Below are 71,666 nucleotides of genomic sequence, written 5' to 3'. Positions count from 1 at the left end.
CTACTGACAAAAGATACAATCGATTCATTTGCTCATTCATTTCAGTCATTTATAATTAGGCTACAAGGTAGCCGCTATGATGCAACGGAGATGTAGAATGAAGCAGGAGATGAAAGCTATTATACGATTACACTATTACAATGTGGTTTTATATTGAAACCTGTGTCACTCAGTATCTAACCTGGTGTGGTGTGAACCTCAGTGGAATTTCCCTGCAATTCATTTCTGCAGCACGTCTGTTTCTCCGTTTGTTACTACAACAAAGGAGAGATGGTTATGAGACAGGGTTGTAGTACCACCGCAGTCCGCACTTATGTGTGCAGATAAATAGATAGCAGCACTGGTAGGACACACACACAAACACACAGGCAGTTTTATGAGATGAGGCATAGATGTAGCGCTTTTGAATGTGCACCCATGGCCGTCGGCTGTCCCTAACTTAACTCCGAGCGATGTAATTGGCGATGGTGGATTTGTTTACCATATTTGGCAAGATAGTGACACAGCGCGCCTGGGAATTGGACGAGAGCAGCCGTCATTCACAAAAGTCTGCCTTCTTGAGCTTTACAAACAAAGCGAGTGCTCACGGGAGTTGTAGTCCAAAACAAACCCTTTCTGGGATTCCTCGAGTGGGCATTTACCCCCCTTGCGGCAATTTCAACGCCACGCGTGCACCGTAGTTTTAAAAACAGTCGCTGCCGTTAACTATTTTCGATTAATGTGTCTTTAAGTATCCACATTACGCCTCGTCAGACGGCTAAAGACACGCCGAGCCGAGACCCTCGGTTTGCAGCATACAAATCCCACCGGCGTTGCTCTCTCCTGATTGGCTGCGTCCTCCTGTCAATCACGTCGTGTTCCTTCCACTACCGCTCCTACAGTAAATATTTGTGTTTGCTCAACCGGCTGTAATGGTGGACGACTGAAGCAGAGGGACGGAATACAACTAGAGTGAAGAAAGAGAGGAAAAACGGTCGAAAGTCTGCTTCAGAGCCAGCCGCCGCGAGTAGGACACGGGCTTCGTCGAAAATGGATGAACTCAAACATCAAGTCATGATTAACCAGTTCGTCCTGACGGCGGGTTGTGCGGCAGACCAGGCGAAGCAGCTCTTGCAGGCGGCACATTGGCAGTTCGAGGTAAAAGAAAACAGAGACCCGTTGGGCTCGGTGTCGGCTCGGTGTCGTTAGCCACACAGCCAGTGTTTATATCTGACCGACCGGTAGTTTTTACCGGACCTCGCCTGTCTGCCTCTCACCACTTTTTTTTATTTTTTATTTTTTTAATCCTCTAATTCAACACAAAACAAAGCGTTAGTGTTAGCTATGTTTCTGATTGATATGGCCGGGGACTCGGTCCACTTCAAAGCCACCAACTTTTGCTTTTATTTTAAAGTGGACACATGTTTGCTTTAGCCGGGGACTAAATCAGTAGGGGACACACAGAGTCATGCAGTAGGGCGAAGCGTACAGCCTGCATATCCAATTAGACTTTACTCTAGATTAAATACTATAATCCGACACATGACAGCGGTGAACAGGCGAGGCCAGCGAGTGCTATTACGCAATAAAGATGACCGCCGTGTTGTATCGACTAGCCTACAAAACAGTAGTCTGATACATTATTGTTTGGTCTGCGGTGAACCCAATATAGATTCAGCTCGAAACATTTCGTCGCAGGCGGGTGTATTGTTTGGGGTTTTATTTGTATCAACACACATGAGCGACGTTTGGTTGCATTATTCGCCTTTAGCTGTGGTTAATACAGCTACAGTCTGTCAAAATCTAATTAATCATTTCTGTGTTTTTGTTATAGACTGCCCTCAGTGCCTTTTTTCAAGAAACAAATATTCCATATGGCCATCATCATCAAATGGTGAGTGCGAGGAGGAGGGTGTTGTGACAATACACTCTTACACTAGTAATTCATATGAATAATTAAACATGATTTGATGCATGATGCTATTTCTTTAAGGGTACTATGTTGCATTGGGTGGGATGTGGGCCGACAAACCAGCCCTTATAGGCCAGGAGGAATGATGTTGTACTAACAATAACAAAGCACATGTCGGCCATGTTGTGAGCTTCCAGAAATAAACACACAGGCAGGCATGCAGCAGCAGCAGCCACACTCAACTGAGAGAGAGAGAAGGGGGGGCGGGGGGGAGAGAGACTGAGTGTCATGTGTGCACTCTCATGGATAGTCAAGGGAGAGGGAATGATAGATGTAAATATAGGAATTTCCACATTTTTCATTGCATCAACCACTGTGCTTAACAAAAGGAGGATCCCCCCTTTTTATGCAGTTTCTGGGTAATAGAGAAAAGAAAAGTCTAATTCCAGGAAGAAGACAGCTACCTCTCACAAATAGACCCTTGTGCTGTTGCAATTGCCTTGGGTAATTCAGTTGTTTCACCCTGATTGGGTTGTTACAGCCCCCGACACGACACAGTTTGACTTGAGACTTTTAGGACCAGACAAATCGGAGAGGAGGAAGCTGGAAGGCGTTAGGGCCGTTGGGGACTCTCCGCACACATACACACAGACAGGGGTTGGACATTATGAAACACTAGCAGTATTTGGGCTTTTAGCAGCAGCCCACTTTGGCAGCACACAAGCCTTTGTTTGCAGCTGCATGCATGGCAGCATCCAGCAACAGCTGCCTTTTGGAAGAGCCTGATGTGGATGTTAGGGGATTTGGAGGGGTGGGGGGGGGATTGTTGATCATTTATTTTAGCTCACTCAAAGCTCACCCACTGTGTGTGTGTGTTTGACCCACTGTGGCAGAGACGACCATCGAAACGCTTATCATTTTTGGCTTTGCGTTTCTGGAGAAAAGTGAGAAAGACTATATAGGGGGGAAAGAGGATTCGATTTTTATTGTGTTGTGCGAGTGTGTGAGTGTGCCTTTTATATCGTTAGCGCAGTATTCCCAGTCAGCAATGATAGAAATGGCTCGGAGAGTGAGATGAATCACTACTATTACAGCTTTATTAGGAGAAATAAAGCCAGATCTCCTAACATCAGATCAGTAAATAAGAGCATCTCATCCTCTATTTAGCTCATGAAATGTGTCACTTTAATTTAGAGAGTAAACTACCTGCCAAATAGGGCTGAGCTTGATCGCTGCAGACACTGAATAATGAAAGTCAGATTGCAGAGCACCTTCGTGTGCTCGTGGTGTCATTGTTCTCGGCATGCTCTTGCATAATCACAAGTTGACGTTCCCTTTTTTTTCTGCATTATGCTGGCACTCGTGCGCTCGCTTATTTGGCTTGCTTGCATACTTTACATGCATGTGTATGTTTTTTTTTTTTGCATGCACCGAGTGGGTGTTTGTGTGAGTCACAACAGTACTACAGTAGGGCAGCGTGTCCAACCTTGCTGCAGCTTATCAGGCCACAGTGTTCATTGGTATACAAATCTAATCCACTTTGCTCTTGCTCTCGCTCTCACTCTTAACTCCCTTTCTCTTTCTCTCTCTCTCTCCCTCTCTCTCTCTGTCTCTCCTCAGTTTTGAGGGACCATGAACAGCACTTGGTTACAGTTCTGTTGTACATGAGGTTGCATCAGTGTTTTGAATTACAACACAAGCTGAACTCATCCTTGAGATTGCTATTTTGGCAAGAGGCCTCGCCCCGACCCCAACAGCCCCCAGAGTTAGCCCATAGACATTCAGCTCTTGGCAGCATGGCAGGTTAGGACGTCATGTAGGTCAGCTAGTTGTTTGACGCTGCTCAGTGAGCTGGTTTATGCTATTGTGTTTGAGGCCCAAGCATAATGTACGAGCCTTGAATGAGGGGTACCAAAATCACTTTCCCATCTAAATCCGGCGTCATAGTAGAGAGACTGTCTTGGATAAATAAAAGTGCAGTTGTTTTATAAATATCTGTCATTTCTAAACAAAAGTTTGTCTGGTTAGTAGAAGTTAGCGTTAAACTAAACAGTCAATTGTAATTCTCCTCAGCATGGGATGAATAAAGGAATATCTTAATGCGTTATTTATGCTTTTTATGTCACATGTTTATAACCTGTATCAAATTTTTGTATAATGCAGTGAATGCCAGGGTAACTAAAGCTCTTGTCATTAACAATCCCAGACCGAGGGGACACGTTTTTTAGACAGTTTATTATGTGTTTATTTATACCATGTAGGATTTAGCCACATGTGAGCGTTCAGCGTTGCCTTGAAAATATTATCCGGTCATCTTCTTGTTTGCGGATGAAGTCATCAAAGCTTACATCTTATGTTCCATGATGGATACCCAGGCCATAAGCTCAGTCCAACCTCGGCTCTGGGTTATGCTCAACCCTTCCCCGTCTACTCCCAGTTTTCTCCCCCACACACACCCTGCCCACACAAACACTGCAACCACACCACATTCCTACAGGATGCAACGTTCATACCGACCCAAAATGGACCCTTTCACAGCAGAAGGGAGCCGGTAAAACTTTAAAACACAGCACCCTGTCTCATTTTTTTTCACTTTCTACACTCTCTTTCTTTCTCTCACTATCTCTTCCCCTCTCTCTCTCTCTGTTTACAGACACAAACCATGAGGCTCTAAAATTCAATTTGCTGTTCATATTCCTTGTTAGAAAATGTTATCATCCTGTCCTGCCCTCGTCCACTTGTTTTAACCTCGTTCTCGAAGCAGCTGCCACATTCACAACAGAGTGTAAGCATGTTCACTCACAACTGGAATGCACTAAGTATTTATGTTGCTTCTGGCTGTTTGGTGCCCTCTTATGAAATTATTATTCGTTTACCTCTGTCTTTGTTTGTTTTCATCCGTATTCGGGGGATATCCCAAACTCTTCTTTAAGGGATCGGCTATGTAAAGTCTGAGCTATTTCTGATACCTTGTTTACAATATCCCGTTACACAGCTGAAACACCAGCTGCCCAAAAAATTCTCTTCCACGTTTACACCGACACCTCAATGCAGAATAATACTACACAGAAAATCACATATCATTTGTAAGTGAAACTACCCTTAAATGGTTTCCTGAACACAAAAGACAGATTTCCTGAGCGTTAATGGTGTATCGTGCGCATGAGCAACTTCGGTAAATGGTTTTCTCAGTCATGATGATCCAGTCTGGACAGTGTATCAGCTGCCTGTCTTCAGCTGTCTCCGTGAATTTGGAAGGAAAAAACACTGACACATCATTGTACGCTCAAACTAATGTCAGTGTTTCCATGATTTATATCTCTCCATGTGTGGTGCATACAGCCACAATAAAGTGAATGAATCCTCATGTGACCACAAAGAGGAGGAAGTAGCCCAGCTGGATGACTTCCACTGCTGTTTGGGAACATGTGACCCCCATCATCATGTGACTAAGCCGAGGGAATGAACGAACTAAGCCACAAAGCCTAGTTTACGCATGTAATTTCTGTCAGCGTTATGGCTAATAAAGAAATAGCAGCGAGGTCGTCATGCGGCGGGCCTGCAGTCAGTGACATCAGCAGTGTGTTGAAAAGTATGTTGTCTTTAGTAGGTCAGGGTAATAAAACATGTTCTCAAGAAATATTTCATTTTCCCCTTTCCCTCTTGAATCATATCTCACAGTATGTCTGCCTCTTGTTCTGGTGTACTGAAGTAAAACCAGACACACCCTCATGTGCTGAGTCCTATTAAACTGTAAGGAATATCATCCTGATTATGTGGCTCTGGCTCTTTTCCTTATTCAGATGAGCCCATTAGCTAAAGCTGTAAGCCATCTCATCTGTATCCATTCAAAGACGTTTTAGCGTTTTACCCCTGCCGCCGAAACACGGCCGTGGCCTGGCCCTACGCTCTGCAGCCCACAGAACCGTGGAGAAACAGCTCCACGCTTTGAACCAGCGCTTCTGTTATTGTGCTGTAATCGCCGTTCGTCACTGGAATCACACACAGGGTGAATGAAAGTAGGATTTTTTATGAAGGGCAACGTTCGTTCAGCCAGCGCCGACTTACCTCGGGTACAGTGACGTCGCAGAATAGCATTGGGCATCGCAGAGGGCAAGTGATAAAAGTGGGCGTGAGGCAGATTAAAGGCCGTTTCCTGGCAATATGAACACCCACTAAGAGAAAGGCGGAGGGTTTGGTGTGTGTGTGTGTTTCTTGTAACTGCAAACATTTTGGTTTTGGTGTGCGGGTGTGTCTTAAAAAAAGGATTCCTAGAAATCCAAACTTTTCTCATTCATGTAAGATCTCTTCTGCCTGAGATTTGAAGTGTGTGGTGTGGCCATACTGAAGAGCAAAGGTATAATTACCTTCATAAATCATCAAGCCATGACAAGATGGCCGACTCCTCTTTCTCTCTTTGTCTGTGCTTCTGTTTGTCACAGACGGACTGAAGCTAACTAAAGTATATAAAGGGCACTTGAATTCTCAGATGGCAGCGAGGAAGCTAATAGCAGGGCAATGCCAGGTATTTGATTAGAAAACACAATACCCGGGTTTAAAACAGTGCTGCTCTGTGTCCGTGCCACGACACAGACAAGGTGTTCTCTGTCCTGCGACAGACTTCACTTACAGAAGTGATTAAGTGCAGAGTGAGGTGAAATCCAGTTAATTTTTTTCCCAGTGTTTGGGTATCTGAATGTGATGTGTGTGCAGTAATAGTACCCTGAGTGTGCATGCAGCAGGGTGTCTCACATTTCAGAGTTATACATGTCTAGATCTGTTAATGTTGTTAATGGGTGCGCATGCAAGTGTGCCTGAATCTGTGTGTGTGTGTGTGTGTTTGTGTGCGCATGTGTACCCGTGTGTTACACAGCCATGCCAAGCAGTCCGCCACATCTGAAGAGGCTTGGCCTGTGCTCTGCGTGTTCCAGCGTGTTGCCCTGCATGTTTCCAGGAGCACAGCTTCCCAGAACCCTAACCACACACACAAAGCCATGTGTGCAGAGTAGACACACACAGACACACACACATACACAAACACACACACACACACACACAGGAACTTTGGCTCAAGGGACTCAGGGAATGGGAATCCATGTGGGATGGCTGCAAGGACCAGATGTGTTTATGAGCGGTGGAGTTAGATTGGGTTTCACACTGATTCTTGGAGTCACTGAGTACACTCAAAGACACACATGGGGTAAGGCCCATGGCTCAGGAAACACAAGCAGCACATGGGAGCCTTGTCTGTGGCATAAAGAGAGGTGGTTGTAACATTATGTCTGCCTGGCCTGTTTGCTCAGGTTAGCTGTTGCACTGTAGTCAGGCTCACGTCAGCTGACTTGTGAGCTCCATGGCCCACTGGTACCTTGTCCTATAATTCCTGTGCTGTCACCTTCTATAGCCGTGTGTGTGTGTGTGTGTGTGTGTGTGTGTGTGTGTGTGTGTGTGTGTGTGTGTGTGTGTGTGTGTGTGTGTGTGTGTGTGTGTGTGTATATAAATATATATGCAGTTTCCTCATCTATCACCAGAGGGGTAGAGTTTATCCTGCATATAACCCATTTAATTATTTGGATTTGAGAAAGCAGCGTTTGACCTTTGAGATTTGAATTTAGAAATCTCCTGGAACAACCAACTATTTGTCTTTTTTTCCATTCTATCATTTGTTATCATCTGTGCAAACGCTTCAGTCAGGATTGTGTATGCTGCTGTCTCCGATGAATTACTCAATTTGCCTTTTGTGACGGCAACACTAACATTTTCATTTGAGATTTAAAAATAAAAACTCCTTTCAGATAGTCTTCAGTGGGTCGGCTTGAAATTGAAAACTGCCGCTTCTAAGAAAGCGTGCGTGGCATGTGAGGTGAAAGACAAATTAATTTGATCCGCCATGTTTATATAGCCTTAAGAAATATATGTTTTGGCAAGCAGAAACTGAATGTTTGCATCGTAACCGGGTGTTGTTGTCCCTCAGGTTGACCTTTGGCCTAGTAGTTTCTGTTGCCAGCCTGTTACCAGTCGACAAGCCAAACCCCTTTTTCTAGATACGAGTGGGCCACTGAACACCTATTGTTAGCCCGCTAGCCATTGTTGTGAGCAGTGCAGTGTGTGCAGTTGGTCAAAAATGACCACATGCTCCGCTCAGTCCCGGTTCTCCTATCTTCTGACTTTAGCTGTTTTCTTTTTGTGTTTCAGTTCTTTTTTTGGTCATAGCTTCTGTCTTTTGTGTTTTTCTTTCTCCTTCCCTTAGATATACAGTGTCTGAATACACATGAAAACAGCACAGCGCGGCTAATGATCAACCGAGTCCCCTGTGAGCTCCAATTCTGCGTGTATACAATATTAACTCACACACAGACATACACAGACTCAGCTGCTGCAAGGGGGGGATGAAGTCAAGGCAGTGAGAGGTCAGGGGGGGAGGAGGCGAGGGGAGGGGAGGGTCACTTGAAACGTTCAGTAGCACCTGTCACCCCCCTTCATTTTGTTTTGGAAAGAAACATATAGTTCTGACATCCAGCCACTCCCATGAAACCTGACTGTCAACTCCATGTTGGTGAGCTGTGTGATGGTATAGTAACACAGGAGTTCCTTGTCTGGTTTCCGTAAGATGAGATAATGTGATGTTTAGTTTACCTCTTCACAGTAAGGAACCTGAATTTCAGCATGAAGGTTGTCTGAAATGTGCAAACAAACATATTTCCATTATTTCCAACCTGACAAATCCTCTGTTAAAACAGTAAACTGAAGTAAACTTATAGTCTCAGTTTTATTTAATTCTGAGTTTTTCTCCTCAACTCAATGTATTTTTTTTGTTAAATCACCCAGATAACAGTCAGCCAATCAGAAGAGAGGCTCAGAGCCACCTCTCTTTGGATTGGCTGACTGACCTGTTGTCAGAGCCAGAGAGAGATGTGAAACTACACTGAGATTGATTTTGGTTTTTAAAACTACAAATATATCTTCGTATGTAACAACACATCATGTGATGTCAAGTCAAGTGCAGAGTAGATATATGCACAGGTTTGTGTTGTGTTTGTTTCTTTGTTTCAATTCAAGTTAAAGCTAAATTCAGTTAAAAATCACTTCAAGAAGCAATAAAACAATACAAACATTTCATTTTACCTTCTCAAAAATACTAATACATATAAGTATTACTTATTATTACCAAGTATGATTAGTCATTATCTCTGTTATGGTTGGCAAGCAGCATGCTATGCTTGTTAGTAGGTCATGGTTGCATTGGGATCCAGCTGCAGAGCTCGAGCTGCTTCTCCCAACAACAACAAAACAGTGCTCAGCTACATGTTACACACCATAAGAGCACTCTATTAAAAAATTTAACAGGCAGAAGGAACGATGTACAGTTAATGCAGCAATGGTCCACGCAGCCTCCGTCCTCTCTGCTCTTCTGTTATCCTCTGTCAGCACCTGTTTTATGCTTTTGGTTGGATCCAAAAATGGCAAGGTTTATCTTGTATCATCTGGCAGTGGTTCACTTACCGTCACGCTGCCAAAATGCAAACAAATCAGCCCTTGAACATCAGTAATTGGACGTCACATTGGACTCACAAGTAGCATGTTTATTGGACACAGTTTTGGTAAACTGTCATCTGTTGAGGATACAGCTCGGCATATGGGAGTCAAAACATCCAATTCCAGTTTCTGCAGCCTTAGCTAGACATAACAGACCTGTCTCCGGACTTTGCCAGTAAATTGATAGATCGTGGAGATGTTTCATATCATGTTGTGGCCAAGTTTCATCAGTTTATCTTGTTAATCTTGGCTTTCATGCTGTGACTACTTAATAGCAATCGGGGATCTGCATGTTGTTCATCGGGGCTCACACTGAGTTACTGGCTTTAACAAACTGTTAAGTGCAAACATGAGACCTAGATTGTTGGTGTTGCTGGGTTTGAATGGCATTTCTCTTACATGCCCAAATAAACCAAATGAAAAGAATACATTTTTTATAATACACTCAAGCTATTTCCTGCATGCTTGACGTAAATCCAGCCAAGACTAGTTCAGACCTGATGTCTGAACCAAAGCATCTTCCCACACAATCCAACACTTAACAGCACAGTCTCTGCCTCATCTTTAAATCTGGACTCCCTTTTCTCTTTCTCACGTTTTGAGGGTGATTACATTTTCCCTCCTCGCAGTTGCACAGCTGTACACCTCTGAGATGTCATGAGTTCAGCATTTTCAGTGGAAAACTTCTCACAGAGTGTTATGAGGTCATTTAACGTCGCTGGGAGATGAGCACCGAGACCCCGCAGTGCTGAGAAAGAGGGAGAGTCGAGGCTTGTTGAACCGGGACACGGCCTGTCGCCGTGTAGCCAAACCGAGGAAGAGGAATGCAGCCGTAGATGTCCAACAACAATGTAGAGACGTGATTCCAGGAATCCCACACATTCATCTGAGGTCATTGAGAAAATATGGAAAGTTCATTTCAGTGGAAAGATGTTCAGTAGTTATATCTTAACTCGATGTTGTGTCCTGTCAATTGTCAACTCGCATGTTGCCGTAGCATGGAGCCTTCTTTTAGATAAGGAGTGATTTGATTCGGTTGACTGCCACATTTTAAGGCAAAGTCATAGCCAAGCTGTAACAAGTCTGGAAACATGTGCAAGACCTTGTTACAGTGTGTGTAACTAAACATTTTAGGCTGAGCTGTAGGCGGTTAAATGTTCTGCATTGCCTTGAGGTTAGAAAAAAAAAAAAACCAAGCGAAGTGTGCGTGATTGGTGGCACAGTTACATCAGCCAAGCCACCAATGCAGATTTAGTCTTGTTTTTGCAGTCGTCGACCTTGTTTTACTTTGCAACCTGATAGACTTACTGGAGTGAAGACATATTTCCTGACAGCCTCTGTGACCAGTCGTTGTCAGCATGTGTTGTTTTGAATAAAACATCAAATCTCCTAATCTTCAGAAGTGAAATCAGTGGCTTAAAGCAAGTCCAGAACAATGAACTACTAATTTTTTGGACCTGATAATCACATTTTTGTTTTTTCAGTGTCAAACAAGTGTCATTTTGTATCAACAGTGTTTTTTAAAACAATATAACAGAGACAGTACATCCAGTCCTGAAAGTCGCGATAATTGCACACACCTTCAACTGAACATATTAAAGTTTAGAATCCCAACAGGAAACACCTTTCTAATAAGATCGCGGGCCTGAGGATGGAGACGCCACGCTGCGTGCTTCACCGTCGTTCTCGTGTCTCACAGATCTCTCAGCGCAGTTTGCTTCAAGCTCAGACACAGCATGTGTGAACTGCTCGAGCCTCAGACGGGAAGATGGGAGAGGGAAGTGAGAGAAAGATAGAGAATGGAGAGAAAACAGACACATTGTGGGTTCATGATAATGCTCACAGAAGGAGGAAGAAACTGGGGTTCCGTCTGAGTACTGATTTGTACGTTTTGACGATGGCGACCAGAAATATAGAAACACTGCAAAGCCTTTGAAGCTTATGTAAAGTAGATTTTTATTAAGTGTCTAAGCAAAGGGACAGAGTTTGAATACATAATGATGCAGGCTTGGTTCAAAGGAGGCTTCTCATATTGTGAAATATAAACAAATCAAATCTAACTGTAACTGTCACATCTGTGTTTCCCCCCCTGAATGATTTCCCCTTTGTATTGGTTTCTTTGTGTGAGAGCATGAAACATAGCCAACATTAGCTGGCACAAGACAACAGTAATTAGCCTGTAATTACTTGAATATGGCCTTAGGAAATAGGAAATCTATTTGTATGGTTCAGCTAAATTCATGGAAACAAACATTTCATTTATTGCTAAATTTGGTTTAAAATTCCTGTAACAGCTGGACAGGAACAATTAGAAAGTCTGAAATGAGATTAATAAGCATGTGTGTGTGTGTTTTATGTGTGATGTAGAAGCACTGAGGTAAACCCTTCAATACAGGAGGTCAGTCTGGGTCACGAGAAGAACCTGGACCCTCTGCACCACTTCTGTTTTTCAGCTCGGCACGTACACACACACACACTTGATGTTTCTGAGGAATGTGGTTGGTTGGTTAGACTGGAAATAACTGCAGCTCATCTGTGTTTGTGGACAAACACGCGCACACATACACACAGACGCGTACGTACACAAACGGAGGAGTGTTTAAGGTTTGTGGAGCCTGGCCGCTGGCTCAGGTCGCTGCCAGTGAAGAAGAGGCAGCAGGGTGGACGGGGGCCGGTGGCCGCCGCGGCCTCAGCCCCGGCCCGTCGACAGGAGATCATCTGCGCCTGCTTCCTCATAACAACCGTCCCCATGACAACCTCTCTCCGTCGGCTCTGTTTTGAACACAAACTGCCTCTCGCCGTCTTTTATTTCCTCCGTGTCTCCATCTGCAGATCTGTTAGCTAATGACTCCTGTTACATGCTTGCTGTTTGTTACATGCAGTTGCACACACACTGTCATGGAGGTCCACACTTTGTAAACATCCTTTTGTTATTGTCTGACTTAACAGATGACAGTATTTTAAATGTTATCTCTGTATATGTTTTTTAAAGATACCAGAAATGATTGACCGAGTCACAGTAACCTCTATTTGAAAGCACATTTACCTTCCTAGACCTCTGACTCTGTCCCTGAACCTTACTGAACTTCAACACACTAACAGATTAAACACTAGCTGCTATGCTGGGCTCTTCTCCTGCCTAGTTTGTCTTTATTCAGACAAAATCTACCCATATTACAGATTCATTATCACTTCTTTTATTATATCTAAGCAAACTTGGACCACAGTCTTAAATCTCTAACATCTTATCTATATTCTTTTAAATTATGACTAATAGAAACGGTTCAAGGCCAGCGTTTATCCCAACAATGGCTTTACTCATCAGTAACTGGCTAATTTAAGTGTTCAATATGTTCATAAATGACTCAGTCTTTGCGCATGATTCATTTACCACACTAGTTTGTTTTTATCTTATTTGTCTGGACTGGAATAGAAAAGATTTCAACTGTTTATGGAGGAAATAGAAAATGTGACTATTATTTTCAGTCCCTGTCTTCACCTGGTTTCTTCCAGATCTATTCAATTAGCGCGCTCCACACACCCTGCAGTGATACTCACATGGCTCTCACCTTGTGTTGCCTGTGCGTATATGTGACGCAACTGCAAACCCTCGGCAGACACTCTTTACCTCGATAGGTGTGTGTGTGTGTGTGTGTTAGGTGTGTGACTTTCTCAAAGGAATTATTAACCGTCCTGTTGTGACTGGCTGCAGACGGCCACCACGTGCCCGTCGGTTTGTCCTGAGAGCCGGTTGTAACCTCCGTCTGCACGCGCGCCGGCTTGGGCCGTCTGCAGCTCTCGCGGGCGCTCTTCTGTCCTTCGCCTCGGTGCAGCGAGAATTAATCTGCTACTCAGCTGCTTAACACACACTAAAAGGGGAAACACACACTAACCTGCTTCCTCGCTGCGCTGCACCAGAGCTGTGTTTTTAATCTGTGTGGAGGAAATCCTGCGGCGCTTTTTCACCTCAGGTGTTGTTTTCACTGCTCTGACAAACAGACAGTTTTTTTTTACACAATACTGTACCTTGAAAATGTATTAAAAAAAAACATTACATAGATCCTACAGTATATTTGTATGTAATTTGTCCTGTAGGCAGGGTAGGGAGGTGGTTTCATACTCTAAATGGACCGGTGCTGCAGTGTACGGTGATGCTGACAGTGTTCGAGGCTCTGCTGAAGCTCGTATCGGTGACAAAGTGTCAGATTAGCAGTCAGATCCAAACTCTTGACAGCCTGGCACTGTGTCTCTGGACCTGATCCTCTTCCCTGTGGGTCGATACCGTCTGCGTCCCTGACTCCGTCCAAGGTCTCCTGTGCGCAGACACTCACACACATGCAGACACCTAGAGGTTGTGTGGTGTTATTTCATGAGTGGAGGAGTGTTTGTGAGACACACACGACGAGGTGTTATGAAGTTTTGTTGTCAGCCTCCCACTGTTGTCTTTTCTTATTTTAGTCCACCGTTTTTATAAGTGAAGATAACTCATTCAAGTGGAAATGTATGGTCTTTTAGCTGACCGCAGTGCAGGCTTATATTTATACCTGCTCGTGTGTGTGTGTGTGTGTGTGTGTGTGTGTGTGTGTGTGTGTGTGTGTGTGTGTGTGTGTGTGTGTGTGTGTGTGTGTGTGTGTGTGTGTGTGTGTGTGTGTGTGTGTGTGGATGAGTAAGTCGGACGCAAAGGTCTCAGTGGACAATCTGAAAGGTCATGTGTCAGCATTTTTGGCTTGTAACCACAGAGGCAGGAGGGCCTCGGTGTATTGTTTTCAACCTGAGCACCACACACACACACACACACACACATCACGAGGGTTAAGAAATCCAACCAGCGGTCACCGGCGTCCAGCGAGAACAGGAAGGATCACAGAGGTCACTCCAGCATTCCAGGGTGTCTCTTTACTGCAGGAAACGGCCTCAGAGACATGAGCCAGCGTTTCCTGTCAGAGAGCGCAGTGGACACGCTTACCTTTCATAACAGAACCACCTCGGCCCGGCTTTGGCTCGGCTCAGACCACGTATACGCAGGATCCAGAGCCTGCAAGCCGCAGCACTTTTAGGGGGCAAGGTGGTCTAATTACACACCCCCCCTGCCCCCCTGAGGATGGAGCCGTGCTCCTGTCACTCTGTTGTGTTTTTTTTTCTTCTTCTAAAGGCAGCATGTGCCTCAATCTGCGAAGCGTGGGTGACGGAGCCAAGGGTAGATTAGATAGCACAAGTCAGCCTGAGATCTGGTCGTCAGCAATGGGACTGTTGTTTTCCATCCTCTTTTACCCCCCCCCCTCTCTCTTCTTCAGTGTGTTAACATTTTTTGTCCAGTGTTCATGTGTGACTGCAGCTGCTGTTCCCAGTCATTGATTCATGGAGCCTATGACTCCCAATTCCAGAAAATTGCCCCCCCCCCCCCCCCCCCCCCCCCGTCCCCCCCGTCCCTCCTGAAAACACACACCCTGAAACAGTAGCATTGACTTTGACGACATTTAGGGGAAAAAGTATCCAATAAAAGTAAGCACAGGTTTCTAGGTGCAGACTGAACAGTGCATAGGTTTTAATTTGAATCCAAACTCCCGACTCTCTCCAGTCAGTTTTTCATGAATCATAAGTAAAAATTTGATCTTTCAAAATCCTAATCCTGAGAGATGCCAAGCTGTTTTCTTCCACTACTTATGCTTGGTGATTTAGGATTATTTAGCCATGTAGGTACCGGCCCTGTTAGCCTCTGAGCCCAGGCTCTTATTTTTAGATGGCAAGTCTCCTGGCTAAACATAGCTCCACCTTTGCTTCCCTGTGGAATACAGTAGGTTGTTGTTTTCCTGATCACAAATGGACGTAGGGGAGAGGGGAGGGGTAGAGGAGGAAGCAGGGCATGAGGCAGTGGGTGAGAAGCTGTGTCGGTGAGGATGAGGATGAGGAAGGTGCACCGTGTTAGAACAGCCAAACATGTTGTTCACATGCCCCGTCAGCGACGAGGTGGTAGGTGCAGAGCTGTTTTTGGCACGCGAGCGTATTGTGTGTGCCACGAAAAGGAACTCCTGGCAGCAGAACAATAACAGCACTGGCACAAAGGAGGGTGGGTCAGGTCAGAGCACAGGGGAGTGTCACAAGGCCAAGGAGACTCCATATGTGTCCTTATGTGTGCGTGTGTTTTGTTCATGCAGCAATATTTAGCTGTTGAATCTCGGTCTGACCAAGTTCATCCAGCCTGCTAGATCAGATTGTACTGGAAACAGGAAGTGGATGTAAACAAAGGACTTTAATGTCATCATCAGGACTCTCTGGGGAAGCAGCGTGTCTGGGATTCCCCTAAATTCCCCTTCAGCTATACACACAACAGCCCACCTCCTTTTAAAGCAATAACCAAATGTTTTAAACACTGCCCCCTGAATGTGTGAGAGACGTTTCTGGAACAATGTCGGTTCTTTTCCAGTTGAGCTACATCGGGTAGTTTGACGAGTGTCGAGCTGAAGACGACTCTTCCTCAGGATTTTAGGCGTCTAAGCTGATTTCAAAGAGCCAAAAACCGCCTGCAAACGGTTCAGTGTTTTCACAGTGACGGTAATCCTACTGTTGTGCATGAGGAAGAGATACCAGCTTCCCCCACTCATTGTCGTCTCAGTGAAACTGGCTGTGGTGTCTGCTGTGTCACAAGACATAAACCACAGCTGGAAGCAGCAGGTTCGCCACATGTTGTCTGTTTAGTTATTATTGTCTCAATGAGAAGATTAATGTTTTTTGTCTGCAGTGTTTCTATAAAGCAGTAACACAAAAAAATCTGTTTCCTGTTTATAATGACGTAACTGGAGAAATCAGTCCTCGCATCAAGGAACTGGAGTTGACATTTCATCATAAAAATAAATATAATAATCGTTGTTATTGAACAGTCAGCAGATAATTCTCTGGCTAAACCATATTGTCTGTTGTCACATTTTCCCTCAGCCTAAGGAGATTTCTGTTGTGTGATCAATAGACTGAAAACTCAGATATATTTAGTTGGTTGTCAAACACACAAGATGGTGTCAGGTTGCATTTTCAAAGCTGGAACTGAGCACTGGTTGTTTTTTGGTGCTTAAGTTATTTGGTAAAATGGATTATCACAGTTGTTGCTGATAATTTAGTAATGAATGACAAATTAGCAGATGTCAGAAAATGTTTGTAAATTCATCTAGAGCCAAACAACAATCTGTTCTACTTAGAAAAACTAAAGAGAAGAATCAACATTTAACTAATTTAATTTATTGATTGCAAAAGAACTGCCAATTAATTTAAATTTCAACAAATGTATTACTTAGTCGTATAATAGAATATAGATATAATATTTATGTCTTCTTGAGTTTCCTGTTCTAACTGCTCTCTGTCCTTCCTCATTTCCAGATGTGCACCCCAGCCAACACACCAGCGACGCCCCCCAACTTCCCGGACGCGTTGACCATGTTCTCACGGCTGAAGGCGTCCGAGAGCTTCAACAGCGGCAGCGGCGGCAGCCCCATGGCCGCCTCCATGGCCACCTCCCCCCCGCCCCCCCAGGTCGGCGGCTGGGGGGTCTCACCAAACGTACCTAATGTGCCGCAACCTCCACAGGGACTCTGGACTCAGGGGCAGCCGCCCACGCAGCCCTGCCCCGCCTGGCCCACGGGCGTTAACCCGCACGCCGGCGCCGAGCAGAAGGCTAGTGTAGCGATGGAGGCCGAGAGATGAAGGGCCGCACGGGACTGAAAAAGCCCCCCCCCCCTCTTCCACCCCGGGGAGGGAAGGAAATGGGGTATGAAAGTGGAGAGGGTGGGGAATGGTGGGAGGTGATAGTGGGTAAAAATGGGTTTTGGTCTTTTTTTCCCCAAAAGACGGATGGATATGAAACGAGATGGAAACTACGCAAACCAAGAAAAACTCAACGTGGACAATTTAAGAAGAGGAGAAACCAATGCAAACATCAATACAAAAATAGAAAAGAAAAAAAAAGATACGCACACTCATAGTAATAAGAGAGCAACTGAAATCTTTGTTAGTTTTTTCCTAAGTAAATGCATAGATAAGAGAAATATTATTGAACTAAAAAAAAAAAACAGAAATTGAAAAAAAAAAATTGTCACGCCCAAGGATTCTATGTGATGTTCAAGGACATTCAAGGCAGCAAACTTAATTTTCAGTTTTTTCTTTTGTTTAGTGTTTTTTTTTTTTTTTTTTTCATATTTTCAGCCGGTGTTTTTTGTCACTGGTCTTCTGTGTTTCTGCGACTGTCTGTGCTGCATGAGGAGAGAGGAACTGCAGTGTTTTAGATTGACTCAAAATCATCACGCACTTCAGTGTGAGTGTGTACGCATGTGAGGGTGGTCAAGTTTGTAATCAAAAATGTATACACACACACACACATATATATATTCACACAGACACACACACACAAATACACACACAGACACACACACTAGCATCTAGAGGAAACACCTCCATATTGTCATCCCCATCGTCAAAGGTGGGACTTTCTTACCTCACCTGGTGGTCACCTGACTTCTTTCAGCCAATCAGGGATTCTTCTTAAACCAACCATTGCCGCCGCCGACACAGGACATGTTTTTAAAGGTTTTTTCTTAAAGGCAGCAGCCGCTCGGGTTGATGCTAACTGATCTTCGCTGCAATGGCTTTTTCCTGACAGAGTTTTAAACCTGGACTCAGACTACAGCTGTCCACTGTATACTTTTTTCTCTGGAGATTTGGGTTATTACAAGAAAAATGAGAAATCATTGTTTAATGTAATATCGTTTATAATGCTAATTGTTGTTTCTTTTTGTTGAGAGGTTAAGGGAGGTGGCTTTGAACTTGGGTGGGACTTCAGCTTGATTCTTTTTTTTCTGTTTTTCTTTTGGAAAGAGTGAATCAAACGCAGCTAAAATGGCTACAGATTTAAAAACAACAAAAAAACAAAACACGACTACTCCATCTTTGTAAACAGAATTGCCACTTTGCATGATGTGTTCATAACGTGTAACATCTTTTGTAGCAAACATACATGAGGTTGAGACATGTTTATGGGAGGGGGAGGGGGGGGGGTTAACTGAGGGTGGGGTGGTGGGTGTTATTCCCAAAGCTAAAAGAAATGCAATAGAGCAAAGTGTCTCGTTAGATATAATGAAAGAAAAGAGGACATGGGTGTGGGGCAGCTTGGGAACCCGCCACAGGCTATTTGGGGACACTACAGACTACTTTCAGATACACAGTATATATATACCCTCAGATACTGTACTAAAGAGGGGTTTTTACAACATTTAGGTCTCTAGTTTCGACCAGTCCCTGGTCCAATGACACTGCTGAGGGACAGTTCAGGGATGACCCTGATATACGGCAATATTTTAAATGCAGGGTCTGCCCCCTTTTTTAGTTTGTCCTGTCTGGATTATTTTTACATTCGCTAAAAGAAGAGAGAGTTAAGAAGAGATATTTTGAATAGCTGAGGGTCTTTTTTTAAAAAGATGATTAGGAAAAAAAATTATGGATATAATAATGAATAAATAACTTCCTTTTTATTATTTAGACTAAACTAATGTTTGAGTTCATCCTTTTTCCATGCTTCATACTTTATTTGGTTAAATCAGAACGTTTCCGGGTGGGCCTGTTCCTAAATGGTTTCTCATGTATGTTTCCCCCCTTGTATGACTGTATGAGACCATTCCCACAATATTTGTGGACTACCTGATAATTAACTTATCATTTTTGTGAACCTAAATAAATATTGTATGTCAACCTAATAGGCATGGTTTACTGGAGAGTGTGAACAATTGTGCTACGGTTTCAGCAGATACAAAGTCATATAGTTGTGTGTGTGTGTGTGTGTGGGGCAGTGAACTAGAGAGACACATCGAACCAGTGTGTTAAATAATGACACTAGGAAGATGGATGCATAGTAATCTCACGCTTGGCTACCTCTCAGCCAGGCGGATTTAATACAGTCACCCAGCCAGACTATAAAATCATGTTCTACAAACCTCTCCGTCTTTTCCCTGCTTTTCTCCCGTCCGTCCATCTGTCTGTCTCTCACTCCGTGCGTCTCAGAAACGAAGCAGCTCGTCTGATGCTCCGCCGGCTAAAGATGGAAGTGGGGGCCGCAGATGAAAGCCAAAATGGAGGAGAAGAGAAGAGAGGAGGAAAAGCTTTTGAAAGAGAGAGTTCAGCTCCTCGGCCATCGACGTCCTCGCCTCTCTGAATCCACAGCTCTTTAGATGTAAACACAAACAAACACCAGCTGCCCACACACACACACACATGCAGTCTCCATAGATAAACACCCACCACACACACACATATACACACCCGCATGCCAGTGGTAGTGGTGGTGGTGTTGGTGTTGCCGGTGGTAATGGAGGGTCACCGAGTTCTCCATGTCCTCAGCTCACCTCCTGACAACTTCCTGCCCTGTGCAGGAAATAAAGGGAGATCCCGTCCGCTGATTGCTGCGTGTGCCACTCTGCCAGTCTGTGTGAGTGTTTGTGAGAGCCGGTGCTGAATGCTGACAACTTGGCATCCGAACGCTGCGGTGCATCCGAGCATGGGAGAACAGGAACAGCAATAAAACACATGGGATTCGTCCAAGAGCGGCGCAGCATGACCCAGTATATAAAAGCCAGCAAATGAAGACTTCGAGGCCTCCATTTCTTAATAATGAAGACGTGATACAATAATAATAGCGCTGCATTACATATTCAGCCAGTTAGTCTTTAGCCAGTTAGACTCTCTTTTCTTAGTCTGGTGCTCAGCAACAGACACTGCTCCTCCTTAATCACCCAGTTCCTCTTCCTCACTCCAAACTGTGCATGTAAACGAAACAAATTCATATCCTATTGACATCAACACAGCCAGAGAGCTTCCAAAAAAACGTGTTTACAACAGCCAGACAGGGCTGTTGTAGGGGAGAGAGGAGATGATAATTCTAGGGGCCCAGCGCCCAGTGGGGCCCATAAAAAAACCCCAGTAGTCTAATCTTTGTGTGACTTTTTTATTCTGCATAAGACCCTGACTAATACTCATAGTAATGCTGCATTAGCATCAAAATAAAGTAGGCTAAATAAAAAATTATAATACATATGTAGTCTAAGAAAAAAAACTGGAAAAGTTAGGGGGTAGGGGGCCCACTTTAGTATTCTTTAAGGGGGCCCAGAATTCCTAGCAACGGCCCTGCAGCCAGAGAAAAAGCCGTCATTATCTGTTTATCTATAAGTGTACGGGAGAGAAGCAGCGACGTTCATCCAAAAACGCAAGCGCATATGCAAATTGCCTGTTGTTGCAGCTCTCAACACTGAACTAGGATGTTGTTTTCTGGGTCATTGCACGGTGTGGACACAACACTGCATCACAGATGGTACACCTGTCTCGCCTCATGTGTAAACATAACTGTACTGGTTAGCTGCTGCGGCGGCGGCAGAGCACTGAAAAGTTCTAGTACACTGGTAAATTAGTTTGACCTTAATATTTATATGTAAACAAATGAGGCGACACTTTCTAGCTTCCATGGGACACCAATTGGCTTTCCATCCATCCATCCATCTATCTATTATTTGGCTATACCACTTATCCATGCAGTGTCTGGAGCAAGGGCAGTGTAGGCTACATTCTGGACAGGTTGCCAGTCTGTCTGCCTCTTTATTCTGTTTATTAGTCATCTTTATTAGCCTCTTGGTGAAGAAGAAGGCTGACATCAGGGCCAACATGGATGCAACCATTTCAATATTTTCTTTGTTCAGCTTTGCAGATATTTTTTACTAGGAAGGAAATGTTTTCAACCTGTGTGTTCAGCCACAAGGAAACACATGACGGGTTTTGATGAGAAACACTTTACTTTTGTTGATGAGAAAAGATCCACAGGGCATCTTTAACTTTGAAACATTTAAGCCTCTCTTCCTCTCCCGAGCCAATTTGGACGAGGAAGATGCAGGCCGCCCACCCTGAGTCTGGTTCTGCTTGTTGTTTTCTTGACTTGACTCCGGTTTGATGTACCTATTTGTATTTCAGCCTTTTTTGACCCACAGATAAAAAAGGAACATTTTGGGAAAAGTGTTTGCACCGAGGAACACTTTGAAACACTGTAAATTCGTCATTAGCCTGCCTGGCAAAATGGACGATTCTATTGGTATCTACCCATCAGTGATTAAAGAACTGAGCTTGCAAAGTAGTTCTTACTGGGAAGTGGCAACACAAGTAGTAGGTATTATTTTATCAGGTCGAGTTCCAGTCCAGCTCAGTAGAAATGGACATTGTGGCTGTGTGTGAGGTATGCGGGCAGGCAGGGGGGAGACAGAGGACGCTGTGCTGGCTGTGTGGAGGTGGGCAGGGGAGCAGAACGGACACAGTGACATTGGGTGCGTTTGTAACCTGGCACCTCACCTCCCCTTGTTCTCTAATACAGGTGGAGACTGTGGCTCTGCACCAGACGAGCAGCAGGAAGTGGGATGAGGTAACACACACACACACACACACACACACTGGACACATACATCTGGCAGATGTAGATAGAGAAAGAATATGAGTCAGACTGAAAGTAAGGGAGGTGAGGGGGGAAACATTATGACACATGTGCAATTAAAAGTCAACTGAATAAAAGGAAAAGAACTTTTCTCATTACAGCTGGTTTTGTCCTCTATAAAGAATAACACTAAAACAAAGGGAACAAAAAAACTCTTGTCTTTTTTTTTACTTGCCGCTCTAAGGGATGTTGGACTGTGTCCTGCAGACGAGTACAAATGATAAAAGTCCTGAGATTCATTGAGGAAACCATGCTTCATGTCTTGTCAGCACCAGCCAAAGTTCAGAGCTGGTAGAAATGAGTCAGAAAATGAGAAGCTGTGTGTTTTAATGATGCCACATCAATCACTCAGCTTGTCTCAAGCTGTGTGCGCTATTGCGTCTGGGTTTTGTTTGTTCCCTCTAAAATAAACCAGAAATGTCTTTGTTTGAGGCTTTTGAATTGTAAGAAGAAAAAAAAAAGAAAGAACTTTAAAGTGATGCAGCTATCTCCATTCTTTCACAGTGATTTGCCACGACTCGCGTTTCTAATCTCAGAATTAGCCTCTTAGAAATTGTTTCATGTCTGGTTTAAACACAGCGAGTGGCACGAACAAACACCTCTGACATAAAAATGATTAAATACCACTAGTTTGTTGGTGTTTTTGCAAATTGTCCTATGAGTCCCCTTGCCTCTTTTCCAAAAAGGCAAATTAAAGCTAAAGCTAAAAAAAACCCACCTAATTAGCCAGTTTCACACGTTTTCTATGCCCTCTCAAAAATATGAAAAGTCATACTAGGGTTAGAGTTTGAATAATTGCATATATATCTATTATTTTACTTAAATGAGAAATTTGAACACAGCATCGTTTTATATCTGTCATTTTGTCAGCATTCAGCATTCAGTTGCTATTGCTACAATGCTAACAGTCATTGCTTTATCGTTTTGCTCAAATTTAACTAATTTAATAGACAGAAAATCAATTTCACACTTAATCTTTTTTTTAGAAAGAAAGATATGAGTCAAATCGTTACTTGGAAAAATGTGTTACTCAGAGGGACAAACCCAAAGCAAATCACCACCTCTCAGCTCCACAGAGGGTTTTTAGCACATTTCAGCTCATAGTTCTGTTTTTTATGAATCACAACTTTACTGATTTGGTTCAATTCCCAATTCTTGAGAAAAAAAATCTGATTAACCTGCTGCATTAACCAGGAGATAGCATATGATTAGCAATAAGTTGAAAACATAGTGGCAAATTTAGCTACTAAAGAGTCTATTTGATTTGTTGGATGTTTGAATAGGTGATCGATTGATTTCTTTTTTATTATAACGCCAACTTTAGGATGCAATATGATAATCAAAATCAAACATATGTCAACACTGTGTTTGTTGTGACCAGAAATCTTTATGCAATTTGAAAATTAAGTGGACTTTAACAGCACTCCTTCTGTTTATATGCTCATATATAACTAACTGAACATTTCCAGTGTAATGGCTGCACTGCAGTGACACACAGTGGAAAAGCAGTCAGTCAGTCAGTCTGGATGGATGGATGCGCTTATTTATTGACCGTCACTGATGTTGAATCATTGATGCTGCACCTTTAATATCTGTGGCTTCAATGCTGGTGTTACCAGCTCACCATCTCTCTCTCTCTTTGTGTGTGTGTGTGTGTGTGTGTGTGTGTGTGTGTGTGTGTGTGTGTGTGTGTGTGTGTGTGTGTGTGTGTGTGTGTGTGTGTGTGTGTGTGTGTGTGTGTGACCGCAGTGAACCTGTGACAATGGCTCTGTGCCATTTCAGCCACGCTGCGGCCGAGATCCTGAGTTGGACACAAAGCCGGCTTTATCTGGGCTCTCACTGTTGTATCAGTGCTGCCTGGCTGGACGCATAGCACCAGACTTAGCAGCCACACACACACACACACACACATACACACACAGACGCACACTCATACACACTAGTACTAAAACAATACATTACACTAAGACTGGAAGCAGGGGAAGTTGTGCGTGTTGGTGTGCATATCATATGCACACCAACACACACATTCACATATTATGTGAATGTGTGTGTGACTATAAAGAGACCACTGACCACCAGGGGAAGTGACAGAGACAGACACATGCTGTTCCTGCTCCCAAGTTATGTAGTGTTGTTGGGAGGGAAGTCACAGAGACAACATGATGCACGGTCAGTGTGTGTGTGTGTGTGTGTGTCTGTGTGTGTGGATTGCCTCAGATTAGCCGTACAACATCATGATGGAGCAAAGTGTTTCTCTCCGTTCCCCTCTTTCGTTTTCACTTCCCTCTATATTTTCTTGTCAATATCACCCTGCTTTTCCGTCACTGTGTAGCTACGTGTAAGACGGACAAATCTCCGTGCACATGATCTCTTTCTCTTTCCTTCGCTCCTTCAGAGAGGGAAGGAGAGGCTGGAATGTGGAGAAAGAGATTTTCAAAAAGAAAGGAGCGATAAAACACATTTACAGGTGAATTAACAGGTTGTTACACTGCAGGACATCACAGCCATAGAAGCAGGAAAAGTGGCTGTGGCTGTGGCTGTTAACCCTTTGTGCCACAGTAGCAGTCTCCATGCCACTCTGTACTCATGCACAGGGCCGTTGTATAGGGAGAAAGATTATGATAATTCTACACTGCAAAAATTCAAAATCTTACCAAGAATATTTGTCTTATTTCTAGTCAAAATGTCATTTCTAGTCAAAATTAATCTAATTATACTTAAAATAAGACTCATCACATTTTAAAAGTAGCTTTTAGACACTTTTTACTTTTTTCAAGCACATTTACCACTTAAGACTTAATAAGTAGAAAAGTCTGATAGTGGAGCAAGTTTTTCTTTCTTATTACAAGCACAAAAAACTTGCTTGCACTGGCAGATTTTTCTACTTATTTCAATTGAAAATGAGTTTGAAACAAGTGAAAACTGTCTTAAGTGGAAAGAGATTAGTTTTGACTAAAATTGAGACATTTTGACAAGAAATAAGACAAATATTCTTGGAAAGATTTTGAGTTTTTGCAGTGTAGAGGCCCAGCGCCCAGTAGTCCCCCCCCCCCCCCCCAAAAAAAAAAGAAAAACTCAGTAATCTTTGTATGACTGAATTATCTGAATTATTCTGCATAAGACCCTGACTAATACTCATAGTAATGCTGCATTAGCATCAAAACAAAGTAGGCTAAATAAAAAATGATAGTACATACGTATTACAAAAAAAGTGGAAAAGTCAGGGGCCCTCTCTAGTATTCTTTCAGGGGGCCCAGAATTCCTAGCAACGGCCCTGCTCATGCACAGTAATGCCTCACAGTTACTCATCAGCCTCTCTCACAACGTCATATTTCCACGCTCCTCCCTACTCAGTTTAATTTTTCTAACCCAATATGATCTTAGCGCCGTCTGCTTTACATCAAACATAATTTTCTGTTACAATCCCACTCTGTGGCCCGCTGCTTTCGTCTTGACAGCGAGGCAGCGCCGTGGTGACAGCAGGAGTTCGATTAGATCAGATGAAACATTAATGATCCCTGTGGGGAATCAGGCCATTGCAGCAAAGCAGCCAAGCCATGGCAGTTTAGTACATCAAAGGAAAAAAAAATTCAGGATGCAAATATACACACAGCAAAACATGCAGAACTTACATACCCAAACACATGACGCACAGAGTGTGTAGTTGCAGTCGTATAATTAGGCCTAAAATATATTCATGATAACCATTGTCTGCATTTTGCTGTGGGCCATCACAAAGTTGTTTTAACTCCTATGTTTGTATCTTTACACTGTTTGAAATATCTCGCTCCATGTTTGTGGTTGTACCATTCCAACCAGTGGAAAGTATTTTAGATTCCTCGTGCATCATTTTATGCACAATTTCCCCCAAATTCAGCCCAACATAATTGTGTGTCTATGGAAAAGTTGAGATACCCACTAGAATTTTAAATGAAGTGCTTCAGGTCTGAATAAATTTCAGTATAAGTTTGTCTTTACCAACCATAATGGTAAAAGGGTGGGTTCACATTTTTTTGAGTCAGCCTCAAATGCCAGTGCTTTTACAAAGCATAAGCAGTCTGAGTCGACTTTCTTCCAGAGGTTTCTATTTAGAAACTATTTTTGAAACCCATTGTAATGAATTAGCCTTCAACATTAGGAACAAATGAGAATAAGAAGAGTTGTTACCAGAATATGCATGTGTGTGCACCAAATTTCATGGCAGTTCATCCAACTGTTGTAGAAAACCAAAACCATACATGTCTATGTTATACGGTACTGAAAGTCAGACCCAATAGGCACACACCAGAATCCTTAGACATTGATATTTGAATGTTAAGTTGTGTTGTCAGGTGACCAAATTCAATTTCAAAACCTTGTATAATCCCAATGTCAATTCAACATACAGTAGAAAAATGGTGGCATATGGTGCTGGGATTTTGTTGGTTTTAAACTGCATTGTTGTCAAACCAAAATCCACCGCCTTACGTCAAGAGAGATAAATATGTTCAAGTCGTCAGCAAAACCTGATGTCTGCAAAACATAGGGTTTTATTAGGTTTATTTTTTTTATTTGTATGGCAACTTCATTTTCATTCTCAACAAATATTTAACATCTGTGTAACGTTCATTAGAGTTCAACTCTTTTGCCAGACCTCGATGGCTCACTTAGGATTCATTTCTCTGGAAACCATGAATGTCTTGACAAAATTGAATGTTGTAGTGCCGGTGGACTAAAGTAGTGGAGAGAAATACAGTACCCATATATATCTCTATGCACAGCATGACCCCAATATGGCTAAAAATATATGATAATGCTGCTTTATCCTTTATCAAGCAGTAGAACAGAATCTTCTTGCTGTTTTCTGCCTCACAGCACTTTGCATCCCAGTGAAACAGTCTTCTCAGTCCTCTTGTTTCCTTACACTCACTGTACACCTCATAATTAACATGTCAGTGACCCACACATGCTAAAATGCTGTACGTGTCTTGTTTAACAGTGTCTGCAGACGGGCATGTGAACAGAAGTGGCTGCAGATGTGCCGACAAGTCAATCCACCTGAGAAAAAATGAGTCTGCGCCCCGAGGGGGAGGCACACACTGGTAACACACACGGAAACTCTTGTGATTTGTCACCATGATTTATCTTTGTAGGCTTAACAATGAGGTGCCGTGCAGGTTTTAATCTGCTATTCCTTTTTAATTTTTTTTTTTTTTACTGCTGAACGATACTGCTCGGAATTTTTTTTAAAGAGAAGCTCTGTTACATAACCTTCTTGTTGCAACAGATGATTTACAGTGGACTGTGGTGTGAACATAACTCGTGTGCGGAAAGGCGTCTGTTGGGAATGTGATGTAGTGTCTGTGATGCAGGGCTGGATCCATCCTCGTTGGCCTGTTGCTGCAGCTGCAGACATCGTTTTTCATAATAGACCTGCATGCTGGCAGCATGCCTGACAGCCTCTCTCCCTGTCCCGCTTTCTCCCTCCCTCTTTTCACCTCCTCTCCCCTCTTTTTATGTATCTCTCCTCTCTCACTTACTTGTCCTCTTACACAAACACGCTGCTCCTCCTCCCTCTGTTTGCCTCTGATCGGATCTGTCCGGCCAAAAAAAAAAAAAAAAAAGGAAATTGTTTGTTATGACATAATTTCAGCCAGACTGTGACAAAAACCAACTGCTGTGAGTATTTCTGTATGTGTGTGTGTGTGTGTGTGTGTGTGTGTGTGTGTGTGTGTGTGTGTGTGTGTGTGTGTGTGTGTGTGTGTGTACAAATTCTCCTCCTGTTACTCAATGTGAGAGTCCAGCTGCAATCTGCTGCACAGGAAGTGGTTCCAACAATGGTTTTGTTCAGATAAAAGAACAGGAACATCCACATGCTCTCTCATTCACAGTCATACACTACACGCCTGAGTATCCTCAACAATGACAGTCATTCCTGGCACCCTTATCTCTACATGATGCTAATCTATCCTAATCTAAGTCTAAACACAAACTAAAGTGACGTTATACAATAACACAAAGGATTTGTCCTTGTGGAGATACAATGTGACACAGACAGTAAGACAAGAATAACAAAAAAGTCGCTACACATCTTAGGCTGTGTTAAAAAGATTAATAAATCTATGAACACAACAAAGAAACAGTAGAAAAAAAGATTAGACAGATCCCAGACTGACACGAGTTCAACTTCTGGTCCTCACAAGTATAAGAAAAAACACATGAGCACACCCACTCGCACACGAACTAACACACACTAATCCGGGCATGACGCAACCCACTGAGCAACTATATGTCATCATCAGTGAGATATCCTCTGGGAGGGAGAGCCACCCCGTACAACATGCTGCCTAATGGACACTGGACAACACAGTGTGTTAAAATCATCCATCTCCTCCACTTTACAGCAGCTGGTAAACACAGACTGACCTATATCACAGCACTGATGTATTACAGCATTGGTACTGTTAAAGATTAAGTTGTTTGAGTGCACCACTGTTGTGGCTGGGTGGGAACTACAGGGGGCTGGTAAACGTTTCAGGATGTCTCAATGTATCCCTCCTTTGTTTGGGCCATAGTGGGTCTTTCTTTCATTTTGAACATTTTCGTTATTACAAACCCTTTACTGCTGCTCCAACAATAGGCTATTCTGACATGCTAAAACTTTTTTGGCTTTTAATTTTCACTTAATATTTTACACTCATAGTGATGAACTATCTTACACCACCAGACACAGTAGCCTAACTGCTTTATTTATTCACCAGGCCAAAGATTGAAGGCTGCTGACGCTAAAACGCTTTGCTCTGGAACACCGTAGGTCATCTTAAATAGTAGCCTATCAGTTTTATCAATGTTGTGCAGTCCCAAGGAGAACAGCATTCGATATCACCTTCTAGGCCGACAGTTGATGTCAAACAGACTGTTAACATGATTTTTTTAGTAGCCTATTCGAAAGTGATTGATACGTCAACAGAAGTTTATAATACATTCCCAAAACCTGCAGTAGGCTAACGTTTATCAAACAGTTGCTTTTGCTACATAGGCTATAAAATAGCATTTATTTGGATCTGGTGTTTCTAATCCAACGAGTCTTATATTCAGCACTATATATTGGACGCCAACTTCTGAGGAAAAAAGCTGCTCAACACCACACTATCTTGATGACTTTGGCTACTTTGCTACTTTGGTGATGCCAGTGCACACTGGCTTTATCGCATTGGCTGGCTAAGTGTTTACTTTTCATTTTACAGTAGGCCTAGTCATTTATGAAATTATTTATGATTTTTTTTAAATAAAAGTAATTATTGCTCTTATTTACCATTTAAAGATTAAAATATATATTTGAAATATAGGCCTGTTACACTTTATACTTTTTTTCTTGAATGAAATGGTGTCTGTTCATAAATAGAAGAAAATGCTTTATCCTGATTTTTACATACAGCACAAACAGACAATAGAAAATATGAACATACAAAATAGAAAAAACTGCAAAGTTGTTTTACAAACCAATGAGGAATGCTGTGGTTCTGCTTTAACCGCCACCCCACCCTACAAACATTATTTCAGACACTTATTTTGAATTGTTTCACAATGCTCTCACTGTTTTAACATTTACACAATTACAGTAACACTATTGTCCAACGATACGAGAGACCTCTTTGTTGCTGAATAATGAAGCTCATTAAGCATCAATGATGGTGTGGGTCCTTCCCTGGGTGACTAATACCCTGACAGCTGGTGCACACACATACTTTGCTGTTATTTGATCAGCGTGCTTCTCACACAGACATACATATGCACATACACACACACACATGATCCAACAAGCAGAAAGCAAAAAGTGTATATATTATGAATGGGCCTTAGAACTATGGATGGATGGATGGATGGATGGATGGATGGATGCATGGATGGATGTAAGGATGTCTGCCACTGCAGGACTAGTGACGTCAGCCCTGTAAACCGAGGACATAATCCTCTGTAGGGCCGCCCGACCCACTCCTTCAGTGTAGCATCCTGACATCTAGTGGTCAGCCAGCTAGAACTACACTCTGTCATTTTGAGGTCTTTTTGTTCTCTTCTTTTTAAAACTCTGTAAAATGTGAAATCTTCTCATTCACTTCTTGGTCTTACGTGACATCTTTGTTTTCTCAGGCCAAGGACATTTGCCAAGCTCCACAGTGCCACAGAAAATCAAAGAAAAACACTGATGGCAAAACCTTATCATACCATAACCTGGAATCAAACACATCAGGAAATTAAAACAATGTCGGAGATAAGGCTCATGAAATACGACCCTTATCTGTAAGCCATGCATTGAATTACAGTCTCTTGGCCTTTATTTTCACTCAGACCTATGTACTGTATATTTTTGAGTGTGGAAAATAGGTCAGACATCATCTGCTCTGCTGATGTTATAAACTGGCTCCAGGCTTTATTGATGCTACGGTGGCTGGCTGCTGTCATATGGGGCCAACTGCTACATTTCACACTTGAATAGGCTGATTTACTGTGTGCTACCAAACACAACAAGGCTCCTGTTATTTTTAGAGCAACAATCGACTAAATGTTTAACAGCATAAAGGCGCACACTGAAAACTCTTAGCAGAATGAAAAATATGTATGTGACTCAATGCGATTTTGTGTGATATAATATGAACATGGTTAGGATCATCATGTTCTAAACAAAATATTAACAAAATGTATATTTCTGCTGCTTTTTTGTCTCAGTTTTACTAATAGTTTTATATATTTTTATATTTATATTTCATTCTATATTTGTGTCTATACATTAGTATTTTTTAATTCAGTAGAGAGGCCACACATGATTTTATTGTACCCTGTGTAATAACAGTACAACTGATTCTGCCACATGAAGCTACTTCCTCTAATGTGGATTAAGTACAGTACTGAGGATGCTGACAGTGAATCAGTTGTTTTTTACCCAATCAATAACAACGAATAACAAAATCAATGTATATTTTATCACTTTCTGAATTGAATGACTACACATATAGAAGTATTGCTCTGACTGGTGAACCTGGTAACCTGGCGTCTCAGCTTCCTTTGAATTTTAGTCTATTTTAGTCTCAGCTCTTTTGTTTGATTTTACAGTGACGCAACATCTTTGTGGTTTTGTTTTGGTCTACTTGCTTTAAACAACATCGCCTCTGGCGGCAGGCAGTCATTAAACAAATGAATAAACCCATTGTACACTACCCAGCATTAAACAATAGTATGACAGAGATAGCCATCAGCAGGTGAACACGGTGGAGTTTGTAGCAGCTAAAGAGCCAGGCAAGGCAAGGCCCATTTTTACAAGCAGTTTGTCTCAAAGGGCTTTACATGGCATCATAATAACATCCTCTGCCCTTAGACCCTCACATCCACTGAGGAAAAACTCCATAGAAAACCCTTTTAACAGGGAAAAATCTGAGAAACCTCAGGGTGAGCAACAGAGGAGGGATCCCTCAGACGTGCAATAGATGTTGTTACAGACAGGGAAACAGTTTATAGTTTATGACACAGAATGGGAAACATGGAAAGGTTAACATGAGTTGATGAAGGCAGCTTTTGGTGGGGGGGGGGCGGGCTGGCCAGCTTAATGGGAGGACAGGAGAGTATGAAGACCAAAACAGCCAACTGGATTTACAAGGGAATCAAACATTACTGTTTTATAGTTTTGTTGTTCTGTATCTTAAAGTTTTTAAGTATGTAAATGATGATGATGATGATGAACATTAAATACTCTGTTACTAATACTATACCACTACGACTTGAAGTAAACACACAGAAACTCAGCTAACTTGCTTCATCCAGACTGTGTGAGCATGAACTCACCTCCATATTAAATACATGCTGTCCTCACCTCTGGATGACCACACTCCTCATTTGCCATTGTTCTGCACACACCCATATCTTCATATTTTACTGGTTCACAGGCACTAATTTGTTTGTGCAAACAGTATTTCCAAGTGGAACCATGAGCCACCTCCGTCACAGCTACTTTCACCTTCGCTCTCACTGTTGCTGTCATACGTTTCTCCATGGATTCGTTTTTTAGGATTACTTGAGAGAGGACTATTTTGTTTTTTTAATTCACTTCTGGGTTCACGTCAGCTCTATTGGAGGTTTCAGAACTTGTTTTCAACTTCTGTGAGTTAATATGAAGAGTCCAGATGAGGACCAGGGGCTCGACCAGTCTTCTAATCAGACACAAACTGAAGGGACAGTGGACACAGGAGCCAGCACAGAGCCACAACAGGAGCAGCAGCAGCATGCGTCTCAACATGAATCCGGACAGAGGTCACCAAACTGCCCCCCAACGCTGGCACTCATCAAGTCCCGCATACAGCAGCTGCAGAACAGATGATTTCTTCTGCTTCAGATGCAGCACTTAAAGAAGAAAAGAAGGGATCAGAGTAGTGGGACCACAGAGGACAGTGAGTCACCTTTGAGTCCAACACTTTGGAATCTCTCATGGAAAATGTTGAGATGAAAACAAGCTCAGAATATTTTGTACACCTCAAATAATTTTTTGTCTTCTCTGTCTTAATTTGTTATATTTGCCTCATTTAAATTTGCAATTTAAAAGTAAAATTTCATCAATCTTATGTAGGCTTTATTATAGTATTTAAACCTAAAGTTCTCAACCTTAGATTTCCATGTAGGGAACTATAAATTAATACATCATTAAGTGACACTGCAAAGCTTAGAAGTTAAAACTGTTCCCATCATCTCCAATCAGCTGGTTTAATTAATTTAAATGAACTGATTGAATTGATAAACTTATTAGCTGACTAAATGTTGAAAGCTAACACATCATCATATATGTTTCTAAACATTTATCAAGCAACCTAACATTGGCTTTATTTTCTAGATGATGAGGCTGGAATTTACTTTTCATTTTAATGTTGTATCACATTATATATTGTCTTTCTCTGACGCTACATTAAATGAATATAGAATAGAATATGTAAATGAAAAATATTGTTCATTGATGTATTTTGAATGGCAATGATTCAAAATGGTGAACAGGGACATTTAGTAAGCTCCCTCTTCCTGTGCGGTGTCTCAGAGCCGTGTGAGGACAATAGTGATGAAGAGTGTGAACTGGAGGCTGTCCAGAAGGAGCTGGAGGGGCTGCTGGTAAAAAAGAAGGAGCTGGAGAATCGAGGAGGAATATTCAACCCCCCAGAAAGAGGTACGTGTCTACTCCAGGATTTTTCAAGGATTCATAACAGAGTTTAGATTAAAATTGTCACTTTGAATTACTGGCAAACACACTGTGATCATTTCCTAAGCAGCATTAGATGAGTTTATATGTGACTAGCTCTGGATTCCTAGTTATTGCTTACTCCATCTGTGTCACTCTGTTTGAGCCTCTCCTGTTTTAAATGAGGTCACCAGGGTGCAGTATGTCCCATTTCTTACAAAACTGAGACACCCACTGGGGGAATATACACCCTGCCCCCTGTTGAGCACACAGAGGAGGACGCCTCTCTGGAGCAGACCGTAAAAACTCCACCTGCAGCGGAAACATCAGCAGGCCAAGTAGTTCCAGGTGGGTTACTCCTCACTCACTCACTCACTCACTCACTCACTCACTCACTCACTCACTCACTCACTCACTCACTCACTCACTCACTCACTCACTCACTCACTCACTCACTCACTCACTCACTCACAGAACACATACATATCATCATCCTAACCATGCATTTTGAAATGTCCTATACCTTCTCTGTCTCTCCTGTGGGGTAGTGAACACTCTGGGTGGGGTGTCGACTGTCACTCAGTGTCCGTTCTGCAGAGAGGTCATCTCCACAGAAATCCACAGCACACGGGGCGAGACAGTGTGGCTGCTCTGCTGCCTGTGCTCCATGATGGGGTAAATCTTCCTGGATGACATTTTTTTCTTTGTGAAACTGTAGAAAATTTTAAAGGAAAAGTTCATAGTTTTGAAAACGCACTAAATCACTTTTTTGTTAGATGAAAATGTAAATATCAGTGTTTGTCTTCACGAAGCTGCAAATTAGCCCATTTAAAGCTCAATGTTTGCTGCTGACATGTTTAGTTTTATCTGCACAAAATCTGTTGAAAAACACTTTGAATAAAGTCATTTTGTTTTTACACTTAAAGTTTTTACAGGGGAAAAAAAGTGAGGCTGTAAAATGTGTGATGAGTGTTTACGGCTAAATGTTTCTGTTTCCTAGTCTCTATGCTAAACTAAGATAAGCTAACATTGTCCTGGCCATAGGTACAGGACAGACAGAAGAGTGCTCACAGTCTTCTCTACTGACCCTTTAAAGGATAGTTCAACATTTTGGCAAATTCCCCTATTGCCATAATCCCTATAGTCATAGGGGTAAGTTCATTACCTTTAATTATCGGTGCATGTTGTTTTGAGATCTGCGGAGCAGGGACGTGAGCTGCTCAGCGAACACAATGTAGTGTGACCTGCACATTCACCACGCTATGAAATACAAATGGAGTTGTTTTCGAGGCAAATGCCGGAACTACATTCCAGACACGGCTGCTGGACACAGTGATTTCAAAAGTACAAGTAGTTCCGAGTATTTGCTTCGTGTGTTGTAATGTCACATTTATACATGATTATTTCACAGCGTGGTGTATATGCAGGTCACAACTTCTCCACGAGAGCGTTTTGGAGTTGTTGGATTGTGTATTTGATGAGTTTTAAAGGACAGGGGACCTGTACCGTTCACTTCCATTGTGTTTGCTGAGCAGCTCACGTTTCTGCCCCGCAGATCTCAAAACAACATGCATAATAATTAATTAAAGGTAATGAACCAACTCCTAGACTATAGGGATTATGGCAATAGGCGAATTTGCCAAAATGTTGAACTATCCCTTTGACACTGGAACTTGAAGGTGTCATACTGTACCTCATGGTCTGCTTTGTTGCCAACAGGTGTATCGGAGGCTGCTGTCTGATTCCTTTCTTCATGGACCGGATGAAGAACGTCCACCACGAGTGCCCCAAGTGTCAGTCCCACATAGGCACCCACCAGCCGCTCTGACACAGACCGGCTTTGGCCTTGGCATTTGGACCAGGATGTAGTTTAGTTTTCACTCTCCAGTTGGAAACATATCTGGAGTCGACTCAATCGCTGGTGCAGAGGCTCAGAAACTTGGGCCAAGCATTTATTGACTTCCTGGTTCATGTCTTCTCCTCATCAATGTGACTGCTGCACATGGACAGGTGGTGGTCAATGGTTTACCAACAACCTGATGACCTCACTGATGTGCTTCTTTGGTGTTAGGGAAATATATTTGTGGGTATCTGTTATCTGTAGAGAAAATGGAAATCGCTGCTGGATATATGCAAACACGGACATGCGTCCCGGACAGCCAAACAAAGAACTGTTACATACAGAGACAAACTATTCAAATGTGATGCCGTCTTTCTTTCTGCGGTGTCTATTCTTCAACCAAAGCAACATAGCCATTGTTTATATTGTTTGTAATATATAATATAATATCTATCAATATATGAATGTATATTTTCTTATTGTGTAAATTGATGTGTCATTGACTTCAGCAGAGGTGTTCACAGTACACCAAATTTTATTGACACGTAAAGGCATACAGTACTTATATACATCTTTTTGAGTATTTACAAAATAGGGAGCCAATGGATGTTACACATGTATAAAAATATGCATTACATCTATATAAATATATACACAATGTGCAAAACATATGGCATTACAAACAACAAGAGGCATGGCATGGGTGGTGGAGATAAGAGAGGAGACTCGGCTACGGATGGAGATTCTAAATCAAAAACTGATGAGGGTGGAGAACCTCGGTGCCTCTCGCCTGTGCTTCCACTAATGTGCCCGGAATACATGTTAAGTAATGAGACGACTTGTTCGGAGCTCTGTTCTTAAGTTCGGCTCCTCCACCTGGAAATACACAACGCACACACACGACAGTTAACGGCGCGAAGGCGGGTGAAGGACGAGCTGGAGCGAGGAGAGCCGAGGTCGACGTGCGGAGGCCTGATTGGCGGCGCCTCCACACACCTCAAGAGGGGTTTCTCAAACAAGCCCTCACTTAGATATTCAGATATGAAGTGCTTCTCAGCTTTAAAAACGAAGATGTTACTGTTGATGCAGTAAAGGCTAGTCCATGAATAAACTCAAGGCAGGACTTGACATACAGTACAGTATATCAAGGGAGAGCAGCCATTATTGCTTTCAGCTATCCCTGTCCGACGGTTAAAGTGGTGTCACGTCATAGAGTGTAAATCGTGTGTGGATTTACTGCAGCCAAGAGGTTTGCGTATGTCCAATATGCAAAATCAAATGAAAACAAAACTCCAAAAATAACTCTGCAAACCAAAAATATACACATGAAATATCCGTTTACAGATTTTACACAAACATGAAAACAAGAATAAAATGTGTTTTCCTTTTTACGTTTCACTCAAAAAACAAAAATCATAACAAAACATGATAATATGTTCCACTGCCATTTAGACAACAAAATATCAAAATATGAGAGCAAAAAAGAAAAAAGAAACACAACTAACTCAACATCCTCTTTTAGGATACACAAATATAAATCAACTAGTGACTCTTACTGTTTATCCTATATTGAACTTAACACTCGCAGCAATGTGGAAATAAAGAAGAAACACAACTAGACCTGCACACAGGTAGCTACAGCGACGACGTACAACACAGGCCAGAAGCAGGTCTGTACAGTATTTGGCCGACTGGTTCATGGGGGTCCAATGTGAGTGGGACATCCAAGCGTCGCGACCTGATCTGATGATAAACGTGTCTGCAGCAGTAAGAGCGTGAGAGTTTGTTTGACAAGACAGTGTTGACATGAAGGGCTCTCTGTCATTTTGCTCAGGTCTCCACATTATTGCTGATGTGAACAGCAAGTCAGCATTTATACAGGCAGAGAATGCAAAAAAAATGAAAAATTACAAACAAAAAAACAGCCTTATTTACTTTTTCTTCTGCTAGAAATGACCCTGAAGTAACAGTTGCCACTGATAAATGTGCCGTCATTCCACAACTGGACAGCGAGCGCCCTCTAGTGCCCACAGATGTTACAACACAATCAAGTGGTTAATTATGTCAATTTCAATGACCACGACTTATGAAAAAGAGAATTTAGAAAAAGAGCAACATTATTTGAAAGTGCCATAAAGTGAGACTGTATCACCCCCCCACCCCCCCAAAAAAACATTTAGCCCAAATCAGAAACTCAATTTTTAGGTAAAAAAAAACATACAGTGAGTGGGTTATGATGCAATCCATTAAAAATAAACATTTATATTTAATCACGGCTTTAAAAGGAGCTGAGCCCTCTTCACTGAAGCCCCGCCGCATGTCACACCTCAAAGGTGTCTGTGCGTTTTTGACTGCATCACACCCACTGAACAACACAGATAAAAACAGTACAACAGTCATCAGAAGCCTTTTGAAGAGTTACATTTTTGGAATTACGGCGGCTGCGGAGCGAATGATTGGGTTTGATAGATATTAGAAACTTTTTCTTGATATGACTGGAGGGCTTGAAACAGCCCAGAGATTAAACGGGAATACAATCATGCACACGGAGACACGCACGGATGTACATGCAAGAGACAGGAGGACGAGGACAAATACACACACACACATACAGACATACAGACATGCTTGCCTCTCACACAGCCACAGGGTTGGGAAGCGAACGTCGTGTACAGGCTGCAGCAGCTGACGCGTCACATGATCAGACTGTTCCACCGGCCAGATGTTGCCTTCATGTGACACTCGGTCACTGGATGAACGGGCTGGTGAAGCGGCCCGACTGATCAGCTACAGGTCATTTTAACTGGCACCTTTGTTGGCTAGTGTTGCAGCGGTTTCCAACCCTGACACACACACATAGACAAACAAACAGACACACACACAGACAAAGTGCAGGGATACTGTAGGACAGCTAGATATAAAGCTCATCGTCTCCAAAGATATCTTTAATTCTCAATATAACTTGCAGCATACACACAGTCCACACCTATTACGGTTGTGTGTCTGCATTTGTTCCCTTTTTACTGTTTTTTTTTTGTCAGTTTATGTTCAGAGGAAAAAAAGCTGCCAACTTTTAAGTCCTATTTTTTTTTTCTTATATATATCTTTTCAAAAGTACATTCAAAATAAGAGACTTGGACAACAACTGCTGTATCTCTGTGATTGGCCACTTGATTACGCTGACCACAATCATTGGATATATTGATCACTTCATATTGACGATCACCTTGGATATGCAGAGTTCACATTTCTTTTTGTTCTGAGGTGAATGAGGCGCGGCGTTAGATCTCTCCGCCTCTTTAGTGCATAGCTCTCGAATGATGGAGGAGCTTCCTCCTCTCGTCATCTGACTGCAGTCGAGTCTTTTGTTCTATAGAGTCGTTCGTCAGCTTGACCTCAGGCGGGGTGGGGGGGGGGTCACCATAGGTCAGAGGGAAAACAGTCACATCTGATAGGACGTTATCAGATTAGTCAGCACACATTTAATCTACAGTATAAGGTAGAGTGGACCAGTGTGAACAGGTTCCACCTCCTCTCAGCTGGGGGGCGATTTTTAAAACCTGGCTCAGCGACTGACTGAGCAACGTCTGGCTTCGAATCATAAAGGGAACAGACGGGTTTGACCGTCCGGCGCCTCAGACAGGCTGAAGCAGCTCAGACTTTTCCCCCGGTGAAGTGGTCAGTAGCTGAGGCAGCACCGACATCCTAAAGAACTCCTGTCCCAGACCACACTCAAACAAATCTAAATCGCAACTAGATTTAGTCTGTAGTCTTTCTGCTGCGACTACCAGCGTTTATAGCCTCTTATGGCACAGTCTGCCTCAGTGGATTAAAGGTCGACATGTCATCTATAGGAAGCCTTTTACACATTTAGTTACTGCACTTAACACAGTAAAAACAGACACCAGCAAAAAAACCTCCAGTAGGAATAACTGGACAATCTCGGGCTGTGCTCAGGCTCTGACCCAGAGAGAGTCACGGTGTATTAGTGTGGTTTAACAGTATTTACAAACATGCTACCAGTCTTCATTTGGCTTTGTCTCCTCCATTCTGTAAAGCGTCATTAAAATCACGACATCGATCAAAGTCTTCTTTGTTTAAAATCCCTTTATCAGTCTCCTTAGTGACGACGGGTCCTCTTTTTAAAGCTGTGCAAACTCCTGCTTGTAGTTCAGCTCCGTCAGTGCACTGCCTGTACAGTGTCTCTCACTGTAGTTTAGTGGGAATATTACAGATGGTTGGATGTATTACAGAGTGATAACAGCACACGGGTGCCAGGTTTTTTCCTCATTTGTTTCCTTTTTTTTTTTTAAATGTTTAAACTCAGCCATCTTTCCCTTTCTTCTTCTCTTCATCCATCCATCCATCTCTCGCTCCCGGCTCAGCGGATCAGCCCAACTCTCCTCCGTCGTTCCATCTCACCCGAAGCGCCGTCAGTCCCAGTGCAGCTGCAGGTCGTGCGTGTCCAGGAAGTCTGATGGGATCCCCAGCGGAGTGAGCGCTCCGGCGGGCCCCGGGGGCATGGTGAGGTCCAGCCACTCCATGTTGTCCAGTGCCGGGTCGGACAGACCCATGTTTATCGAGGAAGGGGGTGAGGAGGAGTCGCAGAAGGACAGGTCCGACGTGTCCATGGGCGAGTAGGGCTGCTGCTCCATCAGCTGGGCCTGCAGCTCCTCCATCAGGCCCTGTGTGCGCGGGTCCGAGGCGGGCGACGTCCCGCCCAGCGTCCCCTCCAGAAAGGCCTCCAGCTGATTGTCCGTGGCCAGAGAGGACAGGCCGGACAGGCCGGACAGGCCGGACAGGCTGGACAGGCTGGGGTCCATGACGGGGCTCAGGCTGGGCGGAGGGGCCAGGTGGATCTGCGGAGGCGGTCTGGACAGGACGGTGTTGACGGGCAGGGTGGTGATACTGGCTGTGACCGGGTGGGTTTTATTGAGAGACACTGGGGCGTCCTGCTGGATGAAGGGTGTGATTTCTGGAAAGGAGTGAGAAGAAAACCATTACAGATCATTTTTGAGATCAATTGATGAGACTTTAAATAGTATCTCAAGGACACTAATGGCGCTTTTCCACTACACAAAGTACGGCTTGGCACGGCTCGGTTTAGGTGCTTTTCCATTACAGTTGAGTTCATCATAGTTCCTCCCCAGCGGGGGCGGGGTCGTCATATCACGGCGGTTGCTGCCACATCGTCTCTCTCTCTTTTTTCGATCCTCTCATCAGCTCCAAACTCACTCGTCTGCACCTCGATCATGGACCACAGCTGGTTTTCTACACAGCATCGTTTAACTCACATGACAGAATAACAGATCAGTGGGCGCTGTTGTTGGTGTGTTTTTAAATTTAGCGGGTTTGATTGACTCGTGTCGGAAGTGGCGCTCGCGACTCTTCCAGCAGTGATGACGTTCTGGCCAATCAGTGGAAGGCAGTCGGCCGACGTCACGTTCAGTATCGCTTCGGCTCGCTTGGAACCAGGGCTGTTTTCCAGTTACCAGGTAGTAGTGGAAAAGCAAAAAAACAAGTAGAGCCGTGCCGTGCCATACCACACTAGTGTAAAAGCGCCATAAGACCCAGTGTGGATATTGTGACAGTGTTTTTTAATCTACCAAGACAAGTTTGTATTTGTACCAGAGGAAGAAACCAGTTGTTTTGTTACTGTTTCAACCTGTCTGACTACTTGGTAACCTATTGGCAACACTCAATGAATGTATATTTTTAATTTTAACTATTAAATGTGTACACAGTATATGTTACACCTCCTATCTTCCCTATAATATTAGTTGAATTACTCCAGACTGCTTCAGCACAGGCCTTGGCAGCTGCAGAATATGCCCTGTGTTAAAATCATCATCACAGTAATGACACTACACTGAAAACACTCCACACTTTGTTATATAAAGAGCTCTGGTCCACTGTGAAAAGAGTTAGCTCAGTTTTCTGTTTTCCTGTTACCTCCGCTCTCTATGAGGATGTCAAACAAGTCGTCCATTTGCTGGCTGGTTGCCGTGGGAACCTGTGAAGACACACAGAAGATAGTGAAACAATTCCTCAAGGCTGAAGAAACTGAAAACAGACTTTGTATGTTTTTGTTTTTTGTTTTTTTGCTCAGTGAAGGACGGAGCAGCTGGAGCTCCGAGCTGTTCCTGCTCCGTCAGTGTGTATCAAGGCTGTTGATGGTGGATGTCTAACCTGTGAGACATTGTTGATGTGCATGTTGCGGCTCTGTTTGACAGCCTCCTCGTAGCGGGGAGGCTCCCTTGTCTTGGGAGGCTGAGGGAAAGATGTGGGCTGCAGGATGAAGGTGGGTTGCGGGGAGGGAGACTGTGAGAGGGAGAAGAGAGTCAAGAACTGAACCGACACAAGTTGAGAAAAGTGTTAATCATCTCAAAACGTTTTCAGTAATTAGTAAAGACTGAACTAAACTGACCCCCTCCACTCGCTGTAATTACTCATCTGATACCTTATTAATGGGCCCGTTGGAGATGTGGTGGTTGGGTGAAGCCCGTGGAGAGAGCCTGCTCTCTGGGGAGCTTCTCAGGAAACACTGGGGATTCAGCTCAGGCCGATTCTGGTTCTCCAGACCAGTAGTATTATTGCACATTGTCAGAGTCTGTCGAGACACGAGAGAGTCATCAGTCGGCTGTTTGGATTGATGTCATTGTAACAGCACAGCAAAAACAAGACGGATAACTGAAGTCACAAAAATTCCCTCTGACCGACACCCCTCCAAAATAAAAGCTGGGCCAGTCATGTCGATCGTGCTCTTCAGACATTAGATGTTGTAACAAAACAGGAACTAAAAGCACAACATCATCACAACCTCTCTGTAGCCGTCACACATGAATATAATCCACATCGGCAGCAGTTCTCCAGTTAACATCCATTACAGGACACATTACAAGAGACACTGCTTTCTGAAACTAGTTATGTGGCGTCACTCACCTGTAGCAGTTGGTTGTGGTTGGCCATCTGTTGGCTGGGCGCTGTCTCCATCTTAGTGCTCTGTAGCTGAGGGACTGAGGCCTGGAGAACAGGCTGAGATTCAGAAAAAAAAACCACAATGTAAGAGCAAAACATTGTAAATTAATCCTGCATCTACATGTCCACTTTTCCAAATCTCACCTGCAGGCTGACAGTGGTGCTGGGCAGCTGGATCGCAGTAGCGTTGTTAGGTAGTGACACTGGCAGGAGAATCTGAGTCCCGGCCTGGCCAGTCGCGGTCAGCAGGGTCTGAGGCTGACCCAGGACCTGGGAGACTCCTCCTGAGTGGCTGATGAAGAACTGCTGCAGGCCGGGGGCTGCGGGCTGGGGCTGGCCCTGGGTCTGCAGCTTGGGGCTTCTCTGCGCCTGGGGGATGAGCTGTGGGCTGGTGCTGACCTGAGGCTGAGCCTGGGGCTGGATCTGGGTGATGAGCTGGGTTTGGGTCTGGAGCTGGATGGGCTTACCGGCGGAAACAGTCACGTCCTCCAGCTTCACCACAGTTGGTAAGGGGCTGGTGAGAGCCTGGGGGCCCAAGACAGAGCTGGGGATGGAAGTGGCGGTAGATGAACAGTTCGACAGGACGGCGCCCTCCATTTTTACCACATTAGAATTGAGGAGAGTAGGAAGAGGACTCAGAGCAGGCATGGAGGTGAGTTTGGGTGATACAGACAGAGGGCCTCTCTTCTCCACCTCCAGCTGCATCTTCAGCTCCTCCACCAGCCTCTGCTCCTGCTCCAGCTTCCTCATCAGCTCCTCTATCTGCCGCTCCTTCTCATGCAGCCTCCTGTCCTTCTCCTCCGGGACGCGGAGAGGCGGGAGCGGTGAGGACCGCGGACCTGCCGAGCCGGAGCTCACCATCTGTGCTTCGAGAGCCTCGGACATGCCTACGTCCTGCTGCTGGAGGAGGAAGGGGTCGGAGGGGATGGGTGAGACGGGCGGCGTGGCGCTCATGCTCTCTGGAGCCACCTGCTGGATTGGGACGACTAAGGCGCCGGGGGCGGTGGTAGTGGTGGTGACCTCCATGGGCATGGAGGAGGTGGTGGCGGGAGGGGGAACGGTGGCGGGAGCGGAGGTGGGGGGGTTGTCCTGGAAAGGCTTCAGCCTCTCGATCAGATCGGTCTTGGTCCCTGACACGGGGAGGCCGCGCAGCTTGAGCTCCAGCTTGAGTTCAGCCACCTGCAGACGTATAAACAGAGTCATTTCAGGCGACTGGAGGAGAACACAGGTGATTTTAAAGAGAGAGTTGGAAATGTTTAGAGACAGATAGCACTCTCATATCTGCTCACTAAATATATAAAAAATATGGAATGGTCAGGTAGTCGCTCTAGTTATGATTAATGTTTTATTTATTTTTATTACGAAGTCATTGGCCATAACAGAGTTGCATGTGTTTTCTTTTCTTTTCTGTTTACAAGTAATTTGGCAGACCATCTAGATTAATTTCAAAAGGAAATGATTAAGGGGCAGGGGAAGTAAGTTATCTACATCCTGCTCATTTCCAGGCATGGAATGCCTGAATAAAAAAGATGAAATGAAATGAAATGTAGGTTAGTTTAGCATAAAGGCTGAACAGGGGACTAGAAGGAAATCCACCTACCAGCATCCACTAACTAATAACCACATTAAATCTTTGACCTACAGAATAAGTAATAATAATAATATAACCACAATAAAAAAACACAACTTTCTGCTTGTATACTCAAGGTTTTGTACAGACTCAACAGATTTGTTTTCCTACAACTCTACAATCAAAGCTAGCTGTTTCTGGTCTGAGCGTTGTAGATACATTTCTGTTACCCTTTGGTTTCAAACAAATAAAGTTTACATTCTATTGTATTCATGTTTACTGCACGGACATAAGAGTGATGTCAGTCCTCTCCTCTAACTCTTGGTAAGAGAGCAAATAATCCCAAAACTTCCCAAAATATTGAAACATTCCTTTAACTGCTGGTGTGAAAAATGTGTAGCAGAGTAAAAAAAAAAAAGATAATCCTACAGGTTAAAGGTTAAAATGTGACACAGGTGATAGTTCTCACACAACTCCAAGATGAATAGCACATGGTTAAAATATAGAGTCAAACTTCCAGGACAAAACCTTGTTCAGTGTAGAGTTGTCAGATTTCAACACTCTATTATTAGTGTAATAAGTTGATACAGTTTGGTTTGACCAGCTGAGCAGGCTCGTAAAGCCACGAGGGTCAGAGACTCTGTAGTTTATGATTGTTCCAATGATTTTTATACTGCTGGGGCACTGTTGGTACAAATGGGTTTCCAAATACCTTCATCTCCTCCAGGTTGGCAGGCAGCACTCCTGGCTTGCGGTTAGAGAGCGAGTTGTTTGGCCGAGCCGGAGCTGAAGGCAGAGGAGGAGGCGGAGGGGCAGTGGGCAAAGACACAACAATGGAGGTTGGCAGGCTGCTGCCGGCGCTGCTCTGACCCTCTGCCACTGATCTACAGAGAGGAGGAGACACAAAAAAACATTGAGATCATTGTAAGCGGAGGAAATTATTTAGACTCCCATGAATCAGAAACAGGAGAGGAAGAGGAGGTGGGAGAAAAAGACAAAAGGGTTATTATTGCAGAGATAATTGGAAAGAGAGAGGAGCGAAAGAGAGGATACAGAGAGAGGAAATCTGCTACCAATATGAACAGAGCCTCCATCCTGTGCCGTGCGCTTCACTAACAAAGCCAGTCGACCAAACCACAGTACACAGTTCAAAGAGAGCTCGGCCACGCCGCCGCTGAGGGGACGTATATGAAAACAGCAGCTGGTGAAACAACATCCTGTTAGTTATTAATATGATTAGACACAGAGTTGTTATTGGAAACTAGCTAATGGCCCTCTGGGTTGTTGAAAACAACAATATTTGGCTTGCTTTCAGGCGTGTTCAGATAAAGAGTGATGGAGGCGAGCCAGACCAGATTAGAGGAAAAAAAAATAAAGGTTAAAATTAAAACGCATTACAACAGCGGTGGGGGAAGCAGAACTCTGTGTATGAATAATACAGCGCAGTTATTTATTTCCTACTGGGAGATGCAACTTGCAGTTTGTGGTTGTAATGCTGCATATACATACTTGAGTGGTGCTGGTAATATAGTCTGGTAGTTGTAGTGCTGCTGCTGTTGGCTGAGGATCTGCAGCTGGAGGAACAGCTGCTGCTGCTGCAGGAGTCGGGCGTACGACGAGTCCATGGGCGCCTCGCTGGCCTCCAGTTTCTGGTCTGGAGGAACGTACTGGTGGTATTTGAGCTTTTTCACCCTGGACCTCGGCTCTTTGCCCTTCTTGCTGCGGCTCTTCTCCGAGGGCGTCTTCTGCTGGCTTTGCTGTTGGAGGGAGGGAATATTTTAACATTTGAGTTTTGTCCAGCGGCACCGCATTCACGGGTGAGAGGAGGTGCTGTCCTTACTTTGACCAGCGTCGGGCCTGGTTTGGAGGGAGCAGGGGTGACAGGTGGGCGGATGACGGGAGGCTCACTGGGAGAAATCACTTTGATAAAGTCTGGTTGTGTAGCAACGGGGACGGCCTGAATAAGAAAAACATAAAGAGACTTAGAACTGCAAAACAAACACTCAACTTCTAATAAAACACCCTAAAGTCCAATATCAATGTTATCAAGTTACAAAAACATTCTGGGGATGCTGAACAGACCAGTTGGTGCTGGTTCTCTAACCTGGATGATGGGGCTGGGCAGTGGTGGTGGCGGTGCAGGAGCTGGAGAGGGCGTCTCTGGTGCTGGTGAGGGGACGGAGCTCTGAGACTCCTGGCTGGCCGGCTGCTCCGGGGACAGGGCGTCGCTGCTGTCTTCGTCCAACACCTTGGGATAGTTCACCTGGCCTACTGAGAGACAAGACAAAGTGCAGGACAGGTCCTCTGTGTCAGCTCCCTCAAAGACCACAGAAACTAAAACGCTGATCCTGCTGGGTCTCGTCTCACCGATGATGGCCTGTTTGACGCTGGAATCCACCGGCAGGATGTTCTTCTCCACCAGCTCCATCGGGCCGGGCCTCTGGGCGATCTTCTCGTTCAGGTTGTCGGCCAGCCGGGCCCTCTTCAGCCTCATCTGGGTGGCCTGTAACGAGGGCTCTGCTCCAGTCTCTGGAGGACGAAGAAAACAAACAGTCACGCCGAGTATCTGTCACACTGTATCATGTCAGATGGTAGATTGTCGGCCTGTTTGCGATGTTGGTAAAGATGAATTCCTTCATAGCAGTACGTCTGATGCCAAATTCAAGTTAGTTTTGGTTGAAATGTTAAATAAATATTTGAACATTTTCACAGGATTTGGAGTCCTTCAGTATTTTCCTGCCTGCATGGCCCCCCGCTGCTGACCATATTTTCAGTAGGAGGAAACTCTTTATGCTTCAGTGTGAGAAGTCTTTCTATTCCTGTGCATTAATAGGTCCACAGGAACAACTAGACAAAACTATACGTGCACATATTGTTAACTATAGAGGTCTCAGTACCTTGCAGGATGTGCATCCTGACCAGCTCTGCTCTCTCTGGACGACTGCGGATCTTGTGCTTCAGGAAATTCTCGGTCTGAAAGAAAAGTATCGACAGGGCCATCAGTAAGGTAGCTTCATTTTCATGATCTATTATTTTCTGCCGCGGCGAGCAACTTAAAACCCCCACAGTGCACTTCCTCCAGCCCTCTACTTCTCAAATTCAGGTTTGGCACTTAATTTTCCAAACTACGATCCTTACCCTGGCTCTCTCCAAGCTGCGAATCTGCCCATGAAACGCCGCTGGGCTCTTGAGAGCTATAAGACATGATGTTTACATTAATGCACAAGTTGGAGCACAATCATACTGTAGACAAAAAATGTGAAACACAGAGAGTAAACATGTTTATTATTTCAGCTATCAGTGTGAACCGTGGTCCCACTTTGTTGCCATTTACTATTACACTCCCACCCACTCCACATTAGCTTTTCTGAGAGTGAAGCACATGGAGCAGAGCTGGGTTGGTACTCACGTGGCATGATGCCTTGGTCCACCAGCTGCTCCCGGGTTCTCCTTTGCTGAAGCCTCAACTGCAGGACTGGAGGCAAAGAGGAGAAAATGTTATAGAAAAAAAACTGATCAAGGAGAAAACTGACGGAAGAAAGCTGATAGGGCAGCATATAGGAAATAAAAGTAGGGAAAATGAACATGGAAAAGGGAAGAAAATGAAATGAACCAGAGGAGGTAACCACTAACCTCTCTCTACCCCCGACGGATGACTCATATCCTGCTTTCTAGTCATTAGGCTGACACTAATAATAAAGTCATTATCATATAATGCAGCGCTTCCCATACACCAAGTTATTTGTAGTTCAGGTGCTCTGAACAGGAACTGAAAGCTATTGATCACTGATCAGGAGCCTGTTCAAAGACTTCTTATTTATCTTCCAATATTATTGATTAACTATCAAAAAAGTATTTTTTTTGTATTTAATCCTGTAACTACTAACCTCTAACCCTTGCAGTTACACACCTCTCTTTTCAGCTGTACAATTACTTAGACAAAAGAAAAAATATTTTTAAGCAACACACATTAAAAACAATTTGCATTTTTTCTGGAGTCCATTTTTCCATTCAAATGCACAAAGAGAATCTACATATTAATCATTACATTGATTATTTCACGCTCTGCCCTGACAGTATACATCTATAGATGCATGGTGCATTTACAATCAGAGCTGCCACACACATGCACCCACACCCACACCCACACCCACACCCACACCCACACACACACACACACACACACACACACACACACACACACACACACACACACACACACACACACACACACACACACACACACACACACACACACACACACACACACACACACACACACACACACACACCAAGTCAGGAATAGAGACTCTGGCTCGTCAAACCAAAGCATCATGGGATAGGAAGTAGAGGGCCGACAACAACCATGCAAACCACAACAACAGCTGTTGTCAACATGGTAAAATTGGTAAATTTACTCATTAGTGACATTTTATTGAAAAATATTAAAAAACAGAACCAAAGCAGAGTCATCCTTTGATGTTGTTTATGGCACTGCTGACCTGGGAGGGGTTTAAGATAAAACTAATTTAATGTATCATGAACTGATCACTTTTTCTTTGTTTGAACTTTCAGATCGCTGAAGCCGTTAAAACCGGTTTAGCTGTGCACAGAGAAATTGTCTCGTTCGATTAGCGTCACCTTATTGGCACTTGTGAACGGCCTCGGCAGAAACCAACGCTCAAACTGTTCAGAACAAATATCCGCTAATAATGACCAGTGGGCGATGGAACCGAGCACCCTTCATTTGTGGCAACCCACCACAATATCAGCACTGACCGCCACATATTGATTCTCCGCCTTGGACAACTTCAGTCCTCAGTAACTTTTTCAGTATGAAGTGGCGTTTCCAACTGTGTCTCTGTAACTTTCTGTTAAGATATACTCACAAAGCTCCTTAAAGCCTAAATGTTTCAACCACTCCTACTCAAAAACAACACAACACTGGCAGATGATTTAAGAGAGGTAAATAAAGACGCCCACCACCACTTGATTTAATTCAAAATGAAATATCAATGTTGATGTGATTATAGAGCTGGTGCCCACATTACTTATGTTTTAATAACCTCCAACTCTCCCAGGACAAACTGGAAACAGCATTAACCTACTGGAAATGACCAATCAGCATCACAACAACAATCGGAGAGGAGTGCTCACCTGCTCGTGCTCTGAACGCAGCACAGCAGCTGCTGAGTGTATCTACCTCCATACAGGCCATGGTCCTGTACTCCAGTCCAGAACACAACTCACTGATTAAGTCATTTGATCCCAGTGAGACAGCCGTTGTATTCAAGTCCAAAATATGTCTCATATAAACTCAAAAAAATGATCCATTGAATAATGAAAATCCAGCACTGCAACTTCGAAGAATCAAAGCATCAACACGTTATTTCTCTATCCCTCCCTAACTTTTATTCTTTCTTTTTTAATACAGGGCCACAACCCCCTCCTCCCCTTCTCTCACTCAGCCGGTCTGTGATAGGGTACTTTCTGGCTGTGGGCGATCCGAACACGGCCAGATGTGAAGGAGTCCCCTGGTAGCTTGTAACCAGTGAGAGACAGTTAAAAACATGAGTCAGCAGCACCGACTGAAAACACAACGAGTGCGGCTTCGTGCTGAAAGGCAAAACCGCGTGGCAGCAGCAGAAGCACTTGAGAGCTTTAACCTGATTTTCGGAAGTGGGCCGACAACAAAAGGAGGGTCCGCGTAAAGACGTGTAAATGTGCACCTCTTAAACACTGGTCGCATGGACAAATACTTCTCCATTTACAGGAAGGGACGTGTCCAAGATTACAGTGAAACACAATCTCTTGCTCCGACAGGAAGCAGCTGGTCTCAACAAGCATGTGTCCATTCATTATCATCGAGATAAACCACTGGTTGCATCATACGCAAACCCGTCATAACCCCCAGCCTGAAAAAATGAAACTTTAGCTCCAATTAGAGCTGTGGTGAAACATTTCCAGAGAAACAACACCGGCTGCTGCAGAAACACTGACAAACAATGTTTGACAGGTAGAGGACAGAGGACGGGGGGTGGGGGCTGGCATTTCACCCCCTACTACACTCAGTGGATAGCTGAAGAAAGGTATGCAGAGAGGACGTTTTACTTTGAGGTGATTCACAGTGACTTCCAGTCTGGGTCATTGTCCTCTGTTTTCTCTGGGAAAAACTCTGCTCAGCCTGACAAACACATGTCGACCTGAGGAGAGAGCGGTGAATGATTCGCCTGAGTCATTAAACTACACAGACACAGATACACATGTATGCATCAGCCTGCTTGGTAGGTCCACGGCGGAAACACAGGCTTCAACATAAAAATGTGTGAGTTTCACCTGTAGTCAATAAATGACAGAGGTTGGGAGTCAAACATAACAAAAAAAGGTCAACCACAAATCACATGATGCCTTTAGTGCAGGAATCCTTCCGCAATTTTAGAACTAGCTACATTTATTTGCTAAACTGCTAAGAAACTTGTAGGAGAGGTTTAGATCTTCTTATTTTAGCACAGCAACACCTAAAAGTTCAAAAATCTGCTCTCAGCACCTCTAAAGATTGTTTGCTTGTTTAATCCAAAATAAAAACTGAAAAGTCAAAGTGGGCTGATTTTTGTGTCTTGAAGCTACCTTCAAGTGTCTGCCAAAAAATCCAGCACATAATGCAGAGCAGCAACTGACCTTACACGTTTGCACTATGCAACATGTTAACTACTGCACTGCTGAGACACAGAGGTAAATCAGAGTGGTATGTGCATTATGTAACTCTCAGAGGGAGAGCCAATAAAAGCGTATTTACCAAAATGTCACAATCTTCCTTTAAAGAAGAAAAGAAAAGTTATCACGTCCTATGGGCCATTTGTTTCCCTACTTTTCAACCCAGTGATGACTCACTTTTTAAAACATCTGACTAAAGTTGAATTCCAAAAATATTTCATTTTTGCTCCACGATTTTTTGTCAAACTACTTTTATTACAGGTATTATTCAGTACTTTATGTCCTCTCATAATTCTACATTCTGTGGCTCTATGTTTGCCTTCGACCGTCCATTTTAATACACACCCAGTGCAGTAATAGTAATATATACAGATATATTATTAAAATTAATCATAACGTTTTCTCAAAATTCCTGCATACCCAAACTTTTTCGATTAATAAAACTTTCGCCTTCGTGAGCCAGTGATTGGCATTTTGTATTTTATAAAACTGTTGTTTCCAGCCTCTCTGATTGTATTAACAGGCTTCCTGTTATTTCTTATGACTGACTCTCATTCCCTGTCACCACTAACTTAAGTCTTGCACCATGGCATCTCAGATCTGCTGACAAAGCAGCACTTCCTTCCCTCCCCCCCTCCTCACTGCAGACAGATAGACAGACAGACCTGGACCCTGAGCTGCAGTCTCACATGTCTACAGTGGTCTACGACACCCCCACCTGTCATGACGGTGGACAGATTAACACCTGCCTGTTAAAACCAATATGAGGGAAGGGAATCTGCGCTTGGCAAAGTGCTGGAGATGTCTTAGAGGGTGGAAAGTATGAGGTGTGTGTGTTCTTACTGGAGGGGAAATGACAAAAGCCAAGATGAGTGTGAGCTACTACTGTTGACATGCCTCAGAAATTTTTCCACCGTCGAGAGTCGAGACGTTTTACTGCGCTCTCCCGCAGACAGTGCAGCAAACGCAGGATTCTGTGCACAAAAGCCTGAAATCCCTGCGTTTATCCAGAGCGTGTTTAATCCAGTCTGGAACGGCTCTCTGGCTAAACAGCCTGTTGTTGACTCTATCAGACAAATGAGATCTTTTCTCAGCACGGCGATCAATATCACTAGCACTGAACTCCACAGATCTCGCTACGCCATCTAAGCCGTGATTAGGAACTGGCAAAGGCAAGAGCGAATCTAACCGGCTCCCAAAGTCTCGCAGTCGTCTGCCCATCCATCAGTGTCCCGAGTCGCTCGCATGTGGAAGCCAAAACAACACCGGCAGGCAGCGTGAGGGTGATGAGAAGCACACAGGCTGGTTAACATGAGGAAGATCATTTCATCATGCACAGCAGAGGAAAAGACGGAGGAGGTCTCAAGGCCTGAAGACTCTTTTTTTAATATAAATATGACGATTGAAGCACATGTTCCCTCAATCGTCATATTTATGCAGGAATTAAAGTGTGTGATTAAACTGGACCGACACTCATGTCACCGATGCAGAAAGCTGTGAGCGACAGGCTGTGTCCAGGCAAACATAAGGAAAACTACTCATCTGACCACAAGTTAAATCTGTGGGAAGAGGTGCCATTCAGATGGTGAATCATAATACTACCTAAAAGCATGGTGGTGATGTAATATTTATGCTCTGACCTCAAGAGACAGAAAATGATGCCAATTCCCCAGTTGATAATATCAATAGCATCATTTTATGCGACGAGATTAATGAGAGTCGCAATAATAAAAGTCTCAATTACAGCATGAGTATGATGATGATGATGATGATGATGATGATACAGACTTAAATGATGCCAGTTTACCAACAAAACAAAAGCATGATGTCATGAACACATCACAGCAACTGTGATTCTTTTGCTGACTCATATCTATCACTCATGTGTTCGCATGCAATATACTGGGACATTAAAGGATGATTATATTTTGGAAAGAACTCTTTTAGCACTTAAAGGTGATGAGTTAATGCTGGATTTATCTAGGTTAACACCAGTATTTTCAGAAAAGTTTGCAGACTATGTTTTCATTTGTAGCTCAGTATGTAACACCCACAGGCTACCAGAGCTACTGTGACATAAAGAGCTGCAGCTTCATATTGTATGTAACTGTCTGACTGTCTGAATTAATGTTTTAACAGATTCTGTTTGTATTTGATGTGTCTTAAACATGGTAGTAATAGTAGTAGTAAAAGTAGTAGTTGTAGAAGAAGGAGTTAACAAATTCTTTATGAGGGTGAAACTGCCACAGAAAATCTCAATTTCAATCTTCTTCATGTATTTCTCTACCAGTGTAATTGAATCCCCTCCTGAGAGGCACCTCCTTTGTTTTTGTCAAAGGAGGAGACAGAAAAGGTATTTTGTCGTTGGAGCTGAGTTAATGTGTGATCTGGGTGCATGTATCTACACGGCTGAGCGCCCGTGCAGCGGCGTGTCCTCACCATTTTTGCGTTCGCTGAGCGGGGGCAGGTTCTGTGTGGGCTGCAGTGACAGCTCCTCCATCTCATGGGTCACCGCCTCGCTCTGGGGACTGGGCACCAGCAGACCCGGCATCCCACAATCCCCCTCTGGTACGAGATGCCACTGGGAAGCCTGGGGATCCATCCTGCCTCCGGAGAGGGCGGGGTGGGGTGGGGGTGGGGTAGGGGAGGGTCCCAGGCAAGCGACAGTGGTGCTGGTTACCGTACCCTTTGTGATATGTCTCGCCGCTACCTGCGTGGACACAAGGACACAAGAATGAGGCGTTAGGGAGAGAAAAAAGTGAAGGCGGCTCTGCTCCTCTCACACAGGAGGAACACATCACTCAGGGATATTTTGCGGGCTCCTCTTGAGCACCAGTAATTCAGAATAATCATCATCATCCTGTTGGTATGACGACTTCGCCCGACTGCTGAAATGCTAAGGGTGGCATTTCGTTTCAGCCATCTGGAAGAGCTCAGTCGCAGCCCAAATTATTCATTAAATGAGCTGGGCTGGCCATTATACTGAATAATCACTTCAAACCGCTGCTCATGAGAAACAACGCCAGTTTGCGCATGAATGTTCTCTCTGTTCAGATGGGCTTCATAATCTGGAATATGACGTCGCTGTGGCGGTTTCAAACAGAGGGAACGGAAACATTTCGGGGAGCAAAACAAACACTTTAGTATCCATGGCTTCCCAACGGCCTCTTAACCAGCAGATGACAGACTGCTCAGTCTGAACATGTATGCTATTTATCGCTCTCCAGCATCACCCACACTATCCATTCCTGGACATAAGTACTCTTTACCAACTGTCTTGATGTGTTGCTTTTGGCCGAGAGCCGCCGTGTTCCTATGGCTGTCTCTATTTCCCCCTGCGGGCCCTTGAAGTGCCAAAGCCATTAGACAGTTGAAGACTCTGGGACGCGGACTCATTTGGTTACAGCACATGTAAATGTTGTCATTCTGGTTGCCGAACGCTGTTCTGCATCCAAAGACAACAAATACCACCGTATTTTATCATCGCTCGCTTTTCTCGTCCGAGCTTTAAAAAGTACATTAAAGTATGTTTGTGTAAAGACACATACTGGGCTCCTAAAGCTGCTCTTTCTTAGGTTTGAGGTTTCCATCTAAATTTTATGATCCCAGCTCTTGAAGAGTTTATTCTGTTGGAGGTCAGGACGACAGTGATCGCTGTAGTTCACACCGAACATCATCATCATCTCCCTAAAAAAACAAAACTGTAACATAAGCCCTTGTTGAGCTGTTGACCATCTGACTTCCTTCAAGGGAATAAAGAAACTCAAACACATAGAGTAAATCAGTGAAATATGGATTTTATATTTTCAGAGAGAGATAAATAAAGTTCCATATTATTTCTAGTTTTGTCTAAACAACAACATTTGCATGAAAGGATCAAATCTGATTGACTGGAATAAAAGTATTAGCTAAAATTTCAAAACACTAAATCTAAGTTTGACTGATAGTTGAGAGTGAGACATCATAAATAAAGTGACTGTCAGTTATTTCATAGTCAGGACATATAGATCCTGCTCCCATTCAGGGTCCCAAGGGCATGCAGGAATATATGCAAGGAATCTTTTATTCCATGTGCCATACAAGCACTTTAAGCAAATAAATGCACCTGATTTTAAGTATGTGCTCTAAAGGTTTTCAGTTTTTATTCTAATGCACTGCTGCTGTCATTTCTTGCCTACTTGCATGGTTTGTCTGTGTGGTATTGGAGGAGGTTTCATGTGATTCGTCTTTTGTTTGTAGTGTAACTTTATGTGGGGGAAGCTGAAGAAAAATTTCCACTAAGGAGGAAAATAAAGTTAAAGTTAAACTAAACTAAACTAGATACGGTGCCTTATAATTTTCAGGCGTGCAGTCACTTGGTAGTAACCTGCTCCATCTGTAACATTTTGGGTGTGTGTACGTTTAGCTCCTCCATCCAGACATCACGTATTTCCATGAGAGTCAATCCCAGTTCACTTGGCCTTTACTGCTGATCTGAATTAGAGCACAATAGATCTGGCCACCGCCTGAAAATTCCTCCACTCTTCAAAACTTGGCCCCAGACCCACAGCCACTTTCTGGCCCCTTAATGGTGATTAAGTGGCACCAACACACCAAGCTACACACTGTTCAACATCTGTGGGTTTTCTGTGACAGAAGTGCAGGACCAGACCTCCAGTAACAGCATCTGTATTAATGTGTCATGTGTAAGCACTTCCTGTAGATCACAATCAAACCAGGCATCCTGCTCTGTTCTGGCTTTTACTTTGAATTTTCCGGGCCATGTAAAACTGTTTGCATACATTAACCCTCGTCAAGTGCTGTTCCTCTCTCTTGGTTTTCAGCAGCCCGACAGGAGGAGAGGCTTTATATGTGATCAAAAACAATCTGTACTCCAGTTGCAATTTTATCAATCAGATACTTAAATCTGTTTTTGATTATGTTCTGGCCCGCCATCTAATGGATTAGAAAACGTGTGCCTGTGGCAAAACCTACTTGCCAATTCCTAATGTAGGTATATGTACCGGTAACCCACAACATGTTAAATGGGATCAAATAAAAGAGAAAATCAGTGACTACGTTTATATGCAGTCAAGTACCCTTTCATAACCATATTAATAACCTGGTTGTGTACAGCCATGTAAACACCAATAACCCTTTTTGGTCTTTTGAGAACAGGAACTACTTGTTGTAAACATGGCGAAACGCAAGATAACACCACTTTTGGAGCGAGGACGAAACAAATCAGTTCATAGGTGGTGAAAGACATGACCATCATGTCTTTTGTAGACAGTAGAAAGCACCAGGACAGCGAGATCGCCATGCTGCTGCTGTTGTTGTTGTTGTTGTTTTTGGATACAGAAAGAAGAAGCGGAAATGATGCGCATTGTGTCACGACGTTGTCCGTGCGTCGAGACGTTGTCCGTACGTCGCTGTTTTGATCGGGATATCCCAATTGATTACAATTGACCTATGGCTAAGGCACGCCCCCAAATACGATGAGCCAATCACAGTGCGCATAGCTAGCCCATACACTCGGACATTCTCTGCTTCCACGTCCATTGAAATGCATTGCAGTTAGTCAGTTTTCATTCGTTTTTATATGTTTTTTCTTGACATTTTAAGTTTAAATGGTCAAACGGTGTGCATGGAGTACATGCAACTCTGACACTAGGTATCCCGAGAGGCTGGGCGACGGGGTGGATTTTTTTTAACCCTTTCCCAAGCCACATCTCAACCAAGAGAAGTGTCTGCTCTGGATAAAGTTATGCAGTAGACCACAACACCAACTAAACGTGGATAAACTTAACAAGGATGTCTACATCTGTTCTAAGTTAAGTCAACAACCGCCGTATTAAGTTTCGGTTTCACCACGCGCTGCTGTTATGCAATCGTCCGACGGGGGGGGGGGGGATATCGCTGCATTTTTATTTTTTTAAGACGTTAGTTTAGGCGGCAGCTCTTTGTTGTTAAGGCGGCCGCCTTAACAGGAAAGCGCTACGGGAAACCCTGAGAAGTTAGCCCGTCGCTATCGGCGTTTCGTGGCAAACGGCAGCCATAGCAGTAAAGTTAAGTTAAGTTTTGGTGACTTCGAGATGATATTTAATCTTTCTGTCTCCAAAAACCATGAATTGCCTCCTGTGAAATGTCTCCTACTGTGACAGCTGTCACCGAATGTTGACTGTTTGTCCGAGTGAGTGGAGGGGGCGGGGCTATATACAGGAATAATCCTGTTTGCTCCCGCATGTAAACGGGTTATTCTGAATGTTTCAGAAACTTTGAATATTGATATGCATGGAAACGATGATGTTCAATTTAATAAAAATGAACCAATTAAATCATATTTACCGGTACAGGAGACATTTGTCAAGACTCAATACTGTTTTTTTTTTTTTTTACCTAAGAAGAGCAATAATAACAAAAGAAATAACAGGAGTAGTAATAATTAGTGGCAGTATATTATAATATAAGACATATACACATTCATTTGAGTGCCTGACTGTAAATCATCATTGGGTAGATTCTTACCGGTAGTAACAGAGGACAGCCAGGGACAGAGCAGAGAGAAGTCTGGGCTAGTTGCTGTGCAGGGTGACGCTAAGCCATGGAGTCAAACCTGGTGGGACAAAGGACAGAGAACACAGTGAAGCCAGAGCTGAAGACAGAGAGAGAGAGAGAGAGAGATTTCTCTTATTTCTGGTCACATCTTGTGACACCGAGCGTCCAGCGCTTCTACATCATCAAAATCCAACACTGTTCAGTGCTGTGATGTCTTTTTCATAGATTTTCTGTTTCTAACATTAGTACAACTACAATACCACTCTTTTATGTCTCTAGTGTCCTGTCGTATTGCCTGTTCAAGGCTCATTGTCTGTTCATCCCAAACAAATAACCACTGCTGATGGTAATTTGAAACATCCCATTTAAAAAAACATTTAAAGCATTAAAAAATGGAGACATAAACACTAGAGAAGAACTGGAGAGGTTTTAGCCCTATAAAACCGAAGTCCATTAAAACATGATGAAATAAAAACACAGCACCAAATGCTGTTTTTGCTGAAATACTAGATGCGTTTGAAGATTTGTAGAGAATAAAACACACAAGTGCCACTTATGAATATTTGAATGAAACATCCTCCCCACACACACACACACACGCCCAGAATGGTGCATTAAGGTCTGAAAATGGATGTTCACAGTCTCAGAAAAAAACCTGCAGTCATCAATATGACAAAGGAAGAACATCATCCATGCATAGACAATAGAAACTCTGGGTACAGATGAGCTGTAATGTATCATCCCTGTGCCGTCTGAAGGAGAGACGCTCTGAATAAGAATCGATCCGCTGCACACAGAAGCTCTCAGGACGGACATGCATCTAGCGCACGGAGCCGATAACTGAATCAGGCTTGATTGGACGGATCAGTTTACAGATACTCAGGGCAGATAATGGTCTTGTACAACACAGGATCTGATATTGTGCTTGTAATCTTTGTTTATGTGGGTTCCTCCCTGACAACAGCATCGTAAAATCTGTAACGATAAAGTGCTTCTGATGGATGGATTTCAGTTGCTCTGAGTGAAACACACGAGAAAGAAGAAAGCAACAGTCGGATTCCTACAGACAGAACCGCACGCTGCGTGTGTGTGCTCGTGTTGGTGGGCAAAGTGAAGTCTGGCGGGGGGGTGAGTTGAGGGTGGGTGAACAAGTGCGCAGGAGAAAGGGGGCAGAACAAACAACTGTCACGGCTGACGAGGCGTTGTGGGATAAACAGCGGCGCTGGCCCGGCCGAATCAAAGAGCAGATCCAGATGGCGGGCGCTGCGTGTCGCTCTGCCCTCGACTGTTCTTTTAATGGCACGGGGGGGGGGCAACAAGTACCATGTGTTTCATCAAAGGCCAATGCATACGTTCTGTACACACGCACACAAAAACATGTATAAACACGCCGCCGAAATCAAAAGGTGTGGGCATCTGCTGCTCTCAGATGTGAATACAGTTTTACTTTTCCACTCAGGTTTCGACAACAAACGTGAGGTCACGGCTATAAAAATGTTTCAGACAGTTGACAAATATGTTACATGACGAGTCAAAGAAGAGCCGTGTTATTCTGCCACTGGGTGTGTTTGGTATTTTAAAAAGGGCACAGATACTGCAACACATGAGGTCACTGCAGTTGCCCGTGCTTATGTCAATCATCAACAATGTACGCTGCCTGAAACTACAGAGAAACTAACAAATGCTCCGATCCCTTCCCTGTTAGCACCCAGCCTTTTATTCCCCTCTTGTTAAATATGCGCTCAAAATGTCACTATGACAAATTAATGAAGAAAGTCATCGCCACAAAAACACCAACAAAAACAAACAGCTGTTCGTCGCATCTGAGCGAAGAATTATTCTCTAGACAAATTGATACTGGGGTTTGCCAGGCAGGGACACACGGAGCATGAGTCAGTGGCAGCACAAGTTAATTTTCAATCAGCGTCTGTGCAGCTACGGAGGAAAACAGAGAGAGGAGTTACTGGACTTTTGCCCAGCTGCCACAGAGAGGTGGCAGCTGATCTTGACGAAATACTGGACAATTCACAAGGAGGAAGGAACCTGTGTGGGCCCGAAAACATCCAATAAACTAAGTGATGATGACATCCTCAGATCCCTGCTCCACCAGCGAGGAGCTAAAAATACTTCCTCTTTACACACTCCCAAATGAGACGTTTTACTTGTGGGACACTGGCAGTGCCATTTTTCAACAGACTTCACTTAAAGGGATAGTTCAACATTTTTGGCAAATTCGCCTATTGCCATAATCCTTATAGTGATAGGAGTAGGTTCATTACTTTTAATTATCAGTGCATGTTGTTTTGAGATCAGCGGAGCAGAGACGTGAGCTGCTCAGTGAACACAATGGAGGTGAATGGTACAGGTCCCCTGTCCCTCATCAAATACACAATCCAACAACTCCAAAACACTCTCGTGGACACACAGCCATATCTGGAATGTAGTCCCGGCTATGCATTTGCCTCGAAAACAACTCTGTCTCGTAATGTTACATGATTATTTCATAGCGTGGTGAATGTGCAGGTCACAACTTCTCCACAAGAGCGTTTTGGAGTTGTTGGATTGTGTATTTAATGAGTTTTGAGGGACAGGGGACCTGTACCGTTCACCTCCATTGTGTTCGCCAAGCAGCTCACGTCTCTGCCCCTCAGGTCTAAAAACAACATGCACCGACAATTAAACGTAATGAACCAACTCCTATGACTATAGAGATTATGGCAATGGGCAAATTTGCCAAAATGTTGAACTATCCCTTTAAGAGGGGATTTAAAGTTATTTTTCGCACATTACCAATGGAGTGAAGCTCAATGCAACACTATTATCTTGGATCACACAAAATAACCATGGTGAATGCTCTAATAAACCGACAACAATCAGTGGCTTCAAGTTTCGTTTATGTTTTCATATCTGCAGCATTAGCAGGTTGGGGTTCTGCTGGGTTTTCCCCTTAATACTCAGTCAGAGACTAACCAAATATTTCTCAACGGTGTTTTTCACTAAATAATCCCAACAACTGCACAGCCGTCTGAGAGAATGGGAACTGTTAAAACCGCAGAGCTCTTCAGTAACAAACACAGAGAAGTCACCAGTTCCCGGTCTCGGCATACTGACGGGAAGAGGTCATGGGGTCAACTTTACTACAAATAGGCCTAGCTGTGAAGACTCGCAGTGATAAAGTAGCTTCAAGCGCTCACATTCACACACTCATTCCCTCAACTGACAGCAAGAGATAACCGAAATCTGCAGCCGCGGCCCGAGAGCTGCTAAACAACCGGCAGTCAAGTGGGTCTGGTTTCTGTTTAAGGGACATAAAACACACCACTGACAACTGTCTATGAAAAAAACATGTTGTGAAGAAACACTGACGTTACACAACTAAAATAAATAAATATTTAAAAAATAGGCCCAACCCTAAGTCAAAGTCTTTGTCTGGAACGAGACATCCTGTACCCCGAGTGACTGGGAATCTCCTCAACTGGGTTAGGGTTGAACAGAATTATAACTTGTATCACTGCTCAAGGCGATTAACATCTAACAGGATTGTGCTTGTGTTATAAGAAATAATACTGTTCATTCTGTGAATTGGCATTATAAAAATAAAGGACTATCACTTAGCCCTAATGTGCAGTAGGAACTAAGGAAACGTAACATGAAGAACAACTCTGTGCCGAACTTTGCTCTCACTGTGAAGTTTTCTGAGCCGTAAATAGACCATGTCTTGTCCCAAAAAAATGTCTGCTTTTATCCAGAGATAAGACAGAAATGATGTCATCACTGCGGCTCATTCACTAGAGTGAAGTCGGTGCTCTGCTCTGTTCAAACACTCTCGCACACACACACATGTGGTGTTGTTTCCTTCCTGGCTGCCTTTGTGGACTTTTCTGAAAAGATCCTACAAAAACAGTACAAAGGAACTGGACCATGAAACAAAAAATAACCCACAAGGTTTGGATGGCCCGCAGCCAAAAAAAACATGGGACAGTCACACCTAAGATAAGAAAGTCCAGTTGGGCAGCTGCATAGACAAACTTCAACAGCCTTCATGTGAAAAGAGAAGACACAAGTTAATAGAGCGCTGCCTGCAACTCGGAGGCACAAAGGCTTGTTATGTAAAGCAGCTTTTCGAGAAATGAACACAAATCTGAATAAAACGCCCAGGGTGGTGTGCTTCGGTGCAGACTTCCTGCGAAAGAGTAGATAACTCTAGCATGTCAGTGATAATGATTCCCTGCATCTCAGTAGGAGTCTGATTTGCCACAATCACTGCAAGGGGGAAAAAAACAGACCAGCCTACATTTGGTGTACGAAATGCAAACATGTCTCACTGCATTGTGGTATCCAGTTTCAATTTCCCTTGATTTGCCCCAGGGAGTGACATGGAAACCCACTCCACACAGTGACGTGAGCAGCCTCCTGCAAACCAATACTGCACTGGGAGGTTGGAATAAGCAAAACACACATGGATACATGGCTCACAGCCCTTGGGATAATTACTTTGCCATCCAACCATATGAACGGCGTTTTAAGTCCACGCTAATAATTCACACGTTTTAATGACAGACTGTGTGTGTGGACTGGGCATTTTGTGTCCCACACCCCCTCCCCGAAACCACCACATCCTGGGGCCGTCTGCATGACTCACACAGACCGCGACCTGTTTGGATCTGCTGCAGCACTACCTCACCTCACTCCGCGCTTCCACACGATAACATCATCGGGGTTTTTCTTGCGGGCGGGTGGGTGGTGATGGTGGTGGGGGGGCTGCTTAATACCCAGCCACTCGATGCTGCGACCAACTCAGACTGAAACTGAAATGTCATGCCTCCACATCCAGAGAGCATCCGGAGTAATTAACTGTTAGCTGGAATAAACACACATGAGCAGAGCACATGGCGACTTGAAACAAACTAGCTGAAACTGGGAAGTCTCCTCGGCTGACATGGCAGTCGGCTCCCCCACAGCTAGTGTTATCGCAGTTGGGGAGGTGGGTGGGGAGGTGGGTGTGGGATAAGCTAACGCTGGCTAGCTACTTAAAATCTGACAGGTGAGTGAGTGGCAGACAGCGGCGGTCATAAAAGAAGACGAGGCGCCTGCATGGCTAAGTTATCATACCCGGGATTAAAATACTTATCTCACATAAGTTAGAGTCAAATAGTCCCTGTCCAAGCTCCACTGTGTAGTCTCACCCAGCCCATGTCTGCTGCCCGTGTCCCTGCTTGCACCAACAGTCTCCTCACATCCTCACTCTCTCGCCAGTTAGCTCGGGTTAGCTATCCCGGGCTAACATGCTAAAAACAAGACAGCGCCGCCTCGGGGTCCCGTGCTCTCACCTGAACCGTGGAGACTTGAAGCCAGACTGCCTGCGTCCGAGGTTTGCTTCACAACGAGATGTCCATGAACGTCAGCGGAGCTGTCTGCTGTTTTTTTCTTTTCCTTTTTTCGCCCCAGCGACGAGATTGAAGTTTATTTCGCGGAGTAAAATGGCTGCGACTGGTCTGTGTGCTTCGGATGCAGGGTGACGTAATGACGCTGTCGGCAGGAAGAGTAGGGGGCGTGGCGGAGGAGGAGGAGGAGGAGGAGGAGGGCAGGGACATCCATGGCAGGGACCAGCCAGCGTCCTCTCTGCTGATCAGACAGCAGCTATCTCTCTGATGGACAACGATAATGTAAAACTAAATAGTAAACATCACCACCATACCACCATGACTACGCATATGATACAAACTGTGTTCCCAGGTACCACGTGTGCTTTTCCTAGAGCTGACGTTTAAATCCCACTGTATGTTTTGATAATGTTGTTGCATAATAACTTGCCTCAGTAAAGGTGGACATCCACTGTGAGGAGAAATAAAGCTGACATCAAAGTGTCAAGTCTTTATGTGATGAGCCTGCATGGAAATATTAAAAAGGCAGAGAAAGAGAGCATTAAATACTGAGCACAATGGCAGTAGCATGCTTTTGTAATAGGGGTGTGACAATAGCTGATATTTGGAAAAATAAAAATTAATAATAGTTTTACAGACTCTCTCCACCTCCCTACACTTGTATTCAACGGAACGAGACAGAACACACAATCAACAAAGAATGGATTTGACTGGTAGCATAATTTCATGGTTAACTTTTTTCTCCCCTGTAGATCTTGTTTGAGTTTATTCTTTTGGCAATGATTATCATGTTGTGAAAATCTGATATCAAGACAGCCCCGCTGGAGTGGATGTTGTTCAACTATAGTTTAGGACACTACTTCATTAAGAAACTGTAAAGTGTAAGTAAAACCTGTGGCAAAGGTATGGATAAAGTACATTTCAATAGTTACTGAGTTTGTGAGACTTAAAACTGTGAATTAAAGGGAAATATGCTTTTTACCAACTGACAGTTGTACTTGAGAATTTGTATAGATTTAACATTTACATAACAATTACTTCATCTTACTGCAATATGTGCTACTCATTTGTGGTATTTGAGCAGCTTTTATACCTCTGAATAACAATGATTTGATCTAAGTGAGTGGCGCACTTTTGAGTGACAAAAACATGCTTTGTTCCAGAAATCTTTATTTTGAAAAATTATTATTATTATTATTTTACATTAAAAAAACACTTTAATTTTATCTTTCCATCATGTAATTCTTTTAAATATAAAAGTTTCAAATCTTGCACAGTTTACAAAAAATACATATATTAAAAAAAACCTGTGCTTCATTCTTCAACATTAATGTAATGTGCATTTCACTTAGACTGTAAAAAATACATGAATTCACTCTGCGCAGTTTTACACCAGGGACATTTTCATTCAGCTTTACAATGCAGATCCTGATGTTAAGAACATTTTATACTGATATGTTGGAGTCCCTGCTTTAATTTATTTAGTCTGTTTGGCCTTCTGTACAGGAGCAGGGACATCTGCAACATTATGTAGAAACTCATGCAGCAGCTTGGCATTGACAGCGTTTCCCAGTATCTCTGTTAACTTCTCCTGGCTGAGTTTGACTAAATCTGCCAGGCTGTCAGCGTTTTTGATCAGAGCTCTGTAGTTCTTTGTATTGACCCCAGGCATTTTTAAAAGGAAGTCATGCGGCCCGGGGTTGTAGAGGCCTGATGATTCAGACACTGTGTCTGAATCAGCCGTCACGGCCTGAGCTGCTGCGGCATCTGGTTGGAGGCGGCCTTGCTTCAGCTCCAGGAAGAGGTCGGCTGTGGCATGAGGGGAGGGGCACCAGAGGATACGTAACCGCGGGAAATGCAAGGTGAGCAAGGTAAGTTTTGAAGAAATGTCATTCGATGATATCTCATGACGGAAATCTGATCGGGCCATCAAGGAAAACGGTTTATCCGGGTCAAACTCAATGAGCAACACCGGCTTCTTGTAGTAACGGGTCATGGAGAGGCACTGGGTGTAGAGACGGCCGCTCTGCAAAGAGCCAATCAGATCGCTGACGCTCTTGCGCTCCACGCATATGTCCGGGGTCAGGATGTAGTCGCCCACTTCTAAGGTGACAGGGTCGATGTCCAGTCCACGGCGGTGCAGCATGGACGGGAGCTCGCTGCGGAACTCACGCATGTCCACGATGACCCGTGAGGGCTCTTTGGGCTGCTCCTGGCCTCCTGTGTGTGGGACAGGAAGTGGAAATACAAAATTAAGAAACACTTATTCAAGAAAATTGTTAAAGGGATAGTTCAACATTTTGGCAAACTGCCCCATTGCCATAGCAGTAGGTTAGTTACCTTTATTTGTCGGTGCAAGCCATATTTAGAACGGTGGAGCAGAGCCGCGAGCTGCTCAGAGCTACGCTACGGAGGCTAATGGGATTTCTTGGTTTCCCTCATCAAACTCATAAAATACACAATCCAACAACTCCAAAACGCTCTCGTGGACAAGTTGTGACCTGCACATTCACCACGCTATGAGAAAATAACGGAACGTTACAAGACAGAGTTGTTTTTGAGGTAAATTCATGCAAAACCGCTGATGCGCATTTCAGTCAGGGGCAGTTTTTTAGGAAGCAGTCTCTGCATTTGCCTCAAAAACAACTTGTCTCATAACATTCTGTTATTATCTCATAGCGTGGTGAATGTGCAGGTCACAACTTGTCCACGAGAGCATTTTGGAGTTGTTGGATTGTGTATTTGATGAGCTTGATGAGGGAAACCAAGAAATCCCATTAGCCTCCGACTCCGTAGCTCTGAGCAGCTCGTGGCTCTGCTCCGCCGTTCTAAAAATAGCTTGCACTGACAATTAAAGGTAATAAACCTACTCCTAAGACTATAGGGATTATGGCAATGGGCCAGTTTGTCAGCATGTTGAACTATCCCTTTAAAGAAATGTAAAAAAGAAGACTAAATCAGACATGCCTGCTTTGCGGGAGTTGGTGGTGGCGTTAGCAGGCTCTAAATTTCTAGCAAGATCCAGGTTGGTGTCTTCTCGTCCTTCCCTCTCCTCTGGAATGACCATAGTAGCCTTTTCCCTGTAATATTGCACACAAACACCAGTGAGAAAAGCCGACACTTCAGACAACCTCAATCATCCCAAACGCCTGATAGGAAAGAAACAGTTCCCACCTGATGAGATGTTCGAAGGCTTTCTTTTCCCTGGACAGAGCTGTGAGATACTTCTGTTCTTCTGTCGAGCCTCCATAGATGAGGAAGTACACCCTGAGTGGCTTCCCGGGCCGGGTGGCTTTGTAGATTTCCAGCTGTCGGACAAAACTCACCTCAGCGTCGTACAGCACCACGAAGCTGGGCTCAACCTCGTGCAGCACCCGGGTCAAGCTGTGGGGGTCGGTGCAGCCTTTCAGAGGGTGAATGACGGTGAGCGGCTCCTTCAGGACGCCGTAGTAATCATCAGACGACAGATCCAGCTTCAGCTGTTCTTCCTCGCCTTCGTCCTCGTCCATCGCTTCATCGTCGTCGCCGCTGCTTCCCATTGATCGTCCTTCACCCGTCTCCTCCTTCCCCACCATCTGGGTCAGGGTCAGTGACGGGCGGCCTTTGCTCTTTGCGGACTTTGTGTTTTTCTTCGGTGCGGGCTCCTTCCCCTTGGCTCCTTTTTTGCTCCAGCCTTTTCCCTTTTTGTTCGAGTCGAGTTCGAGGGCAGCAGCCGCGGCCGAGTCCCGTTTGGCGATCGTGCGGGCGTACAGTCTGTTGAGCAGCCAATCAGAGCCGTTCCTGATGTACTGCTGCAGCTGGGCACAAGTCCGGTCATCACTGGCACAGATCAGCACACGACCTGGAGGCAAGAGTTACACAAGTAAACTATGGGCCTGTACTGGGATCGAGTTTTTATAAATAAAAAGAATCAAATTAAATATCTGTGTTGCGTATTCTCTGAGTCTTATCATTACATCAGTCAGCTGACGTGAAGCTGCGGAGTAATAATGTGCAATCTTGAGGTGCACTTGTGCAGAATACAACAGTTGAAAAAATACAGCGCCAAATCAAAGTGCTGGTTTCATGGCAAGATAAACCACAGCAGATTTTATTTAATGGATACTGGCTCGTTTCAAAGTGTGTTTAAAAGTGTCTAAAACACATTTTTCTGGTGGCCACATGCACAACAACACATTCTGTCTGCCCGTCTCCTCCTGATCGGTTCTCCTAGCTAAGAGTGCACTGTGCAGGATCTACTGCAGGTAATTATACTGTTTCTATATCTGCCTGACAACTCTGCTCTGTCTCTGCTTTAGTTAATGTTAGCTTCACAGAATGACATACTGGAGGTCCTGATTCACAGATCTCTATGAAAGTTTGAAAAGCCCATCTTCTTGAAGTCATTTTTTGCCATAAAAAATAGTGCACACACTGGAATGCAGTGAGTATTAGCCAGACAACATAGAGCCTTTGTTGCCGTTGTTTCACCAACCAAACCAAATTGACCTTATTAAACTATAACTCAGAAAATCTCAGTTGTTATTACAGCCATGAAGTCAGAGGTTTGGAATTAAAATGTATCCTTTCTACATCTGAGTTAAGACTCTGATAATAATAAACTTTATGGTTTTTTCTCTTGCAGATCTTGTAAAAGTTGCAGATTTGATATTAAAATGATGGTTTTGCTCCACATCTGTGTTCCATTATGTGCAGGTGGGCTATGTGAGTGACACAGCACGCTCAACACCGGGGCTTTGAAAAGGATACAAACACACTTAAACATCTCCTTCAGCTTTGTGAAATGCCAGCTGTGGACTGGTTTTAAATCTGTTTGTTTTTATGTGTGCTATTCCTATGTTTGGGTTTGTACGCTAAAGTTAAAAAGACATTACATAATAATTGGTTGACAAAGGCACTTTTATAAGTCTAAAAAAGTAGCATTGTACAACATTTTGTTACCACCTTCACGCTGTAACAGCAGGGAGCTCTAACCTGGTTCCAGCTGAGAGCTCTTGTTCTCCCTCTCAATCTCCAACAGCACTTCAGTCAGAGCCTCCCATTTTGGGCTCTTCTCCAGCACCAGGTCTCGTTTCACCTCTGAAACACACGCACACACACACACACATAACCTTTAGTAATCTCCTCAATACACACACAGCACATGATGCAACACACTGTCAGAGATCTGGTCACTGCTGCGTCACCTGAGGCGGAGGGTAACTTCTGTTTCTCAGCCTCTGCTCCCACTTTGAGCTTCTTCTTGCTCTCAGCGATGCGGTACACTCGGCTCCTGGCGTTCACAAACATGGACGTGCTGGAGTCCAGGAACAGCCACCCTGATGGTTACAATAACAGGCGCATGCAATCAAACAGGCATAACAAAGATTAATTATGGACATTAAGTTCATTATTCTTCACTTCAACTAAAACTACTCTGAGCAGTTAAGGATTTCTAGTTTACCCGAGTTGGAGCCAAAGATCTTTTGGCTGGAGCGCAGAGACTCGAGCAGATTGAGGAAAGTGATGCAGTCGTACTGGGTGAGGTAGAGCAGGAGAACCCTCAGAACCTTCAGGTCCTGGACCAGGCCCTTGGTCTTGGCTCCCAGCTGGTGCCACAGGGGGTCCAGGTAGTGACGGATGGTCTGGAGAGAGTAACACCAGGTCAACTACAACTTCACACAACCAAATCAACCACACAGTACATTCTTTGACATCAAAGAGAGCAACAGAACAATATGACAGTTTCTATCACATTAGGTCTTTTTGTAGTTTTTTTGTTATTACTAAGAAATATTTTAATCAAATAAGTTTAATAGCTGGGGTCTAACTCAGTGCTGAGGTAGTTTAAAGGAGCTAAATGTAAGAAATGTATGGCAAGTAATCATAAAATCACCCAATATGTCACAAAAAAACCAAGGAAACATGTTAATTTGAAATACTGATCTAACTGACAACAATAGTACAATAGTATTCGCATTTAAACATTTTATTTGGACCCACACCTAGCTTTTTGCACAATAATCAGTTTTCCCAGTGCATGTACTGTATACAGCTTTATCTGCTTCATTTCGTTCTATTACTAAATTGTTGCGGTTCCGGTGGCGATAGACTGTGAGTGAGTCTTGGGGTACCAAAGCCACAAAGCTGAAGCAGGGTTAGCATTAGCAGAGGTTAGCGTGTGGCTATCTGGCAACCTCCGGTCTAGGGCAGATGGGGAGTGGAAGGGAAACAACGCGTTGCAGTATTTTGAATTTAACTGCAGCAACAGTTTTGGCCACAGTCTTTAGCTCCTTTAATGGGTCACAGATGAGTAACACAGTAACAGACCTTCTCAAAAGCGTTTCCGAGGGTGTTCTCCAGTGACAGGTCCTCAGCCTCCAGCGTGGGGTTGTAGCGTTTCAGCTCCTTCAGACAGGCGCCCATGATGTCCAGGATGGAGCTCTGGATGACCCTCATCGATGGCGTCAGTGACACGTGGAGCTCCACCACCTCCGGCTTGTGCCTGTCCAGCGCTGAGTTCACTGATGCTTGGAACCTGTTGAATGAAGCAGGTGAACAGAGCAAAGGTAAAGAAAAAAGACAGACGCACTCCCTGTTCATGCTACGGCACGTTATACGTATGCTCCATCACACCTGGGCCACAGGTAGAGCTTCTTGACGAAGAGGTTCCTCATCACTCGCTCCACCTGGCAGAAGCCTGAGGAGAAGCTGGTGGCCTTGTCAGTGAAGGCCTTGATGAAGCCCGTCTTGTTCTTCTGTCTGAACAGGCGGAGGATGAAGGCCTCCTGACAGGACTCAATGATTTTATGGGCGCGATAAACCAGGATGCCTGAAGGATGCAGAGAGAGAGAACAGTTACACCTGTACAATGAAATCCAACACAACACCCAGAACTAAATACATCACTTACAAGGTGTTTGTTTAAACAACCACAACATTTTCTGGTATAAATAATAAATGCTTATTTCATTTGTATCTAGTGAACCTGTTGTTTTTTTCCCCACTTGAAATTCCTTCTGTATTGGTTGTGGATGATATAGTTCCAGAGATGGGCAGAGATGCTGAGAGGGTCAGGAATTGTGTGTGAAGGTAGAGATGAAAATGTATGCAATCAGATGTGTGTTTGAAGTGTGTGGGGGATTGTTTTTGTTTTTCAAAGAACAATGTATTATTATGTATTATTGCTACCTATTTATTTAGTAGAATTTAAACAAAAAAAGGGGAAAAAAACACCTGCAGTAACATGTGTTTGTCTATGGAAAAGTGTGTGTGTGTGTGTGTGGGGGGGGGGGTCCACATTAACAATCACAGAATCTTTACCAGAGGAATACAATTTCTATGTATCCGTGTTTCTGAAATGACTACAACTAAGATATTTACTGACTCATTGTTTTTACAATACCAGAAAAAGATCAGTAACTTAGTGTGACTGTTGTCTCTGTTGTTAGGCTCAATATTAAACGTTTAACTTGTCAGACCTGTTACTATTGTTGCTTTGTGACTAAAACGAATAGCAAGACAGTGCATATGTTAAAACATCAAATATTATTGAAATTAATTACATGTAAGTCATTTAATATTGGTGATAACTAACATGCCATTACATGACTGAATAAACAATGTGATTAAACTACCGTACATAAACAAGTGTCACAGTATGGCAACATGACAAATATGGTCCTCATTTCAGGTTTGACCACACAGTCCTCTGACCTGATATGAGATGAGCTGGGATGCGGTCAGTGAGGAAGTCCACCACCAGGATCCTGCTGGTGACAAACAGGACTCCTCCCTCGGTGTAGACTTGATAACGCTCTGCGCTCTGGATGTCGCTGGTCACCGTCCTGGGCAGGTGAGTCACACCCTCCACTCGCAGCTGCTCTGTGAAATACTCCTGAAGAGAGAAGAGAGGGAGGAAAGTCTGATTTGATACCCTGAATGACCAGACATACATGTGTCTGTATACTGTGACACATTTTCATTCTAAAAAGTTGCAAAGAAGCAGCTATGTTGTTGTTAACAGTAGTGTAGATAACATTGATTCACAGATTAGTAGTAGTGTCTTTTTTTAACCTATGACTTTTCCTCTACGACATAAGAAACAAGCATTGTTCTTTTGACATTTTTATGAGGTACTCTTACTTTGTTGCAAATCTTCAGTCAGTGAAGTGACTTTTCGTTTAATTTGTAAAAGACCATAAACACAGTTGAGTCAACTACACCTTCTGTCATGTTTGAGCAGCTCAGTATCAAACACAACAGTGTTTGTTGTTAAAGTTAAAAGTTAAAAATGTGTCTCACACTGCATGTGTGGCTCCACTGTCTTGCACTGGTTTGGGGTCAATAGGTCACATGACCTGGAAGCTATGAGCTAAAACACTATATCTACATTATGAGATGTATTAAAAATTAATAAAACATTGGTGTTAAAAGACGTGTGTCTCACACAGCAAGCATGGCACATCACATTACCTGGAAGATATTGAGAAAATGATTGTTTTTGATTATGATTAGCCTATTTTTTCCATAAAATTATTGATATTAAATTGAGGGAGTACTAAAATACCATACAAAGTGATGTGTCTGATTCATCTTTAAACTAATTATTTCTAGAAGATATTATAAATAACACTGGTTGGATGTTATTTCAATGCTAATTTGTTGATGGTCCCTAAATGAGATCGTGGTAGGAACATAGCGTAGGAACAATTAAACTGTATATAAAAGAGGAACGAGGTGCCAGAGATTGAGCAGAGCAGACCGTGAACCAACAGCCAACACTGGCTGGAACAGAAGAAGTAGTCGCCGCCTGATCTGGGGCGAATGTCCGTCAAATATCCAACCTAAAAACTAATTTCCCCTCGGTATCACATGCAGGTGAACATCAGCCACTGAGCAGTTGAGAAGCTCCGACTCCAGTCTCCTCCACAGCGGACATGCAGCAGCAGCAGCAGCAGCAGTTCAGCTCCTCACCTGTTCAGGTGCTGTTGTGTTGAGCAGAAGGACCAGGCTGCCCTGCTCCGAGTAAACCCGCATGAACTGCAGCAGGATGCGGTCTATCCCCATCCCCTCGGCCGCCACCAGCAGCCCGTCGCAGCCGAACAGACTCAGAAACATCTCGGTCTCAAACTCCAGCAGCGGCCCCGCCATGACGGAGCCCCGGGCTGACGGTGCTTCACTCAGCAGGGTTTCTTTCACTGTTTAACAGATAAATGTCAGCTAAAAGCCTCATGTACCATTGTGTGACAGTTGGAGAGGAGCCGCTCAAAGATGTTACTCAATGTTTTGAACTTGCACTTCCGGTCACATGGCGGCAAAAAGGAATAGACAGTTTAAGCCCAACGGCTCCACCTAGTGACCTGGAGCGTCACAGCAGGCGGCAAAATATATTTTTAATCACCCTGTGTTGCTTTTAAATCAATACCAAAATATAGACTATATGATTTCATTCTCTTTCACTCTGTGCATTTTCACAAATACGTCTCTTTCAGATTCTGCTGAAAATATATATTTGGAGTTTGAAAAACTCTCGAGCTGC

General features: G+C 43.7%; 3 protein-coding genes across 6 annotated transcripts; 1 reads left to right on the top strand and 2 right to left on the bottom strand.

The window, feature by feature from the left end:
* Positions 1–839: 839 nt before the first annotated feature.
* On the top strand, positions 840–17,518 carry ubald1a (UBA-like domain containing 1a). The gene is made up of 3 exons (XM_083994114.1): positions 840–1,137; positions 1,814–1,873; positions 16,796–17,518. Exons 1-3 carry the CDS (start codon positions 1,030–1,032, stop codon positions 17,117–17,119), a joined length of 492 nt encoding a protein of 163 aa, XP_083850240.1. The 5' UTR covers positions 840–1,029; the 3' UTR covers positions 17,120–17,518.
* A 17,962-nt stretch (positions 17,519–35,480) lies between these two features.
* Positions 35,481–62,270, bottom strand: mrtfba (myocardin related transcription factor Ba). Of its 4 annotated transcripts, none has more exons than XM_083994281.1 (17): positions 62,093–62,270; positions 56,733–56,820; positions 52,665–52,935; positions 46,921–46,986; positions 46,650–46,705; positions 46,409–46,484; positions 45,879–46,040; positions 45,616–45,782; positions 45,352–45,468; positions 45,021–45,268; positions 44,224–44,395; positions 42,086–43,120; positions 41,906–41,998; positions 41,424–41,573; positions 41,153–41,284; positions 40,916–40,976; positions 35,481–39,938 (listed from the first exon to the last, which is right to left on the bottom strand). In XM_083994281.1, the coding sequence occupies exons 3-17, from the start codon at positions 52,825–52,827 to the stop codon at positions 39,397–39,399; spliced, it is 3,240 nt and encodes a 1,079-aa protein (XP_083850407.1). In that variant the 5' UTR covers positions 52,828–52,935; positions 56,733–56,820; positions 62,093–62,270; the 3' UTR covers positions 35,481–39,396. The 4 variants fall into 4 exon arrangements, with proteins under 4 accessions (XP_083850407.1, XP_083850408.1, XP_083850409.1 ...); XM_083994282.1 differs by having other exon boundaries at positions 45,616–45,779; XM_083994283.1 differs by lacking the exon at positions 52,665–52,935.
* A 1,209-nt stretch (positions 62,271–63,479) lies between these two features.
* ercc4 (excision repair cross-complementation group 4) lies at positions 63,480–71,365 on the bottom strand. The gene is made up of 10 exons (XM_083993872.1): positions 71,102–71,365; positions 69,842–70,022; positions 68,762–68,957; positions 68,456–68,663; positions 67,590–67,770; positions 67,333–67,464; positions 67,121–67,225; positions 65,321–65,987; positions 65,114–65,226; positions 63,480–64,366 (listed from the first exon to the last, which is right to left on the bottom strand). Exons 1-10 carry the CDS (start codon positions 71,276–71,278, stop codon positions 63,624–63,626), a joined length of 2,703 nt encoding a protein of 900 aa, XP_083849998.1. The 5' UTR covers positions 71,279–71,365; the 3' UTR covers positions 63,480–63,623.
* Between the last annotated feature and the right edge of the window lie 301 nt (positions 71,366–71,666).

This window comes from Trachurus trachurus (assembly GCF_905171665.1).
Source record: "Trachurus trachurus genome assembly, chromosome: 19".
Lineage (NCBI taxonomy): Eukaryota > Metazoa > Chordata > Actinopteri > Carangiformes > Carangidae > Trachurus > Trachurus trachurus.
Note: the sequence above shows the minus strand (reverse complement) of the source record. Positions and strands in the feature narration are given on the sequence as shown.

Excerpts from the sequence above, each read along its gene's own strand:
- ubald1a (XM_083994114.1), top strand. The coding sequence starts at position 1,030 with ATGGATGAACTCAAACATCAAGTCATGATTAACCAGTTCGTCCTGACG. Across the intron at positions 1,138-1,813 it reads CGGCACATTGGCAGTTCGAG|ACTGCCCTCAGTGCCTTTTT; the intron begins GTAAAAGAAAAC and ends TTTTTGTTATAG. Across the intron at positions 1,874-16,795 it reads ATGGCCATCATCATCAAATG|ATGTGCACCCCAGCCAACAC; the intron begins GTGAGTGCGAGG and ends CCTCATTTCCAG.
- mrtfba (XM_083994281.1), bottom strand. The coding sequence starts at position 52,827 with ATGGATCCCCAGGCTTCCCAGTGGCATCTCGTACCAGAGGGGGATTGT. Across the intron at positions 46,485-46,649 it reads GCAGCTTGGAGAGAGCCAGG|ACCGAGAATTTCCTGAAGCA; the intron begins GTAAGGATCGTA and ends CTTTTCTTTCAG. Across the intron at positions 41,574-41,905 it reads ACCACAACCAACTGCTACAG|ACTCTGACAATGTGCAATAA; the intron begins GTGAGTGACGCC and ends GTGTCTCGACAG.
- ercc4 (XM_083993872.1), bottom strand. The coding sequence starts at position 71,278 with ATGGCGGGGCCGCTGCTGGAGTTTGAGACCGAGATGTTTCTGAGTCTG. Across the intron at positions 70,023-71,101 it reads ACACAACAGCACCTGAACAG|GAGTATTTCACAGAGCAGCT; the intron begins GTGAGGAGCTGA and ends TTCTCTCTTCAG. Across the intron at positions 67,465-67,589 it reads GATCTTTGGCTCCAACTCGG|GGTGGCTGTTCCTGGACTCC; the intron begins GTAAACTAGAAA and ends TGTAACCATCAG.